Source organism: Zootoca vivipara, chromosome 4 (genome assembly GCF_965207765.1).
Source record: "Zootoca vivipara chromosome 4, rZooViv2.hap1.1, whole genome shotgun sequence".
NCBI classification, from domain to species: Eukaryota; Metazoa; Chordata; class Lepidosauria; order Squamata; family Lacertidae; genus Zootoca; species Zootoca vivipara.
Genome location: NC_142587.1, coordinates 4520454 through 4592542, shown reverse-complemented (window position 1 = coordinate 4592542; position 72089 = coordinate 4520454). Strand labels below are relative to the sequence as shown.

At 44.2% G+C, this 72089-nt stretch overlaps 1 long non-coding RNA gene across 1 annotated transcript; it reads right to left on the bottom strand.

The window, feature by feature from the left end:
* Nucleotides 1–34821: 34821 nt before the first annotated feature.
* LOC148685832 (uncharacterized) lies at nucleotides 34822–38898 on the bottom strand. The gene is made up of 3 exons (XR_015949826.1): nucleotides 38690–38898; nucleotides 37756–38194; nucleotides 34822–35035 (listed from the first exon to the last, which is right to left on the bottom strand). It is a non-coding gene; the product is annotated as an uncharacterized LOC148685832 (long non-coding RNA).
* Nucleotides 38899–72089: the final 33191 nt, after the last annotated feature.

The window sequence follows — 72089 nt, the reverse complement described above, 5'->3', positions numbered from 1 at the left end:
TGTACTTAACCTGAAGCGAACTTTCCCATTGAAAGTAATGGAAAGTGGATTAATCCGTTCCAAACAGGTCCGCGGAGTACTTAAACTGAAAGTACTCAAACCGAAGCGTACTTAAACCGAGGTATGCCTGCATATGAAGCTTTTCTGCACAGCCCCACCCCCTCCTGCATAATTAGGCAGGAAGCAACATGGGGAAGCATTGTTTCAGCCTGGCACCCTGTTTATGTAATGCTCACCTTAGGGAGCCTTGCTTAGCACCCTGCTAGGCTGTAATTCTATAAAGGCTTATCTGCATTTAGCTCTATTGAATAGACCGGACCGTTTATTGCTTTTAGATGCTTGATGAAAAATACCTTTTTATTCACCCAATAATTTGTAAAAGATGCCAAGAAGAAAAGTGCTTGAAATACACCCACATACCCACAATAATGCCACAGGCTAGTATTCTATGGCAAAATGTGTGGCACTATGATGTGCTAGAGAGGGAAATACAGGGCTGCTCCTGTTGCATCTTTTCTGGTTTTGTAGCTCTGCCCAGTAGTGGCTCTCTTAATGTTTCCATTACAACTCCCTATTTTTAGAAGTTAATAGCTTTGCTATAACAATTTGCTTCAGGGTGAAGCACACACAGCCTGAGTCAGGGAGCACATTTAGAAAAACAGAAGATTACACATTTCAAGATTCTCCCCCAAAATCTTTTCGTTCATGCAATCTAAAGATTTCTCCCCCCCCCCCCAACAGATCGCTTTTAGCTCTTGATTGATCTGTAATGTGCTATAATCCCAATGGTTTCTGCAATGGTCAAATCTTGGAAATAGCCTAGAAGCTGAGCTCTGTTCATTGTATCTGGTTTACATCTGTGCAAAACACTTTAATCGAGCAAGCCTCTGCTTTTCTACTCAGAAGTAAGCCTCACTGAGTTCAACAGGGCTCACTCCTAGGTAAGCATGCATAGACTGCCACCTAATGCTAGTCACATCTACTCGAGAGTAAGCCCCCAATGAACCCAATGGGACTCACTTCTGAGTAAACATGCATGGAATAGCATTGCATGTTCCCTGAGACAGAGAGGTAAAGTGACCAGGACTTACTCCTAAGTAAGCATGTACTGTATGGGATTGCAACCTAGGAAGGTTTTCTGGACCTTGTACTTCTGGACCTTGTACTTAATATGGTTTATTTACTTTACAAATAGGGAATTGAGGCTGTAAGATGAATCAGTCTGTCCTATACATCAAATTTACATTTTTTAATTTTTTTAAAAAAATATGCTTACTTTTTTAAAGCAACTTTTATGGTAGACAGTTCAACCCCTGAACTTATTGGAAATCAGCTCTATTGACTGACTGATATGTCTGAGGCATTTATTGTGCTTAATGGTGCTTTCCAGCACTGGTGCTCCATTGGACTCCAACTCCCATCAGCCCCAGCCAGCATCACGGATTGTGAGGGATTATGGAAGTTGTAGTCCAAGCACCATTTGGAATAGCATGTTTGTCTGCTTCTGCGTAGCACAGTAAACCTGTTCAGCACTGGGATTGAAATGTTATTCACCATGTTTAGGATACCTGTGAATCTCCATTCCATTCTGTGCCTTCTTTCCCCAATGGAAGCTGCTCCTGTTGCCTGCAAGCAACATTGTGAGGTTCCTGGTAGAACAAGAAGGAACTTGGTAATTCTAGGACTAAACTAAAATGGAGTTACCATGAAAGAAGGACAGTTTTTCACTGAGAGCGGTTAAGAGTTTAATAAGTTCTGAGTGTGCACAAACAGTTACCATTAACCTCACTGGCCCATTCTGATATATGCCGACCATACGGGTACAAAAATGGGACGTCAGTTTGAAATATACCTCATTATTTGTTGGGAATGGGGTAAGAATTTGGAATAAGGCTGCTTGACTTGTAATGAAAACAACTATTATCAGTGCATATTCATACTGCAAGCCTGCTTGCAAACTTCATTAGAATCAGTAGTTAGAGACCAAATTTCATGTTCTCTGGAGCAATTACAGTCAAAACAGCTTGCTGAATTGTCTGGCCACAAGGGAATAAGCTGAAGAAAAATATAAATAAAAGAACTGCAACAACTTTAATGTGGCTCTCTGTTGTATATGTGGCTGTTCCTGACTCATGTACACTTGATAGTGGCAGCTACTTTTACAAATCAATGTTGCCAACCTGTAACTTATTTTTAAATATAGACTGAAATAGGCTGGGAAACCAAATGCCTTTAATGTGGGAAAAGGGATTTCCACTGACCCATGTCAGATACTTTTTCACTATCAAATATGGCAGCTGGCTATAACCTACTTTTAGTTTGTATTGTCGACCCTGAAACCTGCCTTTCATTTCCTCCTCTCTCGCCCTGCCCCCACCATGCCACTGGAACCTCCCCCTTTTAGAGTCATACTACTTTAAGATCCTCCAGATTGGCTCAGCTGTCTGGGTCCCGGCTGATCTGGGCTGAGGGAAGTATGTCACTGTATCTTTGGCTGAACCAAGAATGAGGGAGTTAAGCATGCATAGCTCATCTGTGCTGGGAATCTCCTGGCTCATCCACAGATCCACTGGATCGTAACATGCTCATCCCAGCAGATCTTGCTATAGAATTGTTCTGTAAAGCCAATGGATATACAGATAGAGGGTGGTATACAAATTTTATAAATAATAATAAAAACTTCAGAAAGAGGCATGTGCTGCGAAAACTGCTGCAGAAAATTCATTTCAATTCCACTGAAGCTTTGTAAGGTACTCTGAGTGCCTAATGGGTTGACTGAGAATGTATCTCTGCTTTTTCATGTGGTGTTTAACTTTGGATCACATGGGAGGGATGTTCAGTTCCAAATCTCCATTTTTGTGAGAGTAGGCTTTGCCTTTATTCTCAAGCCACGAAATGAGAAGGTGTGCTGATTTCTCTCCAAGCTGGAATGCAGACTGTGGGAGAGACTGAGTTTTGTTTTCAGCTCTGTTTGATGTTTAATATTTCTAAGATGCTGTACCTGTGCTTGGACAAGTACATGGTGCTATGCAACTATTTGGATGTAACTTTTTTGCTTTTGTGTCTGTTTTGGAATGAGTTCTGTTGGTAAAGCCTTTGAACCATATTTTTGGACTGGACAATTGATATGTATATTTAAATGCAAATTTTCTTGCAGATTTTATAAACATATTCATGGGTTACCATGGAGGCTGGATACAACCAACTTAAACATATGCAAAAGTGGCATAGACCAGGAACAAATCCTTCCTCCCAATATTATGTAGGTGTGTGTACTGGGTATCCTGTAAGCTGATTTTATAGCAATTCTGGAATTCCTTATACTTTGGTAATTATTTCCTCAAAATGTGTAATTAGAGATATTAAGACAGAAAAAGACATAAAGGGTCATATTTTCTATTTTCACCTTGTATACAATTTCATTAGAAGTAAGCCAAGCAGAAAATGCTAAGATTGTGAAAAATGTTTATTTAGATGGAAAAGGAAGTTTTGATGCCCAGGTTTCTTTTAATGTATTTCCAAATGGTTAATTTGTTTGACCCAAGATATCATACTGTGTTTGTGGTTTCATCAAGTTGGCACCATCAGCATAAAAACACTGTTCATTTGAACAAAAATAGTAGAATTTATTGTATGTTCACTGTTTGTCAGCATTTCTGTGTGCTCTGGCACTCATCATGGTGTCCTGTTGCACCAGAAGCGGTTTAGTCCTGCTGGCCACATGACCCGGAAAGCTGTCTGTGGACAAACACCGGCTCCCTCGGCCTGAAGCGAGATGAATGCTGCCACACCCCATAGTCGGATTTGACTGGCTCTTTACCTTTACCTTACCCTGTTTGTAAAGAATCTAAGGATGTATTTGCAACATGCCTTCCCAGGCAAAGGGAGAGCAATCAGACTTTCCCTCTGTGCCACTTTCCTTCCCAGAAGTATGAAATTTGCACAGATAACAAGGAGAACATTCACAAGTTAAGAGCATTTGCTGAGCTGCTTGCTTCTGAGGACGGTGAACTGTTTGTTGGCTATGGGAGATTCAAACCCAACTTGGAATGCTGTCCTTTGCATCTGGCAGACGGATCATAGCACTTGTAATTAAATCTGACTGCTTATTGAGGTGTGGTTCCATTTCAAGCAGCAAATGATTGCCTTTACCTACACAACCTCCTTTGAGGGTGGCTTATTTCATTACATCTCTGCATTGAGTCTGATGGGGTTGCTATAGTTCTCAATGCAGAGACAATTAGTCACTTTAGAAGAGTGCCATTTGAGCCATTGCTCTGGATTTGCCCTTTTTCATTCTGGAGGCGCTCTTAAAACAGGTGTGGGTATGTGCATCCCTCTTTGAGAAGATAGTCATCAACTCCTCCTTCCTCTTTTGTAAAGGCAATCCTGACATCCTAGGGGAAGTGGGGGGCTAGCCACCTTCCCTTCTGAAATGCACCCCCCTCCACAATGGGGAGGGAGGAGATGTTTCCGCTAAAATGCAGCGGAGATGGGGGACTCCACCCACAATTCCACACCATTCATGTAAACCTCTCCAGACATCAGATTAAAGCATACCCCCAACTTTAATTTGGAGAAAAGAGTGCTTCAGCTCTCAGAAGTTTGGGCATCAGTGTCATACAGTAATGTCCACTTTAAATGCTATAGCTGCTTTTTATTAGGTTTGGGTTTAAGGAAAGCTGGCTATAACTTTCAAGCTGTATGAACTCCGTAATGTACAGTGATTACTACAGCCTCTGCTAGCATATAAAAGGTATTGAAGTTGTGCTAGAGGCTTAGTGAACACCATCACTTGAGACCTTGGCAAAATCCTCACAAGTGATCAGAAATTCCAGCACATGAGGAAGATAGGGGAGGGGTGCCTAGAGGGCGATGGAGCTTTAATTAAAAAACATACTTTGTTTTCAATCCAATTTGGGAACAAATACCAAAAAGAAAAGAAAAACCACAAGATGTAATTTTTTTACAATGCTTGGTGATATATCCAATTCTGAGCTGAAGAAAGAAGCTTATAAGCTGAAAATCTAGTAGGAATAAAGCATGTAAGATAAATAATAAAACTGTGTTCTGTGCTTAATTCCAATCGTCTCCCAACAACTGGGGCTGCTGATAAGACACACACTCAGAGTAATGATACATAATGTGAGCAAGCAATAGCCCAGGCTGCATAACTATGAAGGGATGCCATTCTTGAACAAAAAAACTGGCAAATGTAGAGCTCCATTAATGTGCTGAGCATTTTTGTCCCATGGTGGTGTTTGTGGAATATGCTATCATCAATTTACCAGGGCAGAGAGAACAATAAATGTAACCATTAATAAGTATTTTGTCCACCTAGCATCATGTAAATAGCTGTTTTCGATCTAGGTTTAAACCGGAAAATTCAATATCGACTCTATCCCAACACCCAGTTCCAAGAATTTTCAGAAATGTGGGTGGTCTCTTGTTCTCAGAAAAATGCCTGATAGTATTCAAATAGTTCACAGTGTAAAAAAACAAACAAATCAGGATCGTATTGAACAGGCCATGACGCTTCTTTAATTCCCCCCATAACCAGGAACTTGAAGGCATTTATGAGGCAAGCATGTGATCACTGCATTCTGGGTTGCAAGGAGGTTAAAGCTGTGCAGGTTTGCAGGACAGGGTCACTATTCTTACAGAGCCAGATCATACCCATCAACTGCCCCAGAAAAAAACAAGACATCCAATTTTTTCTCGCAAGAGGACAGGGGCCAAAATGGCTGCTGCAATTTTACATGATTTCAGGCTGCACTTTGGGGGGGGGGGAACAGTGTCCCAGAACACACATTTTGGGGTGCTGTGAGAGATCACTGCTCATTTGGGGGGGGGCAGCAATCTTGCATGCCACCTCAGAATGCATGTTTTGGGGTGCTGTGTCTGAAAAGTGGTTTTTTTGGGGGTGTGTGTGTGTGTGTCTGCAATCTTGCGTGCGTCACTTGACACACATGGAAGTGAAGACCTGTAAGATGGTTTCCTGGATTTGGGCTGTGTTGTGGTGGAAGGTATGCCTGATTGACACTGTACAGGAAGACATCCCAGTAATTAATCAAGGAATCTATATCCCACTTTTCAATATTATGTCCAAAAAGGCTTACAGAAAAAAATAAAACATACAGTACACAAACTTTAAAACATAGATTTAAACATCACAAAATAGGCCTCCTGAAAGAAAACCATTTTAACCTGGCACCTGAAACTTGCTATGGATGGATGGTGCCTTCTTGATTTCTACTGAGCGGGAATTCTGTAGAGAGTTAGGCACACAGCCCTGCAGTGCAGGCATTACTGCTCATTGAAGGTCCCTACTCTGCAGCCTGGCACCATGGTTAATCCAGGGTTCTGGCAAGAGGATTCTATGTACGGAGCAGCTGAGACAGAAGTACAAATCTTCATGAAATGCTTGATGAATCAATCCCCAGAAGGGTAGGTGTGTTAGTCTCATGTAGCAAAAAGAACAAAAAGACTTGTGGGAGCAAGAAAAACAAATTTATCATGGCATCAGCTTTTATGGCTCATAGTCCATTTCATCCTGAGGATAGCACTTCATGAATCCAATAAAGTGGCCTGGCGTTCACAAAAGCTTACGCCACAACAAAATGGTTAGTCTTTAAGGTGCCACAAGACTGTTATTTTTAATGAAGGGAGGAACCAAGAAAACCAGAGTGGTCTTGCTGTTATTCTGTTTAGTGCTGATGAGTTACTGAGAGTGTAGAAATAATATAAGAAGTGATTAGTTAAGATTATGCTGGCAGTAAAGATACTCATGTTTTATTACATGCTGAGTCTTACTTTGAATTTTATGTGGGGGTAATTTAAGCTGCAGGGTTGTTTATCCTTGTTTTATGAAGGCCATTTCCCCCTCAATGCTAAAAATTCTCATTACCCTGTCACGGCTTCCTCCTCTTTTCTTCCCTGTCATTCCATTTAGTTAAAGGGGATGTTCCATGGGTCTCAAGGCCAGGGAATGAGCCTTCAGTACATATCCTAGCATTTTACTGTACACTAGGGGAAATGCACTGTAGGAGAGGCTTACGCAACAGGAAGAAAGGTTCTGTGAGATCATATTATCAGATGAAAGCACAGCTCTTTGAAGGTAGTATTCTGCTGCAAATAACTCAGCTGCCCCAAGTAAAACATCCATGTTTTTCTTGGGGAACTCATCATGGTCTATCCAGAAGAAGATTATGTAGGGGCATCTCTGCCATGCTGCTCACTCCATTCACCAGCCCACAATAAGACGGTTGATGTTCTCCTTTACACCCTAAGCAACTACTAAGCTCCCTTTTCACCTTCCCAATTCCAGACCCCCCAGGTGTCCCTGTTTTCCAGGGACAGTCCTGGATTTACAGAAGTCACCCGTTTCTGATTTGATCCCAGAATGTCCCACTTTTCCTTAGGACATTTCTATTTTCCTCTGAGAAATGTTGGAGGGTTTGTAGTTATGCGATCCCTGAGCCAAGGAGATAAGTAACTATACAACCTCTAAAAGACATCTGAAGACATCTCTGTACAGGGAAGTTTTTAATAAATGTATAGTTTTTATTATGTTTTTACATATGTTGGAAGACTCCCATACTGGCCGGAGAAATGTTGGAGGTTATGCAATTCTATTTCTGAAGCCACTTCTCTTTTCTATTCTGCACTTCCTTGAGCCCCATCCAATATGGCCAATGATCAGTCATTATGGGAGCTGTAGTTCAGCAACATCTGGAGAGCCACCTCTATTTTGAAGTTTCAGTGGTTTCAGTGGAGTTGAGCGCATGCCAGTCTTTCTCACTGAAACCTGTGGGTCCTTAAAGTGCCTGAAATATGACTGCATCATGCACTATTATTTATTTTAAAATGTTGCAGAATATAGGAAAATGCAAATCCTATACCCACTTACCTGTGAGGGGTGGCTTTTGTGGCAGTGGGGCACACGCCTCCCAGTAGCTGGCAGCCATTATTTTTTCTCTCAGAAATATTTTTCTCCACCTAAACATTAGGAAGAACTTGCTGACAGTAAGAGCTGTTCGACAGTGGAATTTGCTGCCAAGGAGTGTGGTGGAGCCTCCTTTTTTGGAGGTCTTTAAGCAGAGGCTTGATAGGCATATGTCAAGAATGCTTTGATGGTGTTTCCTGCTTGGCAGGGGGTTGGACTGGATGGTCCTTGTGGTCTCTTCCAACTCTATGTTTCTATGATTCTATGATTAGTATGAGGCTGTGCTATTGTTCACATGAAGCATTCCAGAGGGCAGGGGAATGATGGGCGCTAGTGAAAGCACCATTGTGAAACTGGCAGATAAAGATGGCAGGAAGAAGCCCAGGCTCATTCTCACAACTACCAAAACGGTTGAGCTGAAATATATACAGTACAATTAAAAAAGTGACTCTTCATCTCAACAAACCCAACCAGAGAGCTGCATATGTTTCAACTTGATCCTTACATGAACCCCCCCTTGGCAGCTGTGAGTGTGTGTGCGTGCGCACGTGTGCGCGCACACACACTGAGAAAATAGATGAGTTGTTAGTCCCTTCTCTTCCTTGGGAAACAGGACTTAGGGTAGAGTTGTGCGAGGAAGCACACATGCCCAGCAAGTAGGATGCTCCTTTGGCAACTGCCTCACGACTATCTTTCTGCCCGGGAACTTGCTCAGAGCACTGCTTGTGCTTGGGTTTGAAACCACTGGATTCAAGTGGACCAAATGATGGACTGCACCATACCTGACTCTCTGTTTTTATGCTGAACGGATTCACCCTGCTTTGGGTTTTATGGCCACGAGGAACTTTAATTGGATTTTATGAACTTTTTTGTAGGCTGCTTTGGGTTTGTTTTATGAAGAAAAGAGGAGTTAAAATAAATAAATAACTTCCTTTTCCAGGATACAAGCCAACTAAGACATAGTTTCCATCACACAGTTTTAGTCAACATGACGCTGTAGTGCATATTTTTCTTTGTTCAATGTCACCTGCCTTGTTGTCTGAATAATTAAAAAATATGTATATATTAACTTTTAATTCAATTAACGACCTTCAAATCTTTCTTCCTTTTTTAAGAGGAAGAAGAAAAATGATAGGGCGATGGTTCCTATTCCTTATACCATTTTCATTGCACAGGAAAGCTGTTAAGTGCTTAATCTTTTTTGCATAGCTGTTCTATGCTTTTAAGAGGATTACATTATTAAGGGTTTAATTATTCATTATTCTATATTTTGCTAATTGGTACAAAAAGTCTTTTTAATATAGCTCTATCCCCTCTTTACAGCCATGACTCCTGTACTTCTCAGAATATGATCTTTTTCCAAGAAAGAAATGTAAGGCTGCCATCCTGAAATTGAAGCTGCTGATTGCTGTAGACAGAACTCTTTGCTGGTGCAGTGAAAGCCCACTAAGACGGTCATAGTGCACTCCAGAAAGGGTGGCTGGGCTTCTGTCACTGCTGATGGATCATTAATCATAATCGACGGCAAGTTTTTTGACCTCATCACAAAAGGCAAAAGGGTCACTTCAGAGAACAGCACACATTGTTCAAGGAAGGGGAAGAGGCTAAAACTATTGGAGGTTTCTATTTTGTCATCTACACTATTCTCTTCCTCCTAAATTTCCCTGTAACATGAGTACAAAATGTGAAAGATCCAGGGAGACAGGTTCTGACTTTTTGCTGTTCTTTCTTTTTCTAAGCGCGGGGGGGGGGGGGCTCTTTGTAGTGCCAGTCACTAAAATATACTCAAATTCTTTTACATAGGAATATAGTAAAGGTTAAGGTTAAGGTAAAGGGACCCCTGACCATTAGGTTCAATTGCAGACAACTCTGGGGTTGCGGCGCTCATCTTGCTTTACTGGCCGAGGGAGCCGGCGTACAGCTTCCAGGTCATGTGGCCAGCATGACTAAGCCGCTTCTGGCGAACCAGAGCAGCACACGGAAATGCTGTTTACCTTCCCACTATTTATCTACTTGCACTTTGACATGCTTTTGAACTGCTAGGTTGACAAGAGCAGGGACCGAGCAATGAGAGCTCACCCTGTCGCGGGGATTCGAACTGCTGACCTTCTGATTGGCAAGCCCTAGGCTCTGTGGTTTAACCCACAGCGCCACCCGAGTCCTCATTCCTAATCATGTTTACCCGGGAGTAAGCCCCATGGATTTAACTCTGAGTCAACATGCTTCACTGAACATCACCTTCTGACTCCCTACAAATCAACAACACCACAATTAGTTTACAATAAAAGGAAATCTAGGGAGAGTCTTCTTTCTTTGAGTAAAATGGTAAGGAACCACTATTTCTTGCAGGGCTGAGTGGGAGACAGACAACATCTTTCTCCAGACAGTTGAAGTTGACATTATAGAACACAGGTTTCCAGTTTTCGTAGTGTTTCAAATATTTATAACAACTGTTTGACAGTAGAACGAATGACAAGACTGCTTACAGCATTGCAAATGTTGCTTCTGTGTTGTACCTGAATGCCTTGGATATTAGCTTAAGATAGCAAATCTAGGAGGTTTGTGCTGTCACTAGGGATGGGAGAATAAATCAAATCACTTTGCATGTAGAGGTGAACTTACCTAATACACAGTCTGCAAAACAATGAGCACTTGAATACAGTGATCTTTCAGAATTTGCAGTTCTTCAAATTTTGCAATGCAATTATCCAATCAGGTTATGTGCACAAAGATGCATTTAGCAGGGTAAAGTGTGCATGAAAACACATTTATCAGTTAAAATAAGATACAAAAATGCATTATATTAGACAAAAATCACATACAAATATGTATATTATGAGGAATTTATATTGGAATGTTGATGAATTTTCAAGATGACTTTTTCGAATAAAAATCTCAAGCTGATGTTGAAATGTGGAGAATTGAATTTGTGGCATAGCGTGGGGGGACACAGGGGTGGTAGCCTTGGGTGCAAAATTGTTAGGGGCGCTCCCTCAAACCAGCTGTGCGCTTCTGTCACTGGGCTCCATTGAAAACAGATTCTCCATGTGAACCAGGAAGTGACCTCTCCAGACAATGGAGTGAATCTTCTTTTCTTAACTCTGCAGCTGCAATCCCCTGGGTGATGTGGATGCTGTTAGGCAGTTGAATGTGCATGCGTATTCAGTCCTCTTCCCTCCCTCCTACCCACTCCCCCCCCCCCAGCTCAAGGCACTAGCAACCCATACTATGCCACTGAATTGAATTTAAGATTAGAAAAATGAAAATAAGAGCTGAATTGACTGATTCACCCATCTCTTGCTATCGCTCACTGAGGTTGTGGATTGTCACTGTACACACAGGTCCCGCTTACTGAACGCAATGCAGTCCCAGGAAGTTGTTCTTCAGGCATGCATTCACACAATGAGCTGACCATTGCCATTATTTCTATGGGAACATTTCTAATCCATTGTTTCCTCCTCCCTCCTCCTTTGCAGGGTTTCTTCTTGAAATGGCTGCTGCAAAAGAGAGACAAAGGAAAAATTGATTTGCCAATCTCTCCTGCTCTGTGATTTGTCTAATCTCTCCCCTTGCTCCCTCTTTCCAAGGATTCTGCCTGAAAATGGCAACCACCAATCAATAAAGCACAAACAAAAAAGAAAGTAAAGAAGTGGGCAAACTCTGACTGTTCGGATATCTGAATCAGCCGTGCATGTAGTGCAGAGGTGTCAAACTCAAATTCATCGGGGGCCGCATCAGCAGTTTGGTCACCCTCAAAGGGCCGGTTGTATCTGTAGGACTATGTGTCCACTCTTTATTATCATAAATTATTGTCACTGCATTCAATTATTACTGTTTTTTTTAATAATGTCAGTAATAACTAGCTCTGAAAGCAGAAACATAGTCAGAATAATGGCAAGTAGATATTCAAATGTACAATTATTGTACAATTTATTGAAAAATGATTTTTGGTAACTGCACTGGGTGGTGGAGGCTTGCTAGGGTTTCATGCAGGAGCTTTGCAGAGCTACTGGTACCTGGAGATGCTGGGGTCCTTCTACATGCAGCTCCACGCGGCGCTGCTGGGTGCTTTGTCTGTGCTTCAGCAGCAGCAGCAGCAGCCGTTTCCAGGCGCCGAGCCGTGGCAGGAGGAGGACGATTCAAAGTGCTACAGAGCACTGCTGCGTCCCAGAGGCTCGGCACTCTCCGTGCGGCGCTGCTAGGCGCTGACCCGGCAAGCTGCCTCCTCCTTCTCCTGCTGTGGCTCGGGGCGCTCCACGCAGCGCCTTTCTAACACCCCCAGGCCCCAGCTGTTTGTCGGCGCTTTGTCGGCGCGGCGCTTCAGCAGCAAGGTCCCGCTGCTGGGTCCCGCTGGCTGGGGCGCTCGGCGGGCCACATGACGAGGTCTGGCGGGCCGGATTTGGCCCCCGGGCCTTGTGTTTGACACCCGTGATGTAGTGAGTTCAGATAAGTGAATTTTTGGATAACAAGTGGGTGGATAGCGGGACCAGTTGAACTTAGTTCAGTATAATTTGCCTGGGTACAATAAATGAATGTTGAGGATAGAGTGGAATTGCAGCAGGTTGGGTGACCCCTGACTGCCCACTTGTGGCCACTTGGTTTGTACAAACAAGGTGTGCCCACTGTCCGTGGGCAGAGGTCCTGCTTCAGCTCCAAATATCACAGGCTGTATCTCTTGCATTTCATGGCCAAGTGATGTGATATTTCATGATATCTTATTAAAGAAGATTCCTTCTTTCTGCCTTCAGCTGCTTTCTCTCCCAAGGAATGTTATGGAATGATTTACTTGTTTAATTTGCTCAAAGATTTTAGCTCTTTCCTCTTAACTGGTTGCTCAGTTGGCTAATATTGTAGCCCTTTATTCCTTGCCCTGCCCTCTCCCTCATAGGCCTGCACAATTCAACCTCAGCCCTATACACAGGGTTGCAGATGAGCTAATTTGAGTAAAATCAATGGCATTGGTAAACATGCAGCACAACTTGACTTTCCCTTCTTTAATGAAGTAATATTGGGTGTGCTAAATTCAGGATGGTGTAATCATTTGGATAATATGATTGCATCGTTGCTAAATAATTTTCTATGACCCATACCTAGCAATAACCGGGTTTCTAAAACTGTATGCAAAAAAGCATTTTCTGAAGACAAATCCAAGCTACATGGAACATGGGTTTGGCTTGGCTGAGAGGCATGACAGATGTGGTCTCACAAGTGTGACCCAGCAGAGGGGAAGAATTTGCTTTTTTTGGAAATGCTGAGATGCATTTGGCATTTGGAATGGTGTGAAGATCAGCTTTCTGTCTGCATTATGCAGGATGTGTATTCAATTTTTGAGTAACAGCAGCCCCACTTAGAGCTAAATTATTCCAATAGCATTGTAAAGAGGATAGGGTTGCCTTCACAAAACCTGTTCTAAATGGTGCATTTCTAAATTGCAAGCACATTAATTGAATGGATTATCTTGTCCATTTCTACTTCAGCACCACACCTTTCCCTGGGATTAGTGTTTCTGGTCTTTTCACCCTATGAATTGCAGCCAGGAACACCAGGTTAGGCAGCTGCTCATCATGCTGAGTACACATTGCCATCTGTGCTGTGCCTAAAAATGGTCTTAGTGAGAGCTTAGGCTGACAAGCTTAAGGCCAATATTGGTAGACTTGCATTTGGCTAAGGACATTTGAGCTTTTACTCCTCTGCCTGCTATGAAGGCCTGTGGATCAGAGACAGACCATTGCCAAGGTGGCAACATCAGGGACATTGAGACTTGGGAAGCGGGAGAAACCTGTCAAAAGATGAGCTAAAATTTGTGAATTTGTCAACTGGTGCAGGGCTGTTTTGGAAGCAACACTGGCAGATTTATTGTTTCAGGTGGAAACAATTTAAAGAAGGTCATTTTGAGTGAGTTTTGCTTGGAGGTTTTGTGATTGATTTGGACCAGAAATTCAAAGTGAAGCTGGAACAAGGAAACACACATAGATCAGAATGATTGGAAGACTGAGATAAGCTCTTGTAAACCTAAATCACAATTGATTTATCCCATACACACACACACACACACACACACACACACGAACATTCAATTGATTTATAATGGCTAAATTCCCAGAAACACTCAGTGTAGAAATTTTATTCTTACCTTACAACGAGGTTTCATGATCATTATTGGCAGGGCTGTGTGTACCGTATCTTGCAGATCCCACAGGGAAGATGAGAAAGCACAAATATTGTGGTTGGGTGCAGAATTTAGCTTTGTAAAGACAGCTGACTTTTAAATTTAAAGTGAGCATTTACCAGACCATCTACCTGGTCTGAAGGTATGTTTGAAAATGAGTGGGTCTAAATCTATCGTCAGTGTCACTCGGACTGTTGCTAGGATGTTTAGAAAGGCTTATACTCCAGAAGGTTTACAATAGTGATATTTTGGCAGCTACAATAGAAGTAAAGTGTTCCATTTTTGGGATTGCAACTCTCCTTACATGGGGTCACCCAGTGGAATTCACTGATGGTGAAACAAGATGAATCATGGGAGAACCTGGCCATGAAGACCACTACCGTATTTTTTTCTAGTCTTTAATTCCCACCACAACCCAGCAACAAAAATCACACTGTAATTTTAGCAAAGCAACAAATGGACTAGCACCTTGAAGACTTAATGAATATGTTATGGCATGAGCTTTATTAGAATAGAGCACAGGTGCATCTTTTTAGGTTATCTGTGAAATTTTAATGAGCAATACATTTGCTAGGCTTTAGGTAGGCACTGGACCTTTGGGCTCAGCCATACAGCTGCAAATAAAACATTTTAAGTGTGTTTTAAGTGCAATATACAATGTGACACTTGATGGAGATGGTGAGCCATATGAAAAAAGTCAATGTATTTTTACAAACAATTTTTTTAAAAAGCATTTTCGGAACAGTTTTTATGAGTGTGTAGATTCCACAATTGTTTCATTTTTTTTTGCTGAAGCCATGGCTAGTTGGTTACCCCTTTGAAAGTACTGAGCACCATACAATGAGGCTGTGACAGAAATGAAGGGTTTTAAATAAGATGCCAAGATCCCTAGTGGGCAGGGGTTTTATTTAAATGTAAAGACAAGAGTCTTGGCCATTGGCTTCGGAGAAGGAAAATGTGTAGGCAATATCCGACCCATTCAAAGCATGCTGCTGCCTAAGGTGGTGGAACTATTATACCAAGAAATTATTCCTATCCACCACAGAATATGAGCAGGGGGAGGCATGGTGAAAAACTGTTTTTATTTAATAAGATGATTCTACAACAGTAACGTAAGCCTGAATTCCTAGGGGTTGCTAACCGTGTATTTTTCTGCCTGGAGATGGGTGAGAGGGACCACCTGGCAATAACAATAGTTTTGGCATGGGGTGAAAAATCAATAATTAAGATTTAAAAAAAAGTTTTGGCATGGAGATGGCTGAGCACTGCTAAGTTCTGATTGACAGGAAATGTCACCAGGAGTCTTTCTATGAGTTCAAATGGAAAGATAATGAATTGGGGTGGGGCAGGACAGATTTAGCTTCAAGGTTGTTCTGATTTGTGTGGGCAACTTTCAGGAGTTGCTTGTAATTCCAGTTGGTAGGGCAGTGCCATGGCTCCCCTGGAGGGCGAACCTCCGCTGGATTTAGGGAAGCATTTTATGCTCGTTTATGTGCTTTGCATTCTGCACCTGGAATAGGTGTAGGTTCATGTATATGTCATAATATTTGTTTTGGTTAACATGTTTAGTATAAGAAAACCCAGAGGGCCAGAGCCCATTTTGTTTTGCTTTGATGTATCATAGCAGGATCTTCTTGGGTTTTATTTTTCGTGAGAGACCTGCTGTATGTCGTCTTCCTGGAATCGGCAATACTGTACAGATGTACTGGGCCTTCCACACAGTGCCTGATGTTTTATTGTTATTGCATTTCATAAAAATTGTCAATAAAAAAGAAGGAAAGAACTTTTCAAAAGGAAATTATGTTCATGAAGCAATTTGGGTGATGGAAATAAATACACTGAAATTTTGTTTAATTATGGCCATAAAAAGTGTTTCTGGTGTGTTGCTGTAAATCTGACTATAAATTAAGTGATTTGTGAAAAAACGCTGTGTGCTGTGTGTGTGTTTTGAGGGGAGGATTTGCTTTTTTAAAAATTGGGATAATGACAATAAGTTATGCTCCAATACTCATATGCAGGCATCCCCAAACTTTGGCCCTCCAGATGTTTTGGACTACAATTCCCATCATCCCTGACCACTGGTCCTGTTAGCTAGGGATCATGGGAGTTGTAGGCCAAAACATCTGGAAGGTCGCAGTTTGGGGATGCCTGTGCTAGAGATTGTGTACACATTATATCTTTAAAGCACAATATTTCCCTTAAAGAGTTATGGGACTGTAGTTGGTTAAAGGTTCTGGGAATCATTGAAACTCTGTGAGGGGAGGGCTAAATTGCAGTGCCCAGAATTCCTTGAGGGAAATAATGTGTTTTGAAGGTGCTTTCAGGGTTCAGTGTTATGTAACCAGAGTCTTTCCACACTATCTCATGCATGGTATCTAATCCAAACATTTCCAAATAAAATTTAGAGTTAATGCTGGCATAGGTTTTCTTCATCCCCAACTCACTAGCACAGCAGCCAAAGTGCCAGGAGCTTGTGGCAGACAGATAGCTCAGTTGGCAGAGCATGAGGCTCTTCATCTCAGGGTGAAATATTTCTGCATTGCAGGGGGTTGGACTAGATCACCCACACGGTCCCTTCCAACTCAACAATTCTATGATTCTATGTATGGTGGGGGTGGGGGTGGAAACTCCTCTTTCTGCTGCTGTGAGAAGGGAAACTGGCAACTGGTTGCAGCAAGTGTCTTCCTTTAAACACATGATGTAAAAATAGCTTCTTGGCATATTACTGCTTTGTGCAGAACCGTTACTGGTTGTGGTAAGTAGTGTTGCTTTCTTTATATTGTTGTTGTTGTTTAGTCGTTTAGTCGTGTCTGACTCTTCGTGACCCCATGGACCATAGCACGCCAGGCACTCCTGTCTTGCACTGCCTCCCGCAGTTTGGTCAAACTCATGTTCGTAGCTTCGAGAACACTGTCCAACCATCTTGTCCTCTGTCGTCCCCTTCTCCTAGTCATGTCCTAGTGCCCTCAATCTTTCCCAACATCAGGGTCTTTTCCAAGGATTCTTCTCTTCTCATGAGGTGGCCAAAGTATTGGAGCCTCAGCTTCACGATCTGTCCTTCCAGGGAGCACTCAGGGCTGATTTCCTTAAGAATGGATAGGTTTGATCTTCTTGCAGTCCATGGGACTCTCAAGAGTCTCCTCCAGCACCATAATTCAAAAGCATCAATTCTTCGGCGATCAGCCTTCTTTATGGTCCAGCTCCCACTTCCATACATCACTACTGGGAAAACCATAGCTTTAACTATACGGACCTTTGTCGGCAAGGTGATGTCTCTGCTTTTTAAGATGCTGTCTAGGTTTGTCATTGCTTTTCTCCCAAGAAGCAGGCGTCTTTTAATTTCGTGACTGCTGTCACCATCTGCAGTGATCAAGGAGCCCAAGAAAGTAAAATCTCTCACTGCCTCCATTTCTTCCCCTTCTATTTGCCAGGAGGTGATGGGACCAGTGGCCATGATCTTGGTTTTTTTGATGTTGAGCTTCAGACCATATTTTGCACTCTCCTCTTTCACCCTCATTAAAAGGTTCTTTAATTCCTCCTCGCTTTCTGCCATCAAGGTTGTGTCATCTGCATATCTGAGGTTGTTGATATTTCTTCCAGCAATCTTAATTCCGGCTTGGGATTCATCTAGTCCAGCCTTTCGCATGATGAATTCTGCATATAAGTTAAATAAGCAGGGAGACAATATACAACCTTGTCGTACTCCTTTCCCAATTTTTCTTTATATTACAATATATCAATTCTGTAGCAGGTTTTGCTTGTTGAGTGGCTTAAGACTGAAGATTTGAGGCTGAAACAACACATTTGACAGAAATGTGGCAAAATGGCAAAGGGAGAGGGCGGTTTTCAAAGGGAACCCAGTGAGATGAGAGGTGGTGCTTATAACAATTCTATTCCATTTGCATTTTCCCACCTCTTTCTCATGAGGAGCTCAAGATGATGCACACAGATCTTCCCCCTCCTCAGTGGGCAGTGACTGGCCCAAGGTCACCAAGTGAGCTTCATAGCTGCATGGGGATTTGAACCCTGGTCTCTGAGGTCCTAGTCCACTATACCCTGCTGGCTTTGTGAGTCTAGAGAAGCAGTGTGACAACAGGACCCCTTCTGAACAAAGGTGAGACATCTTAAGTGCTAAGCATTTGTACAACTGAAGTGCTAAAGTGCCCACAATTTATTTGTAAGGGAAGAGAGTGGGAACCTTGCAAGGAGTCATGTCCTAGGCTTGACCAGGTACCCCAGCCAGTGTGGTGTAGTGGTTAAGATCGGTAGACTCTTAATCTGGTGAACCAGGTTCGCGCATACCTCCCAAGTTGCTGTCCGAGAAACAAGAGACCGGGACGGAAGTAGCAGACCGGAAGTAGCGCTGCTGCCATTTTGGAACTGGGCGGAGCATGCTCAGAAGTGACTTTTGATGCTGCTTTGCCCAGTTCCAAAATGGCCACCATGCCAGAAGTCGCACTGCAGCCATTTTGGAACTGGGCAGAGCAGCATCAAAAGTCGCTTCTGAGCATGCTCTGCCCAGTTCCAAAATGGCCGCCGTGCCAGAATAAACCAGGAAAAAACAAAAAAATCCGTTTTTTCAGCTAAGAACAGCTGGGAAAACGGGGATTTCCCAGAGAATACGGGAGACTTGGCAGCTATGGGTTCGCGTCCCCGCTCCTCCACATGCAGCTGCTGGGTGACCTTGGGCTACTTCTGTGAAGTCTCTCAGCCCCACTCACCTCACAGAATGTTTGTTGTGGGGGAGGAAGGGAAAGGAGAATGTTAGCCGCTTTGAGACTCCTTTGGGTAGTGATAAAGTGGGATATCAAATCCAAACTCCTCCTTGTCCTCCTCCTCCAGCAGTTCCAGGTGCCAACAGTCTCCACTGGAAACCAGTTCAACAAAATGTGCACTGGGATATGCAGTACTTGGGGAAGGTGAGGCAGGAGAGGTTTTTGTGTGGCAAGAGAAGAACTGTGAATTATAATTTTATATTGCTCTGTACATTGAACACTGCTTTTCTTTTATATCCTGTAAAACAGGCATCCCCAAACTTCGGCCCTCCAGATGTTTTGGACTACAATTCCCATCATCCCTGACCACTGGTCCTCTTAGCTAGGGATCATGGGAATTGTAGGCCAAAACATCTGGAGGGCCGCACTTTGGGGATGCCTGCTGTAAAAAATAAATACAACATAAAAAACCAAATAGTGACGCTGACACAAAACCCCACACATACACTATATAAAAGAACATAAGTTTCAAGTTATCTTGTGAAAATAATACAGTACTTCATTGCAACCTCTTCCTTTTTGATCCTAGCTTTTCTAGCAAGAAAGCAGCTGGTCTTTAAGGGGGCAAAAGCTTTGGTAAGTTTGAACATTCTGGGACAGAATGGCCATCAATTAATTCTGATGTATTTTTAGTTATGTTCCATTAAATATGTACAGTGATGTGTCTCTAGTATTGGTGAGATGGAAAAATGTGGCATAATTAATAGAGGAAAGAATGCACCCTTATGAATAGTGGCTGTGTTAAGTCATCTTTGATGACATTGAATTTCTAATTTGAGCCCTCAGAGACATATTTTAGACTGACTGTACCCTCAAGCTGGGGAAGTGAGCCTCCCTAACTGGAAAGAAAACTACAGAGGAGCCTTGTTTAGTGTCTCAGCAGGTAGCTGTACATTAAGTGTAATTCCAAATGACAAGAGAAAACAAAGGCCAGGTTGTGTTATTAGAGGCACACTGCCGCTTCCTGACATGTGTGCGGCAAGGGAGAGAAGAGGAGAGAGCCCACGTTTCAGATCCTATCAAGCTTTAAATATTTTTGCTTTAAATGTGTCAGCTTACGTTCTCTTGGCTTTTTCAAATGCATTATAATGGTGTAAGCAATCTCTTCTGCAAAGGGGAAGATGCGGCCAATCTCAGCACATAAGAGCAACCCTCTCTAATCCTTTGTGTAGGCTGCATGCCTTTCAGCCTTGTCTTTGGGGCTTGTGTGAGGATTTCTCTCCTCCTGCTCCCAGAATTGAAAAGGTCTGTGTAGTCATTTGAAAGCCACTGCAATAGCACAATATCTGATTACTTAATTTTGAGCAAGGAAGTTTACCGTATTTCAGTATTTTGCATATATAATCTGTGATGAGCAGTGACTGTTGACCACCAGGGACATCTCTTTGGAGCACAATTTTCTCAGTCCTGTAATGATGTTCTGACAGTGAGGTAGTGCTATTGGTAGCTGTGCTGTTGATAGTTTATCAAATAGATTGCTTTGTGCTGATTGTGTTGGACTCGACTGGGCTGCTTAGCTCTGCCTCTGTGACTATAAGCAGAGTAAGTTGGGGTGGGGTGGGGACTGGATCCAGCCTCTCCCAAACCCCATGGTCCATTTTAACACAATTTCCTTGCAACACTTGGTGTGGTTTCAAAATTCATGGGGCAAAGACACAGAGCTTTGCAGATACAACCAGTCAGCTGTTCAGCAGTGTCTGAAAATATTGCTTCCTTTGCCTGGGCCTCTGCTACTATTGTCCCAAGTTCAGATATACCCCTCACATTTCCCTTTTAGTGCAAGTCTGTGCCAAATTGCTACACACTCTCTATCTAGGCTTTTGAGGTAGTTAGGGACTCACCTGGATGAGAGGAGAGGGGGAGAGTTGCCTTTGGGAAGGATCAGCTGCCTTTGGAAGAAGTTCCTCACACAGCCAATCTTCCAAAATGCAACTGTCTCTAAAAGAGGCTACTTTCCTTGGCTGCACATGCCTGACCCCAGGAGGGAACAGGCACCACAGCCCTGAAGCTGAAGGGGCTGCTTAAAATTGACAAACTGGAATGTGTGCAGAGGAGGGTGAGCAACATGATCGGGAAAACAAACCTTATGAGGAACGGTTGATGGAACTGGGTATGTTTAGTCTGGATAAGAGGAGGCTGAGAGGAAATGTGATAGCCACCTTCAAATATCTCAAGGGCTGTCACATGGAAGAGGGAACAAGCTTGTTTTCTCCTTTTCCAGAGGGTAGGGCCTGAATCAATGGCTTCAAGTTACAAGAAAGGAGATTCTGACTAAACACCAGGAATAACTTTTTGCCAGTAAGAGCAGTTAGACAGTGGAACAGACTCCCACGAGAGGTGGTAGACTCTCCTTCCTTGGAAGTTTCTAAGCAGAGGTTAGATGGTCATCTATCATGGAGGATTTAGTGGAGATTCCGGCATTGTAGAGGGTTGGATAGGGAGATACTAAAAGCACAACTTTAGGCAAGGCTTTTCAAATGCTGGCACGCGCAAGAAAACAGGAGCAGCAGAAAACAAACTTTCACCCTCTTCTATATGACATCCTTTTATATTATGTTCAAAACATGGCTATCATATCACCCCTTAACCTTTTCTTCTCCAGGCTAAACATACCCAGCTCCCTAAGCCATTCCTCATAAGGAATTGTTTCCAGACCTTTGACCATTTTGGTTGCCCTCCTCTGGACACGTTCCAGCTTGTCAGTATCCTTCTTGAACTGTGGTGCCCAGAACTGGACACAGTATTCTTTTAATACTCTTGGATGTAGTTCATCTGGCCCTGGAGACTTGAATACATCTAAACTAGCCAAGTATTCTTGTACTACCTCCTTACTTGTTCTGGGCTGTGTTTCCCCTGCTGAATCATCTGCTCCATATTCTTCAGGTCGGGCATTGTTTTCTTTTTTGGGAGAAGACGGAGGCAAAGAAAGTATTGATGAATTCTGCCCTTTCTCTGTCCCTTGTTCACATTTCACCACCTTCTCTAAGTGACCCCACTGTTTCCTTGTTCTTCCTTTTGCTACGGACATACCCATACCCACACAAAATGGTTCCCACCTTTGCATACATTGCTTAGCAAAGAATGATAGTTACCTATTCACCAATGTACAATTGCTGCTGTCCCAACCGGTGCCTCATTGCTTTTCTTTTTCTGGTGTTGATTGTTGACTTCTGAAGTTGTTGTTAGAAGTCAGAAGCAGCCTATATATGCATTCCGGCAAGGACATTTTGTTATATGTATTCAATGCCTCATTGATGCTGATGCTGATGCTGATGAAATAATATCTGTTCACCTGGGACTCCAGGTAGGCAGCCGTTGTTGCATGGCACAGCCGTGGTGGGTTCAAGGAGGCTGTCATCTTTCCAGGCGTGGCCTGGGGAGGGGATGACTGGCAGTGCCCACCTCTGACTGCATCGGACTCTCAGGTAAGGGTGGGCAGTGCCCACTCACCCAATCAATCAGAGACTGGCCTATTTAAGGGGGCGACCAGGTGTCGGCCGCCCTCTGGGCTGATAATTTAAAGCTCCACTCCTTCATAGTTGTAACTTGAAGCTAGATGTGGAAACAGCACTTTCTGACAAAAAATAAGTAAATAAAATAAAATTACAGGGACAGGAGGGAAGGAAGAAAATGATGTGCTGGGAGGTGGCGGGGAGAGTAGTGTTTTTCCAATGTACAAGTGTCTCTACTAAATACTTCTGTTCTCCGTGAGTGACAGTAAGATGCATACAATTGAGCATTGAAAAGCTACCATTCTCCCCCAAATTCTGTTACTAAGGAGACTTGAAATACGGGCAGAAAACTACTTGAAATAATGAAAACACCACTTGATTGTCATTTGTTAGAAATATTATTTTCATCAAGGAAATAGACTTCAAGGGTGCTCATGTCTCAGACACTCAGACGAGGACAAACCTCGATGAAAGCATGACCCTCACTTGAATGCCAGATCATAAAGCGGCTTTGCAAATAGGAGGCAGCATTGGGGCCCCAAAAGGAGGCATCTAAATACCAATTCAAATGTGAAGGCTAAAGCCAGCCTTTTCCTAATATTCTGCTTTATTAGAATAAGGGCCGTGAGGGGTTGGGTGTCAACACATTTTCATAAAACTGCACATGACAAAATTCCAGAGAGCAATCTGTCATTCATATTTCATCTTCCCTCCACAAACATGTCTTGACTATTAGTATGACTATCTCAGCACATCTTTTCATGCCACATTCTTAGGAATGTGTTAAAACATCTCCCCCAAAATTGTGAAAGTGACCAACATGCTTTGTAGTCTTGTATATCTTACAAATAGAGAGCAAGTAGTATTCACATCCTTCACCTCAGCGTACGTTTGGTGATTAAATAATGTTTCCTCTCTTGTCAACTAACTAGAACTCCTTCAGCTAGGGATGGAAGAGAAATTGGATTCAAATGTAAATACATCCTCAATTTCTCATTGTTCCAATCTTAAATACTGTTCTTCACATTTTGCAGCAATTTGTTTTAATATTTTAGTGATAATTTTTAGTGATAATATTTAATATTTTAGTGATAATTTCTCCTACCAAACACATTTTATATGCAGCTTTGACCAATGTACACATATCTGCAAGCAGTTCTCTCTAATATAATACATTTTTGCACAATGTTTCCAGTAACATATTTATTTTTATGCATACTTTACCGTTGTACATGCATTTTGGTAAACATTGTGGTTGGAAAACTATATCACAAAATTCAGATAAGTGCAGATTTTGAAGGATAGCTGTGTTCTGGCCTTTGAGATCCAAAATTGACAGATTCTTCTATCCCTCCTGTGAGGGACAGGGGATATCGCGAAGTCCCTCCCCTCCTGAGTTCAAGCCCAGCACTGACCACAGGGGAAAGCAGAGGGAGCTCTGATTCCAGTGGGGAAGCAGGAAGTCGGGTCCGAGGCTCAGGCAAGGTAGCGGAGCCAGGGTCCCAGGTGGGACAGGAAGGGGCAAGTAAGGGGGGGAGACCCATCCCTCCAACGCCAGAATTACGCAGAAAGAGGAGGGGCAAGAGGATGGGTCTGCCGAGGCTTTTGTGCTGGGGAAAGACGCGCCAAAAGTCATTCGGAGGTTCTGATACCGACTGAACACACTACTCTGTGTAAATAGCAATGAACTTAGCACTGTAAATACGCAGCACCAATAAAAGAATAAAATGCAGAGCTGCGTAGCGTCGTTACTCTGAAGTAGCCTACTCCGGCCACTGTGACAGCAACCTCCGAATCTTTTTGGGCTACTTTGGAGTTGCCGGGATGAGCGTGTCAGAGGCGGAGAAATGGCGGCAGCTCGCTGAACAAGCACAAGAGGAGCTGCAGAAGCTGCATCTGCAGGCACAGGGAGAATTAAAGGCAGCAAAAGAAGAGACTAAGAAGGTCCAGGAAGACCGGCTACAACTTGCGGAACAGGTGAGAGCGCTTCAGGAAAGAGAGCAGCAATTAAGGGCGGTGGCGGTAGACCTCCAAAGCAAGCTAGATGCAGAGAAAGACAAGGCGGGAGGGGCTCCCCAAGTCCAAGTGCTGCCAGGAAGGAGAGCAGGGACCCTTGTAAGCAAGTTCAATGGAGACCCGAGGGAATATCATGGCTTTGAGACTGAGATCGTGTATGCTCTTGAGCTGCACCAGAATGAGTTCCCAGATGATGAGCACAGAGTAGCGTTTATTGTGGAACATCTTACCGGAGCAGCCAGGGAGTGGCTAAGACCATTAATCGCAACCAAGAATCCTTGCATGAAAAATGTTCAACAATTTCTAGAAGGTTTGAGGACGATGTATTCGTCAGATAGTCATTTGGACCAGACTAAGGAGGAACTGCATAATTTACGACAAGGAAATATGACAGTTCGCGCATATTGGGCGAAATTCACCATGCTGGTGCACAGACTGGGGTGGGTTTTGGAGTCGCCTCCTATGCAAGCTGCGTTTTACTTGGGTTTGCACGAGGACGTGAAGGATGAACTCTCGAGAGGTCCAAAGCCCAGTACTATGGATCAGCTGAGCAAAGCGGCTCTGGCGGTGGGGGTGAGACAGGAATCCCGGTGGAACGACAAGCAAGCGACGCGCGCAAAGCGGGCTTGGTTCCCACGGGCGCAGGAGAAGCCACTCCCTCAACAACCCTTTCAAGCCACGCCTGGAGCCAGCCAGGACCAGGAGCCCATGCAGATTGATAGCGCGCGCGCGCGGGCTTTTCAAACCCCAGCGGCGCCAAGACGCAAGGAGGGAAGGGGCGGGAATTGCTTTCTCTGCAACTCACCCCAGCATCTCGTCAGAGACTGCCCACATCGCAGGGAGTGGCAAGGAAAGGCGGGAACGGTGGTGCCCTCCCCCACTGACGCAGCACCACAGCAGGGAAACGGGAAAGCCTGGCTGCAGGAGACAAGGGGCAGCAGCCAGGCACAGTCAGCAGACAACAGCCCCAGCCCGCCCACCCGCACAGAGAGGAGCAGAGCCAGCCCACCCCTCCCAGAGCAGGAGTGGTTCTAGAAGTGACGCTAACGCTCCCAAATGGCTATCCCCTGACGGTCCTCGCCCTAATTGACAGTGGGGCGTCCGCCAACTTCTTCTCGAGAAGCTTTGCAGAAGAGCACCAAATCCAGCTTTTGCAGTTAGATTTTCCTCTGCACGTGGCAACCATTGACGGCAGGGAGCTGCTGGGAGGGGCCATCACACATCAAACCCCCCCCATGAGAATGACGGTGGGAAGGCACTCAGAGACACTGGCGTTCAACGTCACCACCATCTCAGACCCCCCCATCGTCTTGGGCATGAGCTGGCTGGCGCGCCACGACCCCTCCATCAGTTGGCACCAGAGGTGCATCACGTTTGGGTCGGACTTTTGTCTGGAACATTGCATGCAGCACCAACCAGGGGAGGGGCCTCCGATAGCCACGGTGGCCACCATGCATATCAAAGGGGGTGAGGCAATACCCAAGCAGTACTGGGACCTGCAGGAGGTCTTCAGCGAAGCGGAGTCCGACCACCTACCCCCGCACAGGCCTTTTGACTGCCAGATCAACCTGGTGCCAGGGGCGACGATACCCCCAGCCAAGCTGTACGCCATGTCAGACCAGGAGCTGGAGGATCTGCGCGCTTTCATCGACAAGAACCTCAAGCGGGGGTTCATAAGGGAAAGCAAGGCAGCAGGGGGCAGCCCGGTCTTCTGGGTGGACAAGAAAGACACGCAACAGCGCCGTCTTGTGGTGGACTTTAGACGGCTGAATTCGGTGACAGAGCCAGTGGCTTTCCCCATGCCCAGAGTGGATGATCTCCTGACAGCGGCACGCAGGGGCAAGATTTTCACCAAGCTGGACCTAAGGGGGGCGTACAACTTGATCAGGATCCGGGAAGGAGATGAATGGAAAACCACGATGTTCACGCCTCTGGGCTCTTTTGAATATCTGGTGATGCCCTTCGGTTTGCAAGGGGGCTCAGCATGCTTCCAGGCCTTCATGCACCACGTCCTGGGGTCCCTCCTCTTCAGGAAATGCTTGGTCTTCCTAGATGACATCCTTATCTACTCGAATGACCCAGTGCAGCATGTGAAAGATGTCAGAGAGGTGTTGCAACGCCTGAAGGAGAACCACCTGTATGTGAAGCTGGAGAAGTGCAAGTTTCACACCAAAGAGGTGGACTTCCTGGGCTACAAACTGTCAGACAAGGGGCTGGCGATGGACAAGGACAAGGTGCAGGCCATCCTGGACTGGCACAGCCCCAGGACGCGCAAAGATGCCCAACGCCTACTAGGCTTCGCTAACTTCTACAGGAAGTTCATCAAGAACTTCTCTCGCGTTACGGCTCCCATCACGGACTGCCTGAGAGGCAAGCAGAAGTTCAGGTGGACACCAGAGGCGCAAGCAGCGTTCGAAAGCCTCAAGAGAGTGTTCGCCTCCGACCAGAACCTGTTCCATGTGGTGCAGGACGCGCCCCTACGCATTGAGACAGATGCTTCTGAAAAAGCTGTGGGCGCGATTTTGTTGCAACTGGACGCCAACAGGGAATGGAGACCCTGTGCCTTCTTCTCCAGGAAGCTGACACAGCCTGAACGCAACTACACAGTGTTTGATAGGGAACTTCTTGCGATCTACGCTGCGTTCCAGCACTGGCGACACTTCCTGGTGGGCGCAAAGCACCCCATCCAGGTGTGCACAGACCACAAGAACCTGGAGTTCTGGAGAACTGCCAGGGTGCTCAACCAGCGGCAGATACGGTGGGCAGAGTTCTTCTCGAACTTCAACTTCTCCATCCACTACATCCCGGGAGAGCAGAATGTCAGGGCGGATGCCCTCTCCCGCAAGCCAGAGTACATGGAGGAGGAGGCGCCACCAGCACCCAGGCACATCTTCCCCCCGTCAGCATGGTCCTGCGGAGCAGCAGTGGTGAGCGAGGCAGAACTCACAGCACTGACGGCAGCGGATGAATTTGCCAACCGCATCTTCAGAGAACTGAGAGGGGGGAGGGAGCAGGCAAAAGACTTTGCAGAACGCAGGGGGCTGCTTTTCTACAAGGGTGCACTCTACCTGCCCACCACCCAGCTGAGACGTACGGTCCTCAAGCAGATGCACGACAACCCAACGGCGGGTCATTTTGGAAGGGACAAAACCGCCCACCTAGTCATGAGACACTTCTGGTGGCCAGGGGTGCGGGAAGATGTTCGAGACTATGTACGGGGCTGTGACACCTGCCAGCGGGCAAAGGTGGTCAGAGCAGCGCCACCAGGCTTGCTGGAGCCCTTAGCCACCCCACACAGGCCGTGGGAAGTGGTGTCCATGGACTTCATCACAGATCTGCCTTCTTCCAGAGGCAAGACCGCAGTGTTGGTGGTGGTGGACCTCATGTCCAAAATGTGCCACTTTATACCGTGTGCCAGGGCGGTCTCGGCAGAAGAGACAGCCAAACTGTTTGTGGACCACGTGTTCAGACTGCATGGATTACCTTTAAGGGTTATTTCGGATAGAGGCCGCCAATTTGTTTCCAGGTTCTGGAGGCGGCTCATGAACCTCCTGCAGGTGGAGGTCAGCTTGTCGACAGCTAGACACCCGCAGACCAACGGACAGGCGGAGAGAGTCAACGCCATTCTGCAGCAGTACCTGAGATGCTACGTCAGTCAGCGGCAAACAGACTGGGTGGATAGACTGCCACTGGCAGAATTTGCCTACAACAATGCGGTGCACGTCTCTACAGGGGTGTCGCCCTTTAAGGCCAATTACGGGCGCGACCTCAGATCTTTCCCAGAGAGGGAGGGGGAGGAGGAGGAGGAGGGCCCACAGGCTGAGGATTGGGCAGAGGAACTGGAGACGGTGCACCAGCAGCTCAGAGAACACTTGGAGAGGGCCAAGGAAGCGTACAAAAGGGGGGCAGATCGCCACAGGCGACAAGGGGAGGTCATCAGGGTGGGGGACAAGGTTTGGTTGTCCTCGGAGGGCCTTCCCACCAGAGGGAGGTGCAAAAAGCTGGCGCCCAGAAGGCTGGGTCCCTTCACAGTCACGCAACAGGTCAACCCGGTGGCATACAGGCTGGCACTGCCAGAGGACATGAGGGTGCATCCAGTGTTTCATAGATCGCTGCTGTCGCCGTACAGGGAAAGCAGCAGGCTCCGAGACAGCGAACACACCCCCGAGGGAGGGGGGGAGAGGGGAGGCAGGGAGCAACTCAATGAAGCCACGGCCATCCTTGATTCACGGAGGGGGGTGGGGGGCCTGGAGTACCTCATGGCATGGGAGGACGCTCCGCCCTCCCAGAATGAATGGGTCCCCGCCACTCAGATACAGGAGGAATTCTTGGTGGAAGAATTTCACGCCCTCTTTCCCCACAGACCCAAGCCCTGGCACATGGAAAGGGAGGGGGAGGAGGAGGAGGCACGGGAGAGCAGCTCACCATGGCGCTGGGAGGCGGAGTTTGAGGAATCGGGAGACGAGATATGGGTATCACCAAGATCCACCCAGTCAGAGGCAGAAGCAGATTGGCAGCACATTTTTACCCCCACCAGCTCAGACGCCACGGACTTTTTGGGATTCCAGTCCTCCCAGGCGGAAGGGGGGGCCTCGCAAGACTGGGCGGAGGTGTTCACACCAACGGGCTCGGAAAGCACTGAGTTCCTAGGCTTCCAGTCGTCACCGACACCTGGGGGGGACCTGGGGAGGGGAGAAGGGGAGCTTGGAAGGGGGGTGGATGTGAGGGACAGGGGATATCGCGAAGTCCCTCCCCTCCTGAGTTCAAGCCCAGCACTGACCACAGGGGAAAGCAGAGGGAGCTCTGATTCCAGTGGGGAAGCAGGAAGTCGGGTCCGAGGCTCAGGCAAGGTAGCGGAGCCAGGGTCCCAGGTGGGACAGGAAGGGGCAAGTAAGGGGGGGAGACCCATCCCTCCAACGCCAGAATTACGCAGAAAGAGGAGGGGCAAGAGGATGGGTCTGCCGAGGCTTTTGTGCTGGGGAAAGACGCGCCAAAAGTCATTCGGAGGTTCTGATACCGACTGAACACACTACTCTGTGTAAATAGCAATGAACTTAGCACTGTAAATACGCAGCACCAATAAAAGAATAAAATGCAGAGCTGCGTAGCGTCGTTACTCTGAAGTAGCCTACTCCGGCCACTGTGACACCTCCCCTTAGCCATAGTGAGTTAAAACTGTGTTGTAACAGCTAATGAATGTTTCGGATATGATTCAGCAAATATGTTGGGTGAACATCTTGAAACACTGAATTTATATTGATGGGAGCTGCTAATAGATCACTGCAAATGTCAAGTGCTGGGGTGTTAAAAAGATCAGAACTCCCAGGATTCAAAAAATGTAATTAGAATTTGGCATTGGTTTAAGTCAACTGATGACCTGCTATATCGTTTAAATTTGTTTCTGCTGTTGCTTCTAAAACATTGTATGTTCTTGCATGCAATTATCAAGCAGTTTACTTGCATAAAAAGCCTGACTAAAAATGATTGCTCCTTTTACTTTTGCAGGTTGAAACAGTCAGTTTTAGTCAGTTCCATGGAGCTCCAGGACATCTATGGCACCACCCCAACTTGTCCTTTGAAAAAAAAAAGTAACCTAAAGATTATGACTAGCCCAAAGTTACCCAATTGGCAACCATGGCTTGCAGGATCATGGAATAATCCAAACTATTTAGACACTGAAAGTTATAGTTCGCCTCGACTCAGGACTGGGTGGCAGGGATTCACCTTGTGCAAGGCTGAGGGTTCTCTAAATTCATTCAAGTAGTGGTTTGGTGTTATGTTTGAATTGTAGGCCTTTTCATTTTTCCTATCTGTGGGTGGCTTGTGGGGCCGCACAACCTCCACCCAACTATGACACATTGAGTGGAAAAGGCTGAAGGAGGATTGTAACATGTTCTGCCAGTCCAGCCTCGGTCATGCTGGGTTCCTGGGAATGACTACATGCATTTTTAGCCAAATCTACTTATACTTCCCACTTCATATCCCTGCTTAATGCAAGAAGGTTGCGGGTGAGTGGGGAGAGAGACGAGAAGGCATGCATATGTGGCCTTGTCCGTAGATGTATCAGATGCAGAATTTTGGACTTGGACCAGGGAGATCAGCATTCAAATTCCCATTCTGCTATAGTGCAAACTATGTGACACTGACATCATTCTGGATAAGGCGTCAGGGAACTGCTGCATTAGGGGAAAGGCCATGCATGCAAGCCATGGTTAATTCAGGTTTATTCATGTAGTAACAAACCATAAACTCACCAGTCTGTAGCAGACAGATGATGGGCCGGTTTGCAAACCTCAGCAATTCTTGTAAAGTATTCTGAGTATTTACAACCTATTTATTAATATTTTAGAGCCAATAATGCTTAGCTGAAAGCAATTATGTTGGCCCAAAAGCTTTCACTATGGTGCTATGGCACCCTACAGTGTCTTATCATGTTAACATAAATTGTTTGTGGGAGATCACAGTAGGAGCTTCTGAAACTAAAGTGCCACCCTGGGCATGTTTACTGAGCCTTATTCCTAGGAACATGAGCACAGGATTGCTGCCTTTCAACCAGTAATAATAATACTTTTTAAATAAACTGGAGTAGCAGTTGATTTTTTAAAAAACCATTTTATATATAGCTTGATTAACTATCTGGTTAAATGCTCTTAAGAGATCCTCTTTTTGACTATATAAAACATTAAGTTAATGTTTTAACTTAACTTAATGTGAAATGTGTGTACTGTCTTAAAAAGGTAAAGGGGCCCCTGACTATCAGGTCCAGTCGTGTCCGACTCTGGGGTTGCGGCGCTCATCTCGCGTTATTGGCCAAGGGAGCCGGCGTTTGTCCACAGACAGCTTCCGGGTCATGTGGCCAGCATGACAAAGCTGCTTCTGGCGAACCAGAGCAGCACACGGAAACGCCGTTTACCTTCCCGCCGGAGCGGTCCCTATTTATCTACTTGCACTTTGATGTGCTTTCGAACTGCTAGGTGGGCAGGAGTGGGGACCGAGCAATGGGAGCTGTCCCCGTTGCAGGGATTCGAACCGCCGACCTTCTGATCAGCAAGCCCTAGACTCTGTGGTTTTACCCACAGCGCCAAAATTGCTCTGTATTCCATCTTGAACACTCATGGTTAAAAGTAAAATCAAATAGCCTAACTGAAACAGTATTCTTTTTGTCATAAATTAGGTATTTGTTTATTCCCCTCACAAGCTCCTATAAGGTGAAATGAGGAGAAATCTTAGCAAGCAGGACATGGTTCCCCCAAAGCACATACATTTATTCCATTTTGACTGTTCTATACCAGGGTCCTTAAACAGTAAGGATGGAGAGAAATTTGTTTGGTCTGCATTTTAACATGGATTGAGCTAATGCACTGGTCCTCTACTTAAATGCAGATTGGAATGCCACAATAAATCACAGATTACTCACTAAATTTTGCAGTACAGTTCAAAAAGTGTGGATAAAGATATGTATCTTACGATAAGAATGCATTGAAAAATGCTTTGAAAACCATATGAAATGTGTTTCAGGAAACAAATTCATGCAAAATGCATATTTCATCAGAAACTAGAATAATTCATAGAATCACAGAATCATTGGAAGAGACCCCAAGGGTCATCTGGTCCACCCCTGCAATACAGGAATCTAAGCTAAAGCATCCATGACAGATGACCATCCAACCTCTGCTTAAAAACCTCCAAAGAAGGAGGGTCTTAAGAATGGTCTACCGGAGGAGACCATTTCACTATCAAACAACTCTTGTCAACAAAAAGTTCTTCCTAATGTTAGTAGGAATTTCCTTTCTTGTAACTTGAAGCCATTAGTTTGAGTCCTACCCTCCATCTCCCATGTGACAGCCCTTGAGATACTTGAAGATGGCTATCATATCTCAGCCACCTCTTTTCCAGGCTAAACATATCCAGCTCCTTCAAGCTCTCTTCATAAGGCTTGTTTTCCAGACCCTTAATCATCTTGGTTGCCCTCCTCTGTACAACCGCACATGTTCCAGCTTGTCAACACCCTTCTTACATTGTGGTGTCCAGAATTGGACACAGGATTCCAGGCATGGTCTGACCAAGGCGGAATAGAGTGATACTATGATTTCTTTTGATCTGGACACTATACTTTTGTTGATGCAGTCTAGAATAGCATTAGCTTTTTTGCTGCTGCATCACACTGTTGACTCATGTTGTGGTCCACTAAGACCCCTAGATCTTTTTCTATTAATAAGCTGCATGTCTCCCATCTCATATTTATGCATCTGGTTCTTCCTGGCTAAGTCAGAACCTTACATTTATACCTACTGAAATTCATTTTGTTTTGTTTGGACTCAGTTCTCCACTCTGTTAAGGTCATTTTAAATACCAATTCTGTCTTCTGCAGCATTAGCCACCCCTCCCAGTTTGGTGTCATCTGCCGATTTGATGAGCATCCCCTCAATTCCTTCATCCAAGATGTCTATAAATTCAAATGTGAATTTTTCACGCATTAAACAAAATCTGGAAAAAACAAGGTAGAAAGGGCCCGTCATGGAGCACACGTGAGACTGACTTGGGGTGGCAATAGGACAACCTATTTCATAGTGATGGGAATGAGTGATTCTGTTCTGCAATTTCAACTGTAGCATTCAAAGAAAAATCTGCTCGAAAGAGTAGATCTCTGTTTATATTTTGTATATCTCATTTTTGGAAGGAGTCTCATAATGTTCCAGAATTGACATATTTGCTGGTAGCCTACAAATCATAGAAATAAACAGCATTCCCCTCTCTTCACGTTCACATCACTGGAATAAAAGTGAATATATACTGCCTGAAAGAAATGCCTCCTCTTCTATCAGATTAGTAGTGTTGTGTTTTTTGAAAATGTTGTTTGGGGCCTGCAATGCTTTTTGCTGTGTAGCTCTTCCTTTGCAACAGATTGTCACATTTTTTCAGGGTTACCTGTATCTTCTATGCTTGAATTGGCTTTATTCTCCTGAGCAGCAGGGCTATTTTTCACAGGCCATTTTTTCCTTAAATGTCTCCAACAGAATTATGACTCAGTGTTGGAAAGGAAGGATGAACCATGGCTCATGTTTCTATCAGATGTACTCATAACCAGGGGAGCCATTTCAAGTTTCTGCGAGTGTGACCATTCACTCTGTTAGCAAGGTAGTAATTGGACAGTCTTCTGATTGAACTCCCTTAGGAAATATATACCTAGTATATTTCCAGATGAAATGACGCTGCAGAAGGGACTTTGGATAGCCACCAGCCTTGCGTCTCATCAAGAGGATTACAGCTCTATTAGTATGGCTTCCAATGTTATCATTAGTGTTAATTCTGGGGATCAGGCCAAATGCTAGCATGGGAATGAAATACCAAGACTTGCCCCTGACATTTCCTGACCATCTTTTCACACTGTTCAGCATTGTTTTTCAACAAATTAGATGGATAGATTTGGGGGTGGGGAAGAAATGTCCCTTTGCTTTATGTTTCTGTTTAATAATTGGCAGGTTGTATCTCACAGTCCCTTTGCTTGGTACCCTAGGAATTACTGTGGCAGAAATAATAAGAGCAACAAAACCGTTTTGGCTCCAAGGCAGCAATGTAACAAATTGAGCCATGCTAATGACTAATTTGTGTTTTCAGTATCTCTCTGCTACAGAAGACAAGCAATATAGGTAATTTCTTTGGCTTCCTTTTCTTCAGTTTCCTCTTACTAATAAAAACAAGCAATTGCATTATATTTTTTTCCTTCCCTCAGCAATGTCAGGCACTTCAAGTCAGACTGTGAGACCCTAATGGACAGCATGTAAGGCATGTTGTGTAAGTCTCAAAGTTTAAGCACTTTCAGGGAAAGGACATCCAAATCCCACACATTCTCAGGGGCTTTCATCTCAAGTGTGTGCATAGAATGCTTTAGGAGAGAGTGCAGCCATGGGTAGCCAATCACGCGATCCATCACTGGCAGCTTCTGCTGGCATAATCTGGGTAATTGCGTTTGACTGCTAGTATCAAGAAAGACAAATTGAGAACTTACATAGGCAGGACCTGTTTCACTTGGAAACTTGCTCAGAATTAGGGATGTGTCAACCACTGGTAAATTTCACTAGCCTTATCAAAAAGTCTTTTAGTTTTCCTTGACATTGAGACGTTTCATCTCATATGAAAAAGCATGCCAGTTGTGATCCAGCTGTTACATATCTGATAGTAGGCCATAGTTGAATGGATCAGGGAAAGAGTTACTAGGAATCCAGAAGACAAGGAAGGGAGTTACACCATGGTTTCAACTCAGGCTCAGTTTATTATTTGTGTTCTGGGCAGGACAAGATATTCTGACTAGGAGTGGCAGAGGAAACAGCCTTTGAGGCAGCTCCAATTTTCCAGAAACCTAGGTACACCACAACTACCCAAATGCCCCAAGAAATCTTCATATGGTCAACTGCATGCAAGCAACAAAGGTTTGTTAAAAATAATCTCTGTGTCTGATTGAGAGATTGAATCTTTATTTGCGTCAACAATACAATATACAAAGAATAGGAATAAAAAGTCAATTATATAAAATACATTTTAGGGTTTTGAATCAGTACCGGTAGTCAAATATTGGATCTTGTTCTGATTGCCCCAGCTAAAAACCTTGCAACCTTTGCCGTCACCTGCTCATCCTGTCCTGTCAAGAGAAAGGACACTGTGGCAGTGGCTGGGCGACCTGGAATGGACAATAAAAGAGGGGTGATAATCTCATTCCTCAAGTTTTTTTATAAAGAGTGCAAGCCAGAAGGGCATGCACCACCAATTTGGTACTGCAATCTCCATAGGGGCATAAGCGTTTTTTGTGTGGAATCTGTTGGAATCGTCCCTTGAGTACAGCTGAGGGCAATGCATTCAAATTTGTGAGAGTAAAAGCGTGCCTATGTTTTAGAATTGCTAGGTTATGCAGATAGGGTGCCAGAGAGTCAAAATGGGAAGGTGGAAAATAGTCATACCCTGGGCAAAATTTCCTTATTGTGGCCCAAGTTGCTCTGTGTCTGATTTATGATGTGGGTACCGTAGATTTGAATGTTGGGAAGGGATAGACATGCATGCTCAGGGAGATGTTTAATTCAGGGCAAGGGTGATTTTGATGGTTTCCTCCCAGGGGAGTTCATTGCTCAAAGTACGGGGTGCTTCTGAGTAATTAAAGCTACTTGGGGTGGATAAGTCATGGGTGCAGAGTCTGCAGGAGCCAATTTCCTAGAACCCTCTGAGATGGATTCAGCTACCGGTAGTTCAAACCTACCCTGAGACACTTTGGGCAGCTGTGCCTAGCCTAGCATGTTGCTTTGATTGCAGATTTCCCCAATCCATCCAGATTATTTTGTTTTTAAGTGTTCTTAAAACCTGCCAAATCGAGTGTGCATCCCCTTCTGAGTGTAATATTTCCGAGTTCAGATGTAGCATGCATCTGGTGTAAGGGAGATACCCCTTTTGGGTTGGGTGATGTCTGTGCTGTGCTTAGCCTGCAAAGGTTGGGGGGGGAGGTGTTTCTTTCCTAAATTTATATGTATAGTACATCTCTGTCTCTCCACTAGCCTGATTCCTAGAAGCCCATAGGCAGTGTTAAAGAATTTCACTTTTATTATTTACAAAGTGCCCCCCCAGAGGCATCCAGAGGACCGGGCACATCCTAATGTCAGCTGCAGCAAGGCTCTAGATTCAGCAGCATGGCAAGCGGGTGGCGGCTGCTTCTGCACATCTTCCAACGAGCTGTGATCTGCGCCCCCAAGCAGAGCAGGTTGCCCACCTCTGTCTGAGCCAGGAGTGCCAGCAGTGGATACAGCTTGAGGGGGGATGGGAGAGCTGTTCCTGCGAGGGCCAGAGTGTGTTTTAGGTGGCATGCAAGGAGCTTGCGACTCACCACCTTTTGTGGAGAGAGATCTGGGAATTCACCAGTGGGCTGCCTCCTAATTATTTGAAGGCTAGCTAAGAAGACAAACCCAGGCTCCCCACACCCCAATACATTATAGATAAATTTTAATCCTTTTTTTATTTAAATGCACAGATACCAGGTGAATCTTGGGGCCTTTGCACACACTTATAGTAAATGTAAACCTTCAGCAGACAGTACAACCTTTCCCCCCATAGGAACTCCCCAGAGATGACATCTATACTTCAAGGATGATTCAGCCAAACCTCTCTGTATACTCTTTCTCTTTCTCCGCTTTTCCAAACTGGTTCCAAATTGGGTTTTTTGTCCCTGCTACTTGCTACAGAATTCTTCTGGGAATTATAGTCCAAAATCTGGTGGAAAATTCCCAGCTATCTGGAGGACATCTCCTGTTCTTAACTCACAGTGAATAATAATAATAATAATAATAATAATAATAATAATAATAATTTATACCCTGCCCATCTGGCCGGGTTTCCCCAGCCACTCTGGGCGGCTTCCAACAGAAAAATAAAATAAAATAAATCGATTAAACATTAAAAGCCTCCCTAAACAGGGCTGCCTTCAGATGTCCTCTAAAAGTCTGGTAGTTATTTTTCTTTTTGACATCTGGTGGGAGGGCGTTCCACAGGGCGGGTGCCACTACCGAAAAGGCCCCCTGCTTGGTTCCCTGTAACTTGGCTTCTCACAGCGAGGGAACTGCCAGAAGGCCCTCGGCACTGGACCTCGCAGAGCGATGGAAGTGGAGACGCTCCTTCAGATATACTGGACCGAGGCCGTTTAGGGCTTTAAAGGTCAGCACCAACACTTTGAATTGTGCTCGGAAACGTACTGGGAGCCAATGTAGGTCTTTCAAGACTGGTGTTATGTGGTCTCGGTAGCTGCTCCCAGTCACCAGTCTAGCTGCTGCATTCTGGATTAATTGTAGTTTCCGGGTCACCTTCAAAGTAGCCCCACATTGCAGTAGTCCAAGCGAGAGATAACTAGACATGCACCACTTTGGTGAGACAGTCCACGGGCAGGTAGGGTCTCAGCCTGCGTACCAAATGGAGCTGATAAACAGATGCCCTGGATACAGAATTAACCTGCACCTCCATGGACAGCTGTGAGTCCAAAATGACTCCCAGGCTGCGCACCTGGTCCTTCAGGGGCACAGTTACCCCATTCAGGACCAGGGAATCCTCCACACCTGCCCACCTCCTGTCCCCCACAAAGAGTACTTCTGTCTTGTCAGGATTCAACCTCAATCTGTTAGCCGCCATCCAACCTCCAACCGCCTCCAGGCACTCACACAGGACCTTCACTGCCTTTGCTGGTTCTGATTTGAAATATCAGTTAATCTTTTCTGATTACCAAGTGGTCAGATTAACAACGGATGGTCAGCCAGTATCTGCGACAGTATTTATGAGTTGCTTCTGCTTTCCCCCAAAGCACCGGATGTGACATGCAACAAAACCAACAATACAATTCATCAACTGCTAAATTAAACATTCAGTAATTACCTGGAGATATCCACATGCTTTGAAGTTAGATCATTTATTTCGCCCTTCAAGATATGTGTGATTCCAACCAAGGATAATGGAAAATAGCACATGCACTTAAAAAAATTACACCTGAATGTTGCATATATGAGATCCTTTTACAGGGCTGCCATTGTGTGTGATTCTGACTGTTTCAGCTTCAGCTCTTCCCCTTCAGTTGGTCATTAAGCAGAGAGTTCAGGCATATTCTTCCTCGTACTGCTGACAACAGAAATCCCACTGAGACCATAAAAAAATTGTATGTGAAAGGCTGAATAGAACCTGGCCGCCCATTTGTATCTGTCTGCTTTTAAAGGTCATTACTCCAGATACACACCCATCTTTCACAGCCGTCTTACAGCTGGATTTTTGACCATTCATTATTCTTACTCTTGATCCTTTATAACCTGGATACAAAGAGCTGGAAAGGCAGAAAGGGGAAGGGAAGGCAACGCAACAGAATGAAAATCAGTCTGTGCTCCCCAATCAGTAGCAAACATTTCCCAGTTAAATACAATTGTTTAATGATGCCGATAGGAATGGCTTTACCAAGTTAAAATATAGAAAGTTTTCACAAAGACAAAATAATGTTTCAGATATTTGTAGGCAGTTATAATACTTCTGCTCCTTGGTGATGCTCAGCAGGAGAACGAAGCAAAGTCTATGAAGAAAGATGTGGTGTTAACTGCTGTTAAACCACGTGCCCCGTCTCATGAGTAATTGTCATGGAGCTTCTTAAATTACATTTGGTGACTGAAGTTCAGCATTGGAGTGTCCTAAAACACATTCAATCTAGAGCCTGCCCCTCAAGAATGGGCCCACCATTCAGTTTTGGGCTCCAGCTACATGTTATATTGGTCCCCCCCCTTCAGTTCTTTTTTTAAAAAAACAAAAACAAAACAAAAACAAACTTTACCTGGGCAGACTATCAGTTGAAATAGAGAAAGGGTATATGGAGAATTCATACTTCATTCATCTCGGGGTTCTTCAGCACAAAACACTTCCTCCTCCTCAATATGCTTCTTCACCTCACAGAAGGAAAAAATATGGGCTCTCCATAGGTTTTCTGTAGCTTGGGGTGAAAAAGCAGCTTGAAGAGTCTGATTTTTCAAACTGAAAAAGGACCAGAGGAGAAAACACCTCCACACTCCCTTGCTCTGACTCACTGCCTGCCCAAACTGACAGTTTTAAAATGCAGAGGGGGAAATCACAGATTTTTGCCTCGGCTGCAGTGTAGATGATCTCCCACCAGATTAAAGTATGAATGATGCTTCATCTGCATTGTGGGCAACATCCTTTTGTGAACAAACGGAAGGCAATACCTGAACTGAATCTCACATACCTTTTTGTTGTCTGGAAAACAACCCCAAACACAAACAACACACATGCACCATGCAAGTGCAAAATGTATTCAAAACGTTTCTGCCCTGCCTGCCTCTCCTAGGCTTGAGGCTGCTCACAGCAACATTTGAAACAATTGGAACAATTGAACAATTGAAATGCAACGACAAGCTAGTCAGACAAAGGAGAATCCCTTCCCACAGCAAGAGATTAAAAGCAGTCAGGCTCAACACCCTGTGCTCTGATGGGCTTTCTCTGAGAGACAGTTCTTCTGAGAGGCCCAGGGCTACCACTGAGAAAGTCTTAAGTCACATTTTACAGAGAGTTTCTTTCCTTGACATTTTAAAGCACAATCAGTCTGACTGTGTTTGAGTAGAAGGAGCCATGGCAGTTGCTTAATTTGTTCTCCTCCTGTCCTTTTCCAGTTCAGAATTGCTCTCTATGAAACTGTTCTTCCCTGCCCCAACCACAGGGAAACATAAAGGAATTCTACATTTCCACATGTGAGTCAAAATGCTTGGGGAAAGGTGAAAAATGACCAGAAGACAAAGGGTTACACAGTTTTTCTCCTCTCCTGTAATTCTTCCTCCACCCACATGTTCAACTGGTTTTTCTGTTAACAACAACAACAACAACAACAATTTTATTATTATTTCTATCCTGCCCATCTGGCTGGGTTTTCCCAGACACTCTGGGCGGCTTCCAACAAAAGATTAAAAATACATTAAAACATCAATCATTAAAAACTTACCTAAACAGGGTTGCCTTCAGATGTCTTCTAAATGTCATATAGTTGTTTATTTCTTTGACATCTGATGGGAGGGCATTCCACTGGGCGGGTGCCACTACCGAGAAGGCCCTCTGCCTTGTTCCCTGTAACCTCACTTCTCACAGGGAGGGAACCGCCAGAAGGCCCTCGGTGCTGGACCTCAGTGTCTGGGTTGAACGATGGGGGTGAAGAGGCTTCTTCAGGTATACTGGGCCGAGGACATTTGGGGCTTTAAAGGTCAGCACCAACACTCTGAATTGTGCTCGGAAACGTATCTGTGAAGCAACGAAACATGGTGTTCCTATAATGTGGAGTTTGAGCCACAGGCCCTCTGGCAACTGTGTACACTAATATGTGAAGGGGTGCGTGTGTCCCCGCCCACCTGGCCAACCTCTGCTACATGGAGAGTGACAGTCTCACCATCAAACACAACCAGTGATGAGAGCTTTGAGGCCCTACTGCTTCATGTGCCTCCTCCACGAGAGGTCTGAAGGGTAGCAACATGAGAACGGGCCTTTTCTGCAAAGGCTCCCTGCTTGTGCAATGCTCTCCCCAGAGAGGCTCGATTGGCGCCTTCATTGTACACCTCTAGGCACCAGGCAGAAATGTTCTTCTTTGGCTGATTAACATCCAATCCCCTTTTAAATGTGGTTGAAGGCTATGGGGGAGCTTTTGCCATTGATAATGTCATTTCCCACCTAACCCAACTGGGAAGCAAATGGAAGAAAAATAAAAACCTGGGCAATAGAGTGTCATTCTTACTGCAGAGGTTCTCCCCAACCAAGAGGGATCTAAAGAGCCCCATTTGTGTAAAATCAGCCTTAACTTCCTTTACTAATAGATAATAATTTCTCCTCTTACGTTGTTGGGCATTTTTGGTTGCAGAATGAGCTCATAAGCTGATCATCCAGAGGCATACCTACATAGCGTAATGGATTTGTGATAATTAACCTCCAGACTATTTGCAGTGTGAAAGGACTCCAACACAGCTTGAATCTCAGGTAAGACAGAGCAGAATATCATATTCAAATAAAATGAGAACACATTCTCCACCATTTTCAGATATCCCCTCCATCTTGGTGCTTTGACAAATCAGGTTGGCCAGAGTTTCCATGACTATAATGAATGGCAGAGGCACTAGGTTGCCTCCAAGATTGGGCGGGCCCAGAGAGCCCATGATGGAGGAGGCTGCGCGCCTAGGAGGAGCCACTGGACCTGCAGCCTCGAGATTGAGGGGGCTGCTCCCCTGAAAACAAAGGTGACTTCAGCCTCCTAGAGCTGCCCTGCCTGCTACCTGCTGGCCATATGCAGATGCATTTTGCAGCTCCTAAAGACAAAAAGAAAAGTGAATCAGTCATGTGTAGTATACTGTTTTCTTGTTTTCCTTCCTTCCTTCCTTCCTTCCTTCCTTCCTTCCTTCCTTCCTTCCTTCCTTTGAATAACTTGCATTGGGGTTTATAAACAAGGATCATAGGAATAATAAATGATTTAAATAAACTCCACATGCTATTTGTATATCACAAAAGTAGCACAATAAATTTGTAGTAATGGCTATGACAAATGGTTCATTATTAGTGGTCAATATGTTCCTGGTTTGTGAATTGGTTTAAACAAAAGCAAAGGGAAAACAGAAAAAAACAGAGTTAACAAAGAAGTGTGGTTTACTGTTCTGACTCAAAGTGAGAATATTTGGTGTGTTTATTTTTGCTAAGGTTTAAAGGTTTGTTATATTTTCCTTTTTAAAGTGTGCTTTGCTGTCATGCATGTTGTGTGTGGACAAGCTTATAAATGGAAACAATTTGAAACAGTGTGAATCAGTATTTCTCAAAGAGGGAAATTACAGGAAATGTATACACATACTTTGTGAGGCATTTGAGGGAGGCAACGGGAAAATATGAAAGAAAGAAAAAATTCTGATTAAACTGGCAAGGCTTTCACAAGACCTTCAGAGCAAATGCTTGTAGTTAGCTTGAGAAAAGATGAACTCCTTACCACAAATAAAATGCTGTTGCAAAGAATTTAGCAGTTGCCAAAGATGGATTAGATATCAATAGAGATACCAGTAATTGCAAGCTGGTTATGCCAAAACTCCGTCTCCATCTGCCACCATTTATGGTTTATCCATACTTCCTCTTCTCCTGCTGGAAAAACAGCTCTTTACCACACAATCGGAGCAAACAGCAATCAGGTTTTCCATGGATTTAGATTTAGCTCTGATTTAGAGCTAAAGAGTGGCTTTTCCCTGAGAAAGGAGTAGAGCAAGGGGAAAACTACTTGGACCTGTGCTTTCTAGGCATGGGACAAGCAGAAGTGTGGACGACCCCTAAGCGACTGGCTCTGCCCCTTCACCACTATTTTGTGAAGCAGTAATTGTCAGCTGTCTCAAATGGGCCTTGAGGGTCCAAAGTTGACAACCTCTGGTGTAAACTCACTCTCTCTAGCTATAAAAAATGTACACGAGCCTCAGTGCAACTCAAGAAAAAATAGATAAAATGAAATTATAGGTTAAAAGAGTCTGGTTTCATCTGTAACTTGCTAATTCTTGCTTTCTTGTCAAATCATAGCAGACAAAACATACTAAAAATCTGGAAGGAGATCCTGCACACATTCTGTTCATGAAATTTATTTCTGAGCTCCATTAAACCTAGCCAGACGAATAATTGATGTGAGCATCCGGTGGGGCTAGCTTATAAGTCCTGGAACACTCATCCTGTCTAGTATCCATGTCTATAATTCTTTCACAGAGGGATGTGGCAGAATTTGTTATTGTTTTAGAAACCTGGACACTCTGCTATCAGCCAGAAACACAATGTGAGTAATTCAGTTTTTACTCCCTTGAAGCAAGCTGGTGCTTGCCTAATTGGTATTTGAGGAGCTTGTTGAAGGGAGCAGGCTGACTGATAATGTAGTACATGGGGTTCCCCCCCCCCCCAAGAGTGCCCAGTTGTCCAACTATCGTAGGAATGCCATCACTTTTCTGAACGTGCAACATGGGGCACCACAGTTCTCCTTAGGACAGGAGTAGGGAACTGTGCCCCCCCCCCAGATGCTCTTGGTGTGGACTACAACTCCCCCTATCCCTGACCATGCCATGAGGCAGTGGCTGGGGGAGGCCAGCACCACCTGGAAGACACAGGATCCCAATCCCAGGCTTAAGACATGTTTCATGGGTACCAGACTTTTTGCTGTCTTTCATATTTCTTCCAGAGCCTTGCAGCCAAAGATTTAGCTGTTTTTGTTATCAGATTACTCTTTGAATTTCAGCTCTTCTTAGCTCTGCAGAGTTGCACCATGAACATTGTCTTTCCTTTCCCTTTCAGAAAAGCCACTCTATCCTTCTGCTCTGCCCTTCATTGCCAGCTTCCAACCTTATTTCCCGGGGCCCCTGTTTCATTTTTGATCCCTTTTCTAAGATCCTTCACCTGCTCTGATACTGCTATGATCTAGGCAGCACTGCTGTGTGCTGGTGATATAATCGTCTGTGGTGTAGAGTTTTTTGGTCCCATCATGGCAGCAATTCATGCTAATTGTGGACACTAATATGCCAAAAACAAAGCTCAATAGATTACTGGTAACTAAAAAGGGCCCTGGGAGCCTAAAGTGATCACTTGCAGAGGAGGCTTCCCATGGTATCTCTGGAGGAATAATTGCTCTTCGATGCCCTGAGGGTAGGGGGAATGGGATCACACACTTGCCATCTCTATTTCCAACCTCCGTTTGTTCTATTTACGTGCATTTATTCGTACAATGGAACAAATTCTTTATGTACAATCAAGAACCTTGGAAAAGCAAAGATCCCATGTATGGTTGTATACACATATAAACTATGCCCATGTTAAAGGTAAAGGGACCCCTGACCATTAGGTCCAGTCGTGACCGACTCTGGGGTTGCGCGCTCATCTTGCATTATTGGCCGAGGGAGCCGGCGTATAGCTTCCAGGTCATGTGGCCAGCATGACAAAGCCGCTTCTGGCAAACCAGAGCAGCACGTGGAAACGGCGTTTACCTTCCCGCTGTAGCGGTTCCTATTTATCTACTTGTATTTTGACGTGCTTTCGAACTGCTAGGTTGGCAGGAGCTGGGACCAAGCAACGGGAGCTCACCCCGTCACAGGGATTCGAACCGCCGACCTTCTGATCAGCAAGCCCTAGGCTCAGTGGTTTAACCCACAGCGCCACCTGATGCCCATGTTAAGCTGAACATATTTGTGTCTGGGATTGGGAACAACACAAGTGATCTGACTCCCCATCCCACATGTTCAATGAAACGTTTGAATGGTGTTACTTTGCCTCTGTTATCAGATGTTTGCTATCGAAGAGGTTTTGCAGAATTTTGGAGCACCAGTTTGACAAACACTGGCAAAGGATGGGTAAAATAAATGTATACCATGAGCAATGCTGCATTATATCTCCTTCAAGTCTATGAAAAGCTATTGTCTGTACACAGCCCCAGGATACTAATATTCTGAGGTATTTAATTGTCCAAGTTCTTAAGCAGTTATGAAGATTAGCAGTCTATTAGAACTTCTAAGTAACCTTCCATCTACTTTCTATACAAGAAGTGATTTACTTGATTAAAATGTTGCCACTGGAAACATTAAAAAATGTAATCCCCTTAATGTATAGTCATTCAGTTGTCGTAACGATTCCAGGCAGTGTTGTCAAGATTTTCAAAGTGAAGAGGGCTTTAAAGTTTCAATACTCAATGGCTAAGTGATGAGATGCCACATAATTTTGATGTCAGTTTTGAGTCACTTCGGAACAACATGAATCACAGAGGGTCAAACTAGTTGTGATGCAATTAGTGATGTCTAGGTGCAAGGCCCCCAACTAGAAACGGGGCTCTAGCAGGGTGTGGGGCTCAAATCTTTGTCTCTGCTGTGCTACAGTATTTTCACTGGGGCAAAACCTCCTATTTTTGGCAATGGGAAAGAGGGGAGCCTAAATTGAAATTGCCATAGGGAGTGATTGTATTGTGTGATACTCTCCTGCTTACAACAGTGAGCACCTGTGCACACATTAGCACTGAAGCCCAGTAACATACAATTGTGAGTGAAATAGACACACACAAAAATTGTACAATAATTAATAAGGCACACCGGCAGATAAATTAATAACATAACAAAATAGCTTGAAACAAAATAAAAAAATTACCTTCCAGTAGCACCTTAGAGACCAACTAAGTTTGTCATTGGTATGAGCTTTCGTGTGCATGCACACGTCTTCAGATACCAAGAAGTGTGATACCATCTGAAGAAGTGTGCATGTCCACGAAATCTCATACCAATGACAAATTTAGTTGGTCTCTAAGCTGCTACTGGAGGGATTTTATTTTATTTTCTTTTTTTACTACAGCAGACCAACATGGCTACCTACCTGAAAATAGCTTGAGACGGTGTAAAGGAGACTATAAACTTAGAACCATAGCTGCCAAGTCTCCCGTTTTTCACGGGAAACCCCTGTTTTTAAAGACATTTCCCGCTGTTATCCCGAATGGCGAAGTATCCTGTAATTCCCCCAGATTTTCAAAGCAGCTCCTGCTGGCCAGGGAGGCTCCTTCTGTGCATGTCTGGACATGCGCAGAACCGATTTCAGGTGCTGCTCTGCCCATGTCTGGGCACCAGAAATCGGGCAGCGCTGGCACCGGAAGTAGCTTCTACACATAGAAGCGACTTCCGGTGCTGCGCCACTGCTGATCCTGTATTTTTCAATCCGGGAGTTAATGGGTATGCTCAGAACTATTCTAAAGAACAATTTTAAACTATTCTATTCAGTGGCTCTAATGAGAACAAATAAGCTACACTTAGGGAACAATCCAATAGCAAGATGCACTGTGTGTGGATGGTTAGAATCCAGTGGATCTCTGGCTGAGCCAGGAGGTTCTTGACACATCCAGAGTAAACCAGCTTAACTCATTCAGGATCAGCTCTTCCAGAGATATGCCAGTGTACCTCTTCCCTTCCATCCCAGCTGACTTATGTTAAAGCCTGACAAATCTCAAGCCAGTGTAAGCCCTGAAAAATGGCATTATGTGGCATGACATAGCAGGATGGCTCCTGTGCCTGTTCAGCTTTGTCATCTGACTTGACAATTCAGTGTAAATTCCGACAACCAAAAAGGTGGTTACAGGTAGGTAGCCGTGTTGGTCTGGATCGAAGTAAAATAAAAAAATTCCTTCAGTAGCACCTTAAAGACCAACTAAGTTTTTATTTTGGTATGAGCTTTCGTGTGCATGCACACTTCTTCAAAAAGGTGGTGTAATTCATAAAGGCTCACTTTCACTCTGCTAGCCCTCGGTAGGCTCAGGAAGCAGTAGCCCAGCTGCTGAACAGCTTGGATCAAGTGAAATGTTATGCCAGTTTAATTCACGCTGAGCTTTTTTCATGCCAGCTTCTTGTGTGGAGGATGGTTCCCTTAGACAGACCCAAGCAAAAGAGAAAAAAACAAAGCAGAGCTAAACCCAAATGAGTAAATGAATAAGAGTTGTAATTTGGAAGAAAAGGGGGACATGAATAAGGAACTAGGCTGAAATGATGTGTCCAGCAAAAGCCTCCAGCAGAACTTTTTAACACTGCTGCCCTTCAAAGACAAAGAGCAAGAAGCATGAGACCAAAACACAATTTGATATCTGTCAAATACCCTCCCATAGCACTGGGATTTTTAAAGGTTTGGGGTAAATCATTCCCGCTGATTACAGTCTTGACCTGCCTGCCCCAATGAGGCTCTCTTGGCTCCCGTCCCCCACACTGACCTTTGCCCTCTCTTACCACCACTCTGGCATTTTCTTTATATTGTCAGCTTAGAGACACTCATTTTGCTTTTCACATTGCAACATCTGCAATGTTTTTGCTGTCTGAGACATCAAGGCACCAAGAAGTGCTTTGAGGGAGATCCTGCTTCAACCTGGGGCACCTTGTTACACCTTGGACAAGCCCAGAAAACCTCTGAAGCCCCCCACTTTGATTTGGCCTTTGGGCTTTGTGAGGGACAGGGGATATCGCGAAGTCCCTCCCCTCCTGAGTTCAAGCCCATCCCCGAGCGCAGGGGAAAGCAGGGAGAGTTCCGATTCCAGTGGGGAAGCAGGAAGTCGTGTCCGAGGCTCAGACAAGGTAGCGGAGCCAGGGTCCCAGGTGGCACAGGAAGGGGCAAGCAAGGGGGGGAGACCCATCCCCCCAACTCCGAAATTGCGCAGAAAGCGGAGAGGGAAGAGGATGGGTCTACCAAAGTTGTTATGTTGGAGAAAAACGCGCCAAACGCCATTTGGAGGTTCTGATTCAAGCTGAGAAGATGTGTCCTTGTAAATAGCATTGCCTTCAGCACTGTAAATACGCAGCACCAATAAAAGATAAAATGCAGAGCTGTGTAGAGTCGTTACTCTGAAGTAGCCCGCTCCGGCCACTGTGACAGGCTTCTACATTAAAAAGTGAGCCGTTGCTTAGGACATTGCTCCTTATTTGAATCCTGGTTGGTTCTAACATGTGCCTGCTGTATGATGCTTTTGGATTCTTGAGCTACAGTGGAACCTCGGTTTATGAACACCTTGGTTTATGAATTTTCGGTTTATGAACGCCGCGGACCTATCTGGAACGGATTAATTCACTTTCCATTACTTTCAATGGGAAAGTTCACTTCAGTTTATGAACGCTTCAGTTTATGAACAGACTTCCGGAACCAATTACACCCATGTTTCAGTTTATGAACGCTTCAGTTTAAGTACTCCGCGGACCCGTCTGGAACGGATTAATCCACTTTCCATTACTTTCAATGGGAAAGTTCGCTTCAGTTTATGAACAGTTACTCCGCGGACTGTCTGGAACGGATTAATCCACTTTCTATTACTTTCAATGGGAAAGTTCGCTTCAGTTTATGAACGCTTCAGTTTATGAACAGACTTCCGGAACCAATTGTGTTCATAAACCGAGGTACCACTGTACTGCTATGAGCTTTGATATCCTGCTCTCTGTTTTGTGGTGCACTGGTTAGAGTGTTGGGCTAGGACCTTGAAGACCAGAGTTCAAATCCCCACTCAGCTATGGAGCTCACAGTGACCTTGGGCCAGTCGGTACCCCACAGCCTAACCTACCTCACAGGGTTGTTGTGAGGGCAAAATGGAAAGGATGGAGATCCGTGTTTGCCACCTTGAAGGAAAGGTGAGATAGAAATGTGAAGAAGAAGAAGAAGAAGAAGAAGAAGAAGAAGAAGAAGAAGAAGAAGAAGAAGAAGAAGAAATAATGTGTGTGAAAAGGTATCACCATTCCCTGGGACCAATGAACAACAAAGTACAGTATACATGCAGGTCTTGCTTTCTGAACAAAATGCTTTCCCAGGAAATTATTCAATAGGCAAGCATTTCCATTATTTCCTATAGAAACCTTTCTAATTCATGATTTGTCTGATCTCTCCCACCCTCCATGACTCTGGCTGTTTGGATATATGAATCCATCTTTCATGTTATGGAGTTTGGGTACATTTTTGTGTGTCCGGATAACCAAAATTTCAGATGAGTGCTCTGATAGTGGGAGTGTTCTGATAGTGGGACCTGTGTGTAAAAGATTTTATACATGGGCATTCACATTACTCAGCAAGTCGGGTTGTTTGCGTTCACCAGCGCGGTATGGTTTACTATTGCAATCCCTTTCATCATGAGTATTCCTTGATATCTGACACAAAATATTTTTTTTAAAAAAATGTATCTGGAGAGGTTTCATCACCTATAACTACAATGCTTGCCCTCCTTCAGCCTTTGCAGCTCTAAGAAAGGCATAATAGAAGCTGCCTTTCCATTAGTGAGTTGATAAAGTTAAGATTCTCCTGAAAGAATCGAATGCTGCTACAGATTTATGCCAGAGAGCTGATTTGGAGGCTTGTAATTTCTTTTGTGCTAAAGATACAACTTGCATTTAACAAGGATAATTGTTTGGATGTTTAATATTCTTTGGAAGTTTAATATCCCTCCGGCAAATCTAAAAAATGTGTGAGTCTCTGATACTTGACGATGACCTTCACCGCCATTATAGGGATTCATATATGTCTCAGTAAGTGAAATGGTGCAAGGAAAAGAATGTGCTTCATTGTTCTCATGGTGACCCAGAGATAAAGAGACAGCAGCCAAGTATTGTATACTGTGGGCATACGTGTGTTCCAACTTGCTGTACATGTGATGATCTCCCTTTAGGGTTTGATGGGAAATGGCTTCATGTGTGTTTATCCTCATAATACTTTCACAGACGGAGAGAATCCAAGGTGTAGCTCAGCAGAAGAGTGTGGGCTTTGGGAGCACTCGGACCCCTAGAATGAACCCTAACTTCAGGGTGCACTTGGTGGGTGCCTGGTTCCCCAGGAGTGAGGGACACCTGCTGGTCTCTTGTTGGGAGGCCAACAATTTCACATTTGAATTCTCAAAGAACTTTCAGGTAGACATCACCCAGACCTGGCAATTTGTTCTTAAAGCCTAGAACTTCTTCTTGTGCCATCACTCTTTGCCTCAGTTCCTCAGCCTGCATATGTATCTGCCCTATATCTCCTGCTGTGAAGAAAGATTCAGCTTCTCTGCAATCTCCTTATCTTTCTGTAGCGCACATTTGACACCCTTGTCATCTGAGGGTCCAACTGCCTCCCTAGCCAGTCTCCTGCTATTAATGTGTTTAAAATTCATGTTGTTTATGAGCTTTATGTTTTTTAGCAATGTGCTCTTCAAGTCCTTTTTTACTACCCCTTGTTGTCTGCTTGCGTTTCTTTTGCCAAAGCTTCTGTTCCTTTTTGCTCTCCTTGTGTGGACAAGACTCCCATTTTCCAAAAGGCGCCTCCTTGCCTCCAATAGCATAGCATATTTGACTCTGTTAGGCACCCCTGCTGGCACCCTCTTGCCTCTGGTGGTGCTTTTCCTGATGCGCAGTGTGAGGGGGAAACAGTACAGAGAGGTCCCTCCCATCTTGAGGAGCAGCTCTTCCACCAGCAGCGGAGCCAGCGGGGAGGGGGAAGAGTTCAGTGGGGAAAGAGGAAGTCGGAGACAGGGCTCTGGCAGGATAGCAGAGCCTCTGCTGCATGTGGGAGAGGAAGAGAGAGCGGGGGGAAAGGGGGAGAAGGAAAACATGGAAAGGAGACCCTTTTCCCCTCTGGTTCCGGAATTACGCAGGAGGAAACGCGGAAGGAGATTTGGGGTGCCCAGACTCTTATGTTGGAAGAAAACGCGGGAAGCGTCACTCCAGGGTTCTGGGTCAGACTGAGAACATGTACCCTGTACAGCTCTAGCACTGTAAATAGCCTGCACACAATAAAAGCATGAAAAGGCAATGGTTTGGAGAGTCGTTACTTTAGAGTAGTCGCAACACTCCCTCTGTGATACGCAGCAAACATTCCAGCTGAGCTTTTAATATTGTGGTTTTAATCAACTTCCAAGCATTTTGAAATGATTTGACTCTCTTGACTTAGCCTTTCACTTTGCTTTTGTTTTTTTCTTTTGAAGTCAGAATGATTGTGTTGGGTTTTCTTGGCAAGTGGCTGGTTACACACACTTTGATATGTCTTTGGTCCTTGTTCCCAAATGGTTTAACAACACCCACATCGCACACCAGGTCATGTTGTTGTTGTTTAGTTGTGTCCGACTCTTTGTGACCCCATGGACCATAGCACTCCAGGCACTCCTGTCTTCCACTACCTCCCGCAGTTTGGTCAAACTCATGCTCGTAGCTTCGAAAACACTGTCCAACCATCTCGTCCTTCGTCATCCCCTTCTCCTTGTGCCCTCAATCTTTCTCAACAATAGCGTCTTTTCCAGGGAGTCTTCTCTTCTCATGAGGTGGCCAAAGTATTGGAGCCTCAGATTCAGGAACTGTCCTTCCAGTGAGCACTCAGGGCCGATTTCCTTCAGAATGGATAGGTTTGATCTTATTGCAGTCCATGGGACTCTCAAGAGTCTCCTCCAGCACCATAATTCAAAAGCATCAATTCTTCGGCGATCAGCCTTCTTTATGGTCCGGCTCTCACTCCATGGACAAAGACACCAGGTCATAGGTATCACTTAAAATTAAGTCCAGGTCACCACTGCTCATGACCAACTGTTCAAGGGCAGAGTCATTTAGGGTAGCCAGAATGTTTACCTCTTTATTGTGCCAGCAACACATATGTAGACAGTCTATGTGAGGACAGTTGAAGCCACCAATCACTACAATTTTTCTTCTTTGTGATGCATCCCTGATCTCGTTCACCATCTCTAGATCTTCTGAACATTCTGATCAGAGGGACAATAGCATCCCCTCAGAATTAGATTATTTTTGGAGCCAGGTATCACGACCCACAATTCTGTGGAGGAACCTGACTCCTTTGGGATTTCTAGCTTATTCTATTCCATGCTCTCTTTTCATGTACAAAGCACCTCCACCTCCACCACGTCCTTCCCTGTCCTTCCTATAGAGTTTGTATCCAGATACAACCGTGTTGCATTGGTTCTCTCCATTCCACCAGTTTTCCAATATTGTGTTGCTTTCTACTTGAATTTGGCACTTGCATTTTGGCCTGCAGTGCATTGTTCTGTCTGAATTGCCATACTGCACCTCTGCACTCATAATGCTTATAATTTTCCCACATTCAAATCATACTTTATTTCACCTTCAGCTTCATCCCGGGGGGGGGGGGGGGAGATTTGTTCCAATCAGTCCCTCCTCAGCTCCTGTCAGCTTTCACCCAATCAGTTTAAAAGCTGCTCTGTCAGCTTTTTCATTTTAAGCACAAATAGTCTGGTTCCATTCTTGTTCAAGTGGAACCCATCCCTTTTGTACAGGCCCGGCCTGTCCCAAATTGTTCCCCAGTGCCTCACAATCCCTCCTGATGCCTCTGTCACACCCACATGTGTGCATTTCAGATAAAGGTGCCTTGGAGAATAACCAGCCATTGTTCACCAGACCTAGGCAATTGCCATCTCCCAGAAAATGCAGACCTCTTTAAGGTACTTCTGTTGTAGTTTTAGTTGCTGGTTTTAAATAATAGCATCAGTCTACACGCCACTTTACAGAGTAGCCTGCACAAAAGACAGGTCTCTGTTCTCTGCTCCAGGGAATGTACAGTTTAAATTTTAAGACAGGGTCTGATGGATTAAATTTTAAGACAGGGACTGATGGATTAAGAAAAAACTGTTGTTGAGAATTTCATTTTGCTAAGGGTAGTAGAGCTGAAGGAACAAAAATCTCGTAGGATCCTGTAAAATTAACACCTCAAGGTATAACAGTTGACTTAACCCATCTATTAGGCCACAGTGCTAGACCATCAAGTCAAAGGATCTAGTCCTTGACCAGTTTTTGTGTTGCCACCATTCTTTATGCCTGCCTTCCATATCAGAACTTTATCATAGAATCATAGAGTTGGAAGAGACCACTAGGGCCATCCAGTCCAACCCCCTGCCAAGCAGGAAACACCAGGGTCTAAAATCACCAGGGTCTAAAACCACCATGGCTAGTAGTCCCTGATAGCCTCTATGAATTTGTCTAATCCCCTCCTAGAGGCTTCTTTTTATCTGTCCTGATTTTTCCTACCTACATTCAGTTTAATCATGGGATAAGAGAGGGATAAAAACTTCTCTGAATTCACTTTCTCCACATTAGGCAGAGTTTTATATGCCCCATTAAGTCCCCTCTTCCACACCCTTTCCTAACCTTAAAATTCCCATACACTGAACCTTTTTCTTACAGGGAAGCTGCACCAGACGCATTAGCATTTAGCTTGCTTGTTTCTGAATCTTTCCAGCTCCATAATTACAAATAATGTAAATAAAGGCAGAGAATAATTGGTTTCCCTTCCCTATGTGCTGTTTTGTGCAAAGAGCAGGCTCCCAACCTCCATTTTATATGTTAATGGGGCTCTACTTTGGTCCTTGAACTCAATTTAACTTATATTTTGGGGGAGTGCTTCATACTGCCAGGATGGGGAAAACAAAAGTCGTGCAATGATCACCATCAGAGTCTCCTTTTAAATTTTGATCAGTGAGGTTCTGAGCATGATTGGAAGAACTGCCAGCCTAGCATCATAGATAAAATGCTCAACCAGATTGAAGACAGAACTGCTGGGCAATGGAGTTTCATGTGTTATTATCCTTTTTCTAAATGTCACTCTTAAGTATATTTTGCTGAAGTGATGACAAAGGGGATCTTCCATTTCATTTGCTAATATTAATTTATTCCAAACAGGCAAGTTGGGTTTTGAAATAACTTCTCTGCGGACAGTATTAAGGGCATTTGGGAAATAGAGAGATTATGTTAAGTACAGTCTTGTCAGTGACTTGTCCATGCTCTGTGTGATAGTGTGCAGAGGCAGATGTATGTACAATATAAGCATGGGAAGTCATTATAAGATTAATTTTGGCGCTTGGAATCACACCCTTATTTCTGTCTCTTCCTTTGCTGTCTTTGCAAACTAACAGACATGCATCTGATGCACCTCCCCTATATAAAGTTTTGTAGAAAATATGATGTAGCAATTTCATTTTCCTAGCCCAAGTCCTCACTGCTGTGATCTTTCAGCTTTTTTAAAAAATAAAAAGCTCTCTTCTTTTAAATACATTCCACTAGGTTCCCCCTGTTTAATTATCATGTTGATGCCTTTACTTTTTCGCTTCAAATGTCATTTTAAAATGAGATCAGATATAAATCTTGTAGCTGGAGCCCTTCTGAATGCTGCTACCTTCTCAGTAAAGTTTATTGTGAATATCTGCCTCAGAAGAAAAGTAATATATAACATTAGCACATTTGGATTATGTATGGCCCTTTTGTTAAAGGCTGACAACGTGATTCCATTACTAGGGGCAAGTCTGTGTAGTCCTGGTATGAAACCCCATCTTCTCAAGAGTCTCAGCTTTCATGTGATAAAAGGACTAGAAAGTAGCAAATACAACACCATTTTTTTTTTTAAAAAAGGATCTGCTGGGGGGATCTTGGAAAGTACTGATTGGTTAGCTTAACATTTGTCCATGGAAAACTGGTTGAGGGTATTGTTAAAGATAAAACAACCAAGAACATAGAAGAGCAAGCCTTGATGAGCAGAGCTAACATGGCTTCTACAAAGGCAAGTCCTGTCTCACAAACCTTTTTCCATTCTCTAGAGAGACATAGAAAACAGAGTCCCCTGAGGATCACTGTTGGAACCTGTGCATTTTAACTTGCTCAAAAACAATCTGGATTTAGAGGGGATCAGTGAGGTGGCTAGGTTTGCTGATGATGCCAAATTGTTCAGGGTAGTTAAAATAAAAAGAGATTGTGAAGAGCTCCAAAAGGATCTTTCCAAACTGAGTGAATGGGCAGTAAAATGGGAACTGCAATTCAATGTAAACATGGTGGGTTGGGGGGTAAGTCTTCATTTCACCTGTACACTCACGTGGTCTGAACTAGCAGTGATTGACCAGGAATGAGATCATGGTGTCATAGTGGATATAACTCGATAAAGTTGTTGCCCCAGTATGCAGCAGCTGTGAAAACATTGGATTCCATGGTTAAGCAATGGAACTTTGGAACTTGCTCCATAGGAGACAATGATGGTCACCAACTTGGATGTCTTTAAAAGAGAATTCGTGGATGATAAGGCTATCAATGGCTCACTGCTAACCTCCACACCTATGTTCTGCCCCCAGTGTCAAAAGCAGTATGTCTCTGAATACCAGTTGCTTTGAATCACAGTTGAGCAGAGTGCTGTTGTCCTCACGTTATTCTTGCAGGCTTCCCATGGGCATCTGGTTGCCCACTTTGAGAAAAGAATGCTGGACTGGATGCCCATTGGCTGGTTTAGCAAGTTTCTGCTCTAGCCCTTACAGCCTGTGTGATATGTGCTTGAATGTGGGGCGAGGAGGGGGGAATGCCTGCTGAAAACCTAGAAGCCAGTGGGAGGGAGGACCTGCCATCCTGAGTGATTGCTGCATTTCCAGGTTGGTTTCTGGAACTCAGGAGGTTTGCTTTGAATTGCAAGCTGGCAAAACTTATGAATGGGAGCCTCTTTTATGACAGTCACTTCCATGCTCCCAGAGATCAGCAGGAGATTTGTGGTATCTGGTGCTCCTCCTCCTCCTCTGATAATAATAATAATAATAATAATAATAATAATTATTATTATTATTATTATTATTATTATTTATATGTCAACCATCTGATTGGGTTCACCCGGCCACTCTGGATGGCTTCCAACAAATAAAAACATCAAACATTAAAAACTTCCTGACACAGGGCTACCTTCAGTCCTCTTCTAAAATATACAAATAGTTGTATATTCCTTGACATCTGATAGGAGAGTGTTCCACAGGGTGGGCGTGACTACTGATAAGGTCCTTGCCTGGTTCCCTGTAACCTCATTTCTTGCAATGAGGGAACTACCAGAAAGTCCTCAGAGCTGGATTTCAGTGTCCGAGATTAATGATGGGGGTGGTATACAGGGCTGAAGCCATTTAGGGCTTTAGAGGTCAGCACCAATAGTTTGAATTTGTGCTCAGAAAAATACTGAGAGCCAATATAGGTCTTTCAGGACCTGTGTTATATGGTACTGGCAGCCGGTCCCAGTCACCAGCCTGGCAGCCGCATTCTGGATTAATTGTAGTTTCTGAGTCGCCTTCAAAGGTAGCAAAGCCCACATTGAGCACCTTACAGTAGTCCAAGGAGGAGATAACCAGAGCATGTACCACACTGGTAAGACAGGGCACAGGCAGGTAGGGTCTCAGCTGACATACCAGATGGAGCTGGTAGACAGCTGCCCTGGACACAGAATTGGCCTGTGTCTCCATGGACAGCTGTGAGTCCAAAATAACTCCCAGGCTATGCACCTGGTCATTTAGGTAGTTAACCCATTCAGGACCAGGGAGTCACCCACACCTTCCTGCCCCTTGCCCCCAGAAACAGTATTTCCATCTTGTTGGGATTCTACCTTAATCCATACACCGTCACTCACTCACCAACCGCCTCTAGACACTCACACAGGACATTCACCAACTTCACTGGTTCTGATTTAAACAAGAAGTAGAGCTGGGTATTATCCACATATTGGTGAAAAACCAGCTGGATGATCTCCCCCAGCAACTTCATATAAATGTTAAAAAGCATGGTGGAGAGGACAGAGCCATGAGGCACCCCACAAGTGAGTGCTCAGGGGTTCCCTTATCACCCACTTCTTGTACATGACCCAGGAGGAAGGAGCAGAACCACTACATAACAGTGCCCCCAACTCCCAGTCCTCCTAGATGGTCCAGGAGGATACCATGGTCGATGGTATCAAAAGCTGGTGAGATCCAGCAGAACCAGGAAACAGCTGTGAGGAACTGCATGTTACCACTAATGGTATAAAAATGCCAGAGCCCATCTTCAGCTACCTTCCAGGCTCTCAGAGGAATCCAAGTTCATGTTAGCAGTGTCATGCAAGGAGACCTGGCTTTCCCCACCATGACTGCAGCATATAGCATTGGTCATGGTGGCCTTCTGGGGCTTTGATGAAGAGTTCCTAGCATGGAAATTCTTCTTCAAGGCAGAGAAAAGATGATTTTGTTGTTCTCTGTTGCTTGACAGACCACATTTTGGTCTTTCTCCCTGTCTGTCCTTTTCTACTCTCTTATTTGCTAAAGGCATTGGATTTGCTACTGAAAGAGGAGAATTGTTCATGGCCGATTGATTTAATTTAAAATCTGTCATTAATTACCTTAAGGAATGTCCTTGGTTGATCATAAATCCAGCATCTGCTCACTCGCCTGAATACGCTTGTGCAAAACTGTAATAAGTCTGTTTTGGTTATTTCCACTGTGCTTATGCTGAGTACTTGAGTCTTGTGATGGCACGCAATATTTCTTAGTCTCTTAAAAATACATTGTGAAAATAGAGTAAGTAATTGTTTCCTGGAAAGAGCTAACACTAGGGATATACGTAGACTCTCAAAGGTGAATAATGATGGCTACAGTGACCAGGTGCTGCTGTTAGGGGCTGTACTGGTTGCCAGAATGAAAGAATTAGTGAACTCCTTTGACTTTGTAGTGTAGGGTTTCATCACACATCTCTTTCGTTTGCTCTGTTGTATCACTGGACCTCTGCATCTCTCCCTCCTCTAGTAATTACAGAGTAAATGCAAGTTAAGCTATAATAATGCTGTCATGATGCCAATATACTCTTTTGGAGTTGTCAGGTTATGCCTTGTGAGTGTAAAATGGTAAGCCTTGAAGTGAGTGAATTTTCCTGAATAACATTCCATTCTCTCCCCACCTGATATGCTGTTTTATTGAGTAGAGTCTGCATTCCATTGAAATCAATGTCAAAATGCTCTTGATTATAATGCACTGGGACTGCAGCCATTAAATAGCATTGAGGGAATGGCTAGATTATAAATTCTTTAACAAAGGAATCCAGGTCCTAGGCAAGGAAGAATGGCTGGTTCTGCGAGAATTTAGTTCAGTTCCTTTTATGTACATTCCCCAAGGGGTAACAGTTAAAAACAAAACACAATAAACACAATTTAAAAACCAAATACCCATTTTGGTTAACTATCACACACCTGCTTAATCCTGGCTATTGTCCACCAGTCTTAAAGAAGAAAAGCTTCTGGAATGCATTCAGGTTTGGATTTTCATATAAAATGAAGTCCCACAACTATGAACATAGGGAAGCTGCCGTATACTGGATCAAGCCACTGATCCATCTAGATCAGTGCAGTCTATCTGATTGGCAGCAGTTGTCTGTGGTCTCAGGCAAAGATGCTTTCCAGCCCTGCAAACTGAGTTCCTTCAGACTGGAAGTGCTAGTGACTGAACTCTGGGTGTACCTCAAGTACTGTCCCTTAATACCCCATGTTCCCTTTGTGACAGCAGCGAGTGAATGGATTTTGTCAGATTCTGCTGGGCTTCAATTCTAGTTGAGAAATAAAATGAAAATGTCAAAGAATGCAGCTCTCACACCTGTGAAAAAATCCAACCTCAGTCCCACACCTAGTAGATCAGCAGATGACATGCTCATTCTATGGGAAGCAGAGGTGCCAGCTTGTGAGGGTGATTTTTTTTGGGGGGGGGGTTGGCAATGTCACACATGCGATGTCAGGACACCTGGAGGAGCCAGCCGGGGTGGAGCAAAACATGGTGGTTGAGCAGCTTCAATGGCCGGCGGATGCTTCAACCCTCCTTCCCCTCCACAGCAGCAGCAGGAGGGGAAGAAGCCGACCGCTGGAGCTGTGTCAGCTCTGCACTGAAGTGATAACAAAAGGGATCTTCCATTTCATTTGCTAATATTAATTTATTCCCAACAGACAAGTTGGGTTTTGAAATAACTTTGTAGAGGTCCTCCCATCTGTAGTTGACACTTGTCTTGAAGCCATTTAATGTTGTATTTTCCATTAAGCATCTTTCCTAGAATTCTCTGGGACACCTGGAATGAAATAATCATTTTATTTTTGTTGGCTTGCTGACTTTATGAACTACAATTTGTTGCCCTCTGCGTTTCTAATTTTGCTTTGGAAGCTCTAGATGTTAGTTGTGAATATTCAAGTTGGATTCTTTTCATTACTTGTGGTAATATCCATAGCTGCCAAGTTATCCCCTTTTTTAAGGGATTTTCCCTTATGCTGAATAGGCTTCCTCGCGAAAAAAGGGAAAACTTGGCAGCTATGAATATCTGAAAAGGTGTGGAGAATTCTGGGGAAATTGTTTTTCTCTTCTAAGGCATGGGCTATGCTATCTGCATGGCTATACAGCAAGAAAATAACATCAAGCATATGATTTTAAGATGATTTTAAGTCAAGGTGATAGATATAAAATTTCTAATTAAGAAGCCCCGTTCCATGCCTAATAAGCATGGGTGCTTTTGCCTGGCGGCGCTGTGGCCTATGGATTGCAGCAAAATGCTGGGCAAGGTTTTGCTCAGTATCTTCCTTGTGTGATGGGCTCATGGGAAAAAGCTGTCCCACAAGCCCTTGCTGCAGAGGGGAGGGGAAAGTCTATATAAGGCTGTTTCCCCTGGAGCTCACAGCCATTTTGCTTTGAGAGCTTCAGTTTAGAGTCTTCACTGGGTTGCTGGTTGACAGGGCCGGAAAGACATTTTTCTCTCTCAACCTGATTGACACTTGGTTGGGGGACTTTTTTTGCCTTTCCCTCAGTGAAATTATGACTTTCCTTTGTTAGGTGGAAGAACATTGTTTGTATGAGGAAAAGGCATTGATCAGGATCAACATAGTATAGGGTGGGGGCCATAAGGGGCCTTGAGGGGAGGATTGACCATGGCAAACCCAAGCTTGTGTTGGGTATCTGCCTGGTTGGAATCTGCACCCTGGTCCCCGAGTGAAATCTTGCTTCCTTGGCTTGCACCACGACAAGGTTCAACACTGGCCAACTCCCATCATACAGGTTTGGAGCGATCCAAACTCAGCGGATCCATTCCCTCAACATGGGGCTTGTGGAATGATGAACTGATCCTGGGACCCAATGCCATGCCAACCCTTGTCCTGCCTGCTGCTGTCAATACAGATTTGGTCTGGTTTTATCCCATCACAATTGTACATTCTGGTTATTTTGCTGCTCTCATGGGTCACATAATGTGCCTGCCTAGCCAAATGCTACTTGAAGTTTTGCAATCTTTCCCCCTTGCTGAATAATCCAGAAACGAACCCAGAAGCTGGGTTATGTCCTCCAGGACGATATACTGGCACAAAGGATGTGATTGATGATCTTTGTCTGTAGCCACACTCCCAATTTCCATCCTCTCCAGGTAAATGGATAATATTACTCCTACCATCAGTCTGGTCTAGAATAGGACATTATTATGACTACTGTAGAGAAGGCCCAATATCTTGTTCCCTAGCAAACCTCCTCCCTGAAATGGAAGGTTGCCCTATGATAATGTTTGGCCTAACTCAAACTGGAGAAGGTGTCCCTTCCCATGAACCTAGGCCCAACCTAGGCTTTCCCAGTACAATTCAAGCTGTTGCCAGAGGCGGATTTAGGGGTGTGTGGCCAGTTCAGTTGCACGGGGAGCAGAGCATTCTGGGCGCCGCGGAGGCCGCTGCATCTACGATACAGAATGAAATGTGGGAGGGGGCACTGAATTTTGACATTGCACAGGGTTGCCCAAGGCCCACCACTGCTGTTGCTAACCTTTATTCTATTTGGAAACTAGTGTGGCTCCTTTGGATCAAACTAGAGGAGGTGTGAAATTCATGGTCATATTTTATGGATGTGGATTTGTTTTCAATTGTGGGATTTGGGATGATAGTGGTGAGCAGAGTTTTTTTTAAACTCCTTTCTCTTGCACCAGTGTTAGCTTGCTTCTTGCACAGCAGGGGAAGGCAATGACCCCTCCCAAAGGACCCCCTCTAAAAAAAAGCATGGGAAAAAGGAAATTTATGCTGTTTCTGGTGCACCTTTTTAAAACAATGAAATATGAGCAATGCACTCACTACTTGGGCACTTTAAAATATATGTAATATGAACTTTTCAGCTCACCTTTTCAACCATCTAGCTGCTGTTTTCTGGACTAGTTGTAGTTCCCAGCTGGTTTTTAAACAAAGTTGCCCAGGAGGGGGGAAAGGAAAGGAGAACAGCCTTCATGCCAGCTGAGAATTTTCTATTCCAGTACCATAGTATACTATTCTTTACAATTATATTGTAACCAAAGAAGTGGCATTTAAACTGATCTGTTTTGATATCCTTATTTCAAACGTGACATAGTAGCAATGTTACTAGCCAATTCTCTGAAGCTTGGTGAAAAGGGAAGAGTAATAGGAGAAAATGATGAATGAACATAGAAGCAGAGATCTAGGCTAATTATAATTTTTAAAAGTGGCAGAGGATAAAAAGTGTTTCTTCCCCTGAAAAAGAGAAGAAGTATGAATAACTTTGGCTCATGAAGCTGAGATGATGTGAAACAATCCATAACAAATGACTGAAATAAACTGTGCTGTCTACATGCAGAGGAATTTAGCTTAGGGAACTACAAGCTGGCTTGCTAACATGTCATTCACAATTTGGTAAGCTTAGAAAACGCAGGCACTAAACTGATTAATATTTAGAAGGGTAGATAAAATGGTATTGCTTCATGAAAATAGTAAACAAACAAATCCTAAAGGAAGAAAAGTTTCTGGGGAAAATATTGATGTGGATATCAACTTGTCCTTACAGTTTACTGGGGAAATGCCTGTTGTCGTGACTTGGATGGTGATAAGGGGTGATAAGGGTTGGTGACAGGAGACCAGACCAGAGCAAGTGATTTTCTTATCAGTCCCACTCTGGCAATGGAAGTGTGCTCAGCTTTGAAAATCATGCTGTGGGAAGGAAGCTGTGAAGAGAAGTCTGCACTCCTAACCTGTGCACCTTTTTTTTTTTTGCTATTGCAGACAGACTCCTTGCCACTTTCTTCCAATGTGCTTCGGTTGGATCTATGTTTAAATGCACTGACCTGTCACCATCACGTCTGGTTTGGCCTCCAGGAGCATTCATTAGAACATGTTGATTTGTTTGCAGCTCATGAACAGATGGTTGACACATTAAAATACTTTTGCAGTAATATCTACTTCACACGTGTTCTAACCTCTGTAAGGTTTTTTGTGCACTCATGAGCAATTTCTGTATTTTAGTCCAGAAATGATTGCACTTCACTGGTGGGTGAAATTATTCCCTGGTGTGTTTTGTGAACTGACTAGAACAGAAAATAAGCCAGCAGCTGAAGGTCAGATACCTCAAAAATCTTCATGGCTAAAAATTACTATAGGAAACAAATACTACCTGGCCTACTTTAACTATCCAAAGCCATAGCGTGTGTGTGTTTGGAGGGTGGGTTCAAGCTGTGTTTGGGGGTTTGTGGCAAGTTCAAACCACAGCAGGAGAGCCTGGCTATGACTTACTTTTACTCTCTTACCTCTTGCAATGTCAGGAGTGCATGCAGGAGCCAGGCCTTGTGACCAGTAGGGCTTCGCAGGACTGGGGCTTTCCTAAGTTTATTCTGAAGAGGCAAGGCATGGCCACACAGGTGAGGCCGACTGGTAACGCACAGCACCTGGTGGCAAGAGCCGGGAAGTGATATAAGGTCAGCATTTCCCTTTGGCTCTTTGCCACAGCAACACGCTTCCTGCCTTGCTGCATTTGGTTTCTTAACTCCTTGCTTCCTGATTCTCAGACCCTTGGCTTCTTGACTCCCGGCTCTCTGACCCTCTGACCCTCGGCTTCCAGACTCCTGTTCCTGCTCCCACCCCGCCGTCTTGCCCTCGGTCCCAACGTCCTCAGCTGGGACTTCGACCGCCCGTAAACCAGACCATGACATGCAAATAAAGTAATACAAAGAGCCTCTACCTAAGCTGCATTGAATTTTGGTGATGGACTTTCCCCATGTTTGGTCAGACAAATTCAGGTATCACACACACACACACACACCTTGTGCTGAGGATTCAGGAACTTCCATCGGGTACCACACACTTCCCTGGAGTCTTAAAAATCATTCTTCAGAGGGTTTTTGCACAATTCTGCCAAAGCTCTGTTATGAGGTTTGGGATAACAGTAATTAAACTCTGAATGGTAGTTACCTTAAAACCAGCATAGCTGGGGGTGGGTGGGAAACATCTGTAAGTTGGAATCCCCCACAGACATTTTCTATGAAAAAACCTCATAAATAAACGGTGGAGTTTACCTATTGCTAAACAGGACAGGAGAACTGAAATTAGAATATTTTAGTTACGAATATAAAAAATTGTATTCTGCTACTCATGCTAGAAAAATTGTCAAGACTAATTTCTGGTACACCAATAAGACCGAGCCACAGCCATGAATTTGATGGCATAATGGCATATGCTTACATCCAGTTTAGATGTGACATTCCTCCCACACTGAGATAACTATGATTTAGGAAAAAGCTTGCATGATGTCTGGCATGGTGGCTTGTTGTGTGATGTGTGTGCGCACGGACACGCACACACACACTGGTATAGTCGTCTGCTCCCCCATCTGTGTATTTGTGACAAAATATATTATATGTGATAGCCCTGCTTCACAGATCCATATTTTCAGGCATAAAGCATTTTCAATGTACACATTTAAAAGTGTGCATGTGTATGATCTTTGCAATGACCATCCAGATACATTCGCTGGGGGCTCAGGGGGGGGTGCAACTGTTGTAATGGACACTGCTAGGTGTGAATGGCAAAACTGCATCATCAGAGCACTGTTGCAAAGGGCGTCGTCATGCATGGGGATCCCACTTGTGTATAACTGCTTGTCCTGTCAGTCCAAAGATCATGTAAAATATGCAATGTGATGTCAGACTATGTAGAACAAGATTTTTGAATGACAGCTAAGCAGCTACCTGGAACTAAGGAAAACTTGCCTTTGTCCCTCACATCTCTTTTATCCATGGCTTTCTGTTGACTTTCCCCACTGATGTTCTGACTCATAACCTTCGTACTATATTGGGGGGGCGGGCGGAATTCAAATCTGGAACATAATGAAGATTAAGATTTAACTCTGTAATGAAATATTAAAGTTAAAAGCTAGCATTGCCGTATTTAAAACTGCCAGGGAAGAATCTGTGTCTAGGAGATCTAATTTTAGCTACAGAAAAGAAGTATCAAAGCCGCAGGAAGAGGACAGTCTGGAAGTAGGGCTGACAGACACCAAAGGAAAACTACACTTTAACAGAAAAGTGATTCTAAAACTCAGGCACTATCATAAAATAAAGAAGCATTCAAGTGATTTAGCTGGGGGGTGGGGAGTCACAGAGAATAACATGGCTTGTCATTTGTGATTGGTTTCCAAATGTCCCAGAGGAATCTTTTCTGGAGTTCAATGATTAGCAGGAGGAAAATGATGAGGGGGAGATGTCAGCTTCAGTGAAACCCTTCAGTCGGGGCCACGCAAAGCAGTCTGTGGCAGGCATGAGAGACAGAGAATTAAGTTCAACTGTAAGCTAGAAGGAAGCGATTAGGTGTTCATCTTTGAAGCTGCCACAAAACCTGAAGCAGTCAACATCGTGTATAATCAGTAACAGAGAACAACTTGGACAGCATCAGTCACACCAGGAGCAACAAAAGACGTGACTGGGAAATTCACTGCTGGAATCCTGTCCCCTTGTGCAATATTTACCTTTCAGCTGTTAACAACTGTAGTGGTTGTACTGGAGTTTAATTTTTTTGTTTCTTGGCTGTCCAAGGCTGATTTTAGGTTTATTTTAAAATTTGCTGCTTAGAGGTTTCACCGGCGCTATTTTGCTAGAAAAAGAGGTACCAGGATTCAGCATGAACGCCTCCCTTCTTCTCTTATAATGGTATGGCACCCACCTGAGAGGGGCTGGAAGTGAGTTCTGGCAGGTTTCGGCTGAAAAAAAGCAGCCCTGGGACTTACACAATGACCCCTGACATGTTGGGAAATCTCCTTGTGTGCTTTCAAATGATTAAGCAATCATTGCATAAAACTTCAATAAATAAATAAATTTATACGTAGCAACATTAAATTGCAATTCAGGGCGGGTGGGGGGAGGTCTCACACTTTACAGTGGTTTTTTTCTTAGATATGACTTATGACCTCCCCCCCCCCATCCTTTATTACAGGTGCCTCTATTTTCTAACTAAGGTTAACTAAGTAGGACAAAAACCAGATGCTCAACTATTCCTGATTTGACTTTTTAAACTGTGAGAGTTAAACTTTCACTCAGGCCACAGCTCCCTGCTGAAAGCTATGAGTTTGTAATTCAGCCCATTACATTGAACTATGTACAAATCCTTTCATACATTTTAAAAAGAAAACTTCAATCCAAAACCAAGATTCTGCCCCCTATAGATCCCTTGTCCAGGGAAATTAAAGTACTGGGTAGCACACAACAGAATTTTTCTTGTGTTTTATTTTTTTATTCAGCCCAGTTGATTATCAGTTACCAGAGAAATATAGTTTCAAGACTTGACAGAAGTCACCAATTTTCAACTTCAGCCTTAGTCAGAGTTTCCAATGACAATGGCTTTTGAATCTTGTGCATCTGAACCTGCTCCCTTTGGCTGATGCATCTGAGTATGGTTTTTTTTTAAAAAAAAGGTTTATTTTTAAGCCACAAACTCCCCCTTTCCTCCCATTCTCCCCAGTTTGGGGACAATGTCCAAAGCTAGTTTTGACACTTCAAGTGACAGTCAGCACAGCTCAGGCTAAATCTGAAGGTTCCTGTTTCAGCAGATATTTCAAACCATAAGGCTTTTAGTTATTTTCAAATGAATGTTAAATAAAACATTATATGCTCCCAGCTGTGCACTTTTGTGGCAGGTGATGTTTTGGATGTTTCACGCGGTGCCTCATGTGGTGCCTGTATGAGGCCTATGCTGGGCTACTGCAGAAATAGCAAACAGTAAAATCTGGGGAAACAAAGGCTCTCCCTATCAGCCTGGAATACCTTAAACAATTGTGATTTATTTCAGACAGGGAGCCACTTTACAGCACAGAGCAAACCAAGCGCTCTTCCTTGGGCTGTGTCCTCCAACATCCTGGTAAGGCTGGAGACTGTGATTGAAATAAGTTTCTTTTCTTTTTTCCCCATTTGTTCCTGTAGGTTGTCCACAGAAATATTCATGAAATAATTAATTTGAAATCCCTTTCTATTTCCTTCTCAGTCTTTTAAAGAAAGAAAGATTCTCCTTTTCATTTTGTGGAGTTATGTTTGTCAGTTATTTTGCTTGTCTCCAGGAAATGGAAAAAGTAATGGTGATGCCATGAGAAGATGTTTGTTTGTTTGTTTACATTGGATGTTGGCACCAAGGCATCATTATATACAGTATTACAATGAAGAATGATGCCTGTCTATTTTGTTTATTTGCAGTGCTTTTAAATTGTGGAGGAATGAAGGGTCTGCATACATCATTACTTTAACATGTCATGCAACCCCAGGGTTGCCATTAGAGGTATGTCAACAGGGAACCACTGTCAATCACGGCTTATCAGTGACTCAGATCTGTTTCATGAATGCATGTAACTGATGTGATAAGCTGCACTTGATTGTAGTAGTGCCTGTGAAAATGATCTTGGTGGACTGCAAGCTTCACGAGTCAACAGTGTGATGCAGCAGCAAAAAAAGTGAATCCTATTCTAGGCGGCATCAACAGAAGTATAGAATCCAGATCATGCGAAGTAATAGTAACACTCTGTTCTGCCTTGGACAGACCACACCAGAGGTACACTCATGGTTATAAATGCAAAAAGAAACCTATATGGACTCTGTTCTGAAACCATATGCCATCAGTGCTCCCAGCTATGTACGTGACACCACAGATTTTCTGAGGAAAATACAATCTTTGAATAATCTTCCTAACAACACTATATTAGCCACTATGGATGTGGAATCTCTGTATACCAACATCCCACACAACGATGGTTTACAAGCCATAAGGAACACCATTTCAGATAAAATCACAGCGGACTTTGCCACCAAACTCTGCCATTTTGTCCTTACCCACAACCACTTCAAATTTGGTGATGACCTGTTCCTCCAGATCAGCAGCACAGCAATGGGCACCCGCATGGCCCCACAGTATGCCAACATCTTCATGGCAGATTTAGAACAACGTTTCCTAAACTCCTACCCACTCAAACCTCTCTTGTACCTGTGATACATTGACAATATATTTATTATCTGGACACATGGTCAACAGACCCTGGACATCTTCCACCAGACATTCCACCCCACCATCAACCTAACAATGAACCAATCTATGCAAGAAATACATTTTTGGACACTACTATAAAAATACAGGATGGGCGTATAGACACCACCCCATACCATAAACCAAATGACCGACAAACATATCTACATGCTTCTAGCTACCATCCCAAACATACCAAACAATCCATTGTATACAGCCAGGCCCTACGTTACAGCTGCATCTGTTCCAACTCTACAGACAGAGACTCTCACCTAAGAGATCTACAGCAAACCTTTATAGAACTAAAATATCCACCCGATGAAGTTAAACAACAGATCAACAGAGCCAGACTGATACCCAGAGAGAACTTGCTGCAAGACAGACCCAAAAAAGAAAATAACAGAACACCACTAGCAATCACATACAGCCTCCAAGTTAAAACAGTACAGCGCATCATCAGAGATCTACAACCTCTCCTGGACAATGACAGCTCTCTTTTTCAAGCTCTGGGAGGAAGACCTTTCATTGCCTAAAGACAGCCACCCAATCTTAAACAACTCATCACCTACAATAATACAACCACCAGACTTAACATGGACACTGGTACCAGAGCCTGCAATAAACCCAAATGCCAACTTTGCTGCCACATACACCCGGACAACACCATCACTGGCCCCAACAACATCAAACATACCATCTCAGGACTATTTAATTGCTCATCTTCTAACATTGCGTATGCCATCAAATGCCAACAGTACCCTTCAGCTCTCTATATTGGACAAACAGGCCAAACCCTATGCCAAAGGATAAATGGACATAAATCTGACATCAGGAATCACAAAAACCAAAAGAAAAAAGAGAGAGTTAAGGAATGGTTCTGATAACGATATAGCAAGCAATATGATGTTCTTTTTAAAATGTTAATACTGTAATGTGTTATTAAAATGTGACACCAGAGGGCACCACAGAGCAACCCCCTTCCAAAAACCAGGTAGACCTTGTAGAATGGGATATTTTCTGTCTTGATGTTTTAGAATGATATTTTTAATATCATTCTAATAATGTTTAAAAGTTGAGTGTAGATCCAGCCCTGGAGTACTGTCTCCAATTCTGGGCAGCACAATTTAAGAAAGATGTTGAAGGAGCTGGGTATGTTTAGCCTGGAAAAGAGGAGACTGAGAGGAGATATGACAGCCATCTTCAAATGGCTATCGCATGGAAAAGGGAACATGCATGTTTTCTCCTGCTCTGGAGGGCAGGACTCAAACCAATGGCTACAAGTTGCAAGAAAGGAAATTCCACCTCAACATTAGGAATAACTTTCTGACAGTAAGAGCTGTTAGAGAGTGGAACGGTCTCCCTTGGAAGGCGATGGGCTCTCCTTCCTTGGAGGTTTTTAAGCAGAGGTTGGATGGTCATCTGTCCCAGATGCTTTAGCTTAGATTCCTGCATTGCAGGGGGTTTGACTGGATGACCCTCGGGGTCCCTTCCAAATGTACAATTCACACACAGACACACACTGCTTACCAGGAGGGAGAGGGGTGAGGTGGCAAGGTTGGAGCTGAACAGAAGCACTGGCAAAGCCAATGATTGCTCTTGCCACTGTCTGTATCCACCCCACTGGGAAAACCACTTCAGCTTTTAAGAGTAAAACTTCTTAAAATAAATAATAATGAATAACTAGGGTAGTAAACGGGGTGTGTGGCTGGCACTGTGGGTTAAACCACAGAGCCTAGGGCTTGTCGATCAGAAGGTCGGCTGTTCGAATCCCTGTGACAGCATGAGCTCCCAATGTTTGGTCCTTCTTTCTCTCCTTCTTTGGAGGTCTTTAAGCAGAGGCTTGACAGGCATATGTCAAGAATGCTTTGATGGTGTTTCCTGCTTGGCAGGGGGTTGGACTGGATGGCCCCTGTGGTCTCTTACAACTCTATGATTCTATGATTCTATGGCCCCTGCTCCTGCCCACCTAGCAGTTCAAAAGTACAAAGTGCAAACAGATAAATAGGTACTGCTGTGGCGGGAAGGTAAACGGTGTTTCCATGCGCTGCTCTGGTTCACCAGAAGCAGCTTAGTCATGCTGGCCACATGACCCAGAAGCTGTCTTCGGACAAATGCCGGCTCCCTCGGCCTATAGAGCGAGATGAACGCCACAACTCCAGAGTCGTCTGTGACTGGACCTAACGGTCAGGGGGTAGTAAACAGGGGTAGAAAAGTATGAAGCCAGGCAAAATAAAGGGACTGGCTTTATATATCCCTTACAAAGGTATGGGGTAAATATTTTCTGATTAATAAAAAAGTAACAATAAAGAACAGCATCATATATTGTATAGCCAGGAATGGTTGGGGGTTGATAAATGTGGGCAACCGTCATCTTGAAGAGTCTCTGCACACATTTTATGTGGTGGGATAAACGGCAGCCTGGAAGCATGACATCAAAGGCTGCTACTAGGAAGAAGAGCCATCAGGCAGTCATCAAAGAGAAACTAGGGACCAGAGCAATAGCCGCAGCAATTACTTAGTGTGAACACAAGAAGAGAGATCTGTAAAGTCCACTACATAGCCAATAAATCTAGTTTATATCTTTTCCTACCTTCAAGCAGTGCAGGGCATAGATATATCTTAAGCCAGAAATTGGTTGTGATGCTCTGTCCTGGGCAAAGACAGAAACAAGACATCTTGTTTGTGGGCCTCTTCCCACTCTGACTGTGGTTCATTGGGAAATTGGATTTGTCTCCTAGTTTTTTGTATGTATGGAAAGGCATAAGGGCTGGTAGTGGAGAAGGAACTGGCAAGCCACCCCAGTATCCCTGCCAAGAAGACTCCATGGACAAAGACAACAGGCATATGAAAGCTATGACACTGGAAGATGAGCCCCTCAGGTCAGAAGGCATCCAACATGCTACTGAGGAAGAGCGGAGGACAAGTACAAGTAGATTCAGAGCTGATGAAGCGGCTGGGCCAAAGCCGAAAGGTCGCTCAGTTGCGGATATGCCTGGAACACAGGAATTAAGGTTAATTTAATCTGATGTATTTTAAGAAAGGAAAAAATTAGTAGTAAAAATGCTTTCTTGCCTTGATCATTAAAGTGACCTTCCCTCCTTCCCAGGGCCCCTTTTTCTGCTCAGTTCTGTCACATACCTTGCGCAGTCCTATTACCACCATAGCATTATCTCTGTGCTGCCTCACTGAAAAGTGTCATTATTCATTTTCCCCTGCAAGGAAGTTACTTCAAAGCTCTAACACCTCATCTATGACTTTTATTCTCCCAGCAAAGAATGTGAAAAGGTAACATTTTCTCCGTCTCAATCAAGGAAAGATCCTCTCATTATTCACTTCTGCAATCACCAGCCCAGAATGCCCCTTTTATCTATCCAGTCATCATCCACACAACAATATATCTGGCTGATTTTAAATCAAAGTGTGGCTCTGGATATATTATAGAAATGGCTTTCTTTCACTCAGTTAACAATTCTCTCTTGTACTCTTGTCATATTGAGGGGTGCGGTGTCCCATGTGAAGCTATTATTTGATCACTTTAAAAACTCCCTGGGGGTGCAGATTTAGAGGCAGCTGTTTCTCCATTACAAAGTTCAGATTTAAAAACAAAACCAAACTGTACATCACCCGGGTTAAACAGAGAAATCTGCATAACTAGAAATACCTACGACATTTAATGTGGGATTCAATTGCCTGTCAAAATCTTGTGAGTTCCATATCTCATATATATGGGTGTTGGCACCTGTCAACAATCGGGGGGTGAAGTCAAATTGCTGTGCTAGCGGCACCAAGTGACCTCCCCAGAGTGCAAGCCTGGGCAGTGTGTGTGGAGGTCCTGTGCTGCCTGGACAACAAGAACCCGCTCTTGGCTTCATTGATGTGGTCCAAAGGAAAGCAGAGCAGTTCGTTTGGCACCAGCTTGGCTGCAGGAGTTGCAGGAAGGAGGCATACAAGATGCCATCCAACCATCTTAGGGACTCCACTCTAGGTTTGTGCAGGGTTTACTCTTTAGCATTTTCTTCTTCCCAATATATCCTAAAGGCAGCAGAGGTATAGGACCAGAGTTTTCATTCTCCTAGATGGGCTACCTTTCCAAGTTGACACCCCCACCCCACCCATGGCACACTCAGAAACCGCCTTCTTGACCATTCAACCCACCTCTCTCCTTCTCTGGCCTTGGCCTCTGGCTCAGTTTTGGCCAGCTTCCACCTCCTTTTTTGCCCAGAGGCTGCTGTGCAGCAACAACACTGCCTTGTTTCACTGAGGCTGAAAAAGGGACACAGCTGGAGGAGAACAAGGAGACACCAATGCTGCCACTTTACCAGTGTTAATTTTCCCTCATTCCTTCCTTTCCCCCATGAAGATCTTTACTCCCCCCCCCATAGCTGCCAAGTACCCCGTTTTCCCTGGGAAACCCCCATTTTTACTTACCTTTTCCTGGTGGTCCCCCGTATCACTTCGTCTCCCGTTTTTCTCCGTTATTTTCTCCTGTCGGCGGCCATTTTTTTTCTTTCTGATTTGCCCTTCTATGGGCACCAAAAATGGCCGCCGCTGGCTTCAAAAGTCGCATCTACGCATGTCCGGAAGTGCGTAGACGCTACTCTCGGTGTCGGCGGCGGCCATTTTTGGTGCCCATAGATGGGCGGGGCGACACCGGAAGTTGTGTTGACGCACTTCCGGTCATGCGTAGAAGTGACTTTTGAAGTCGGCGGTGGGCATTTTTGGTGCCCATAGAAGGGCAAAGCAACACCGGAAGTTACGTCAACGCAACTTCCGGTGTCACACGGCTGCCGGTCCCGGATTCTGCAGTCTGGGACTTGGAAGGTAAGCTCCCCCCCTCAGATCCTGATACTTCCTTACTCCAAGGTAAGTGTGCATAGTCTTGCAGCCTGAAAAACAAGGAGTTTAGTAAAGAAACTGCCTTTTTATTCAACAGATGGAGCTCAAAGTGGTGTACATGGTTCTTCTCTTCCTTGTCTAATCCCCACAGCAACCCTGTGAGGTAGGTTCTGGTTTATTGGTTGGAGATAAAGGTGCTGACCGTGACCCAATTCACTTCACATTTGTTCATCACAACCATCCTGTGACGTGGGTGAGGATGAGAGCCTGTCATTGGTTCAAGGTGACCATGTGAGCTTTAAGCAGAAGCTGGGATTTGAACCGGATACCTGAGTGTGTCACTGTGTACGTTGGGCAGGTGTGGTTGGGACAACTCAGAGCTCATATGTATTGGAATCGGAATAAAAGCAGGTAACCTTTTGAAAGTTCCAGGGGGCACAAAACACTACAAGTCAACTTTTGTGTGCTTCTCTGTGTGGGGGCCACCAAGTGGTGTGTATTGCAGTTGTGTTTAAAAATCTGCTTTTGTACTTTTTCAGATAAAGCAAAGTTATTCCATACCATCACCTCCATCTCACTAAACTGCCAGGGGTGGGGGGTGGGCTCCATTCTGTGGTTCACCTTAGTTACCAATTTTTTTTGGTCAGCCCTAGGTGCAAGTGACTGAGTGTAGATTTGAAGCCGGTCTGATCTTAAGACTGATGCTCTGAAACCCAGCCACATTGTGTACATGTATTCCATACGGCAACTTATTTTCCTGATAATAGAATTTGACTTTCCAA